Source organism: Cervus elaphus, chromosome X (assembly GCF_910594005.1).
Source record: "Cervus elaphus chromosome X, mCerEla1.1, whole genome shotgun sequence".
NCBI classification, from domain to species: Eukaryota; Metazoa; Chordata; class Mammalia; order Artiodactyla; family Cervidae; genus Cervus; species Cervus elaphus.
Genome location: NC_057848.1, coordinates 108,700,817 through 108,772,905, shown reverse-complemented (window position 1 = coordinate 108,772,905; position 72,089 = coordinate 108,700,817). Strand labels below are relative to the sequence as shown.

Here is a 72,089-nt window from a genome sequence, read left to right as displayed (position 1 = left end):
TATCATTCAGATATGAAGGAGAAATAAAGGGATTCCTAGAACAAAAATTGAGTTTATCAACACTAGACCTGCCTTACAAGAAATGTTGAAAGGAGTTCTTCTACCAGAAACAAAAAGGAAAAAGTACACAAAACTTGTAGTAATGTAATAAATATACAGAAAGAATCAGAAAATTGCAACTCTACATGAAAATAGGTTTTTAGATGGAGGAGATCAAGATGGTAGAATAAGAGGACATGGAGTTCACATTCCCCCATGAACACACCAAAAATACATATACATGTGGGACAGCTATTTTCAGTTAGAGGTGGAAACTAACTGGAAACTGGCAGAAGGACTTCTGTACAAGTAAGGTAGTAAGAAAGATACACATATAATCAATTAGGAAGAGAAGAAGAGTGATTGGTTTGGGACTTGTGCCCCAGGTAGGGGACTCAGAGGAAAAGGGAGATCACAAGGGTGGATACTCTCCCTGGGAAGTGAGCAGATGAAGCTACAGACTGGGAATCCCAGTCCTGGGATCTTACACATAAGAGACAAGACCCTTAGCTACTTGGAGAACCACTGAAATGGATAGAAGGGATGTAGAAGCTTACACTGAACTCATAAGAAGTGTGAGGATATTGGCTTGCCCATAGGCAGGGCAGAGAGAGGTCTGACCGACCCACTGGTTGTCACTTAGCCATGCAGCCCAACCTAAACTGAGCAAACACCCTAGCACTGCTCACCCCAGGCCACAACTTGGCACTGGATCTACGGCATCCACAACCTGGGAAAAGACTGAGACCTATGGACACAGAGGCCACCCAGAGCATAATCCAGGACAGGGTGTAGTAGCTACTGGACATTTTCTCAAATGGTGTCCCAGAAGCACCCCAGACTTCTGATGGCAGCACAGATACCGTAATTCTCACATCTACCTTGCTGTGCACTCCGGCCAAGCCAAGCAAATGCTCCAGCCCCACAAACTCCACGTTATGGTATAACACTAGATCTGGGATAGTCATGCCCAGGGAAATGACGTGACTGTGGGCTGCACCTGAACTTAACCACAGATGCCTGCACAAGAAAAGCATCCAATCTCTGTAACTGCACAAGCTCCACTTGTTTGAACACTCCACTCCTTTGGCACGAAGGTCCCATTAGGGAAGAAGAAAAAATACACAATTAAAGAGAGCCAGCTTGAGACCAACTCTCAGGGCTTCCACTCCAGCAACCTGGAATCAGGCCCTATCCCTGACAGGATGGTGGCAGCCACTGAATAGAGAAATCCCACCTCACAGCCACACCCAATACAAAAATGATAGTTGCCAGTGCACCCTAAGGAAAGACATTACTGGCATCCACATCAAATCCAGCCCTCTCACCAAACACAGTGGGTACACAGAGTCTGCAAAGGGATGCTCCACCCAAGAACACAGCTTCAAGGCTACAATACATATTTCTGTCATCTAAATTCATAGTGAAGGGAAAAGTTAAGTAAAATGAAAAGACAGGGAAACTACTCTCAAATGAAAGAATAAGATAAAACTTCTGAAAAAATAATAAAAATAATCTATCAGATAAAGAATTCAAAACACTGATAATAAAAATGCTAAATGAATTAGGGAAGATAATTAATCTAAACAGAGATCAACTTGATAAGGAGCTGGAAAATATAAAGAAGACTCAATCAAAAATAGATGACTCCATATTTTAGATTAAAAAACACTAAAGAAAACGAATAGCAGACTAACTGACATAGAAGAATGCATAAGTGATTTGGAAGATAGAATAAGGGAAATTATTCAATCAGAACAACAGACAGAAAGACAAATGGAAAATAAAAAAGAAAGTAACATAGAGATCTGAGATGTGAAAGTAGGGCCATAAAGAAGGCTGAGCACCAAAGAACTGATACTTTTGAACTGTGGTGTTGGAGAAGACTCTTGAGAGTCCCTTGGACTGCAAGGAGATCAAACCAGCCAATCCTAAAGGAAATCAACCCTGAAAATTCATTAGAAGGAGTGATGCTGAAGCTGAGGCTCCAATACTTGGCCACCTGATGTGAAGAACTGACTCATTGAAAAAGACCCTGATGCTGGGAAAGATTGAGAGCAGGAGGAGAAGTGGGTGAAGGAGGATGAGATGGTTGGATGGCATCATTGACTCAATTGACATGAGTATGAGCAAACTCCAAGAGGTAGTGAAAGACAGGGAAACCTGGTGTGCTGCAGTCCATGGGGTTGCAAAGAGTCGGACATGATTGAGAGACTGAACAACAACAACATGAAGATCTAAGGGATAACATTAAATGTGTCAACAGCTGCATTACAGGGTTATAGAAGGAGAAGAGAGAGAAGGGGATTGAAGCTGTATTTGAGGAAATGATGGTAGAAAATATCCTAAACCTAAAGAAGGAAACTGATAACCAGGTACAGGAAGCACAAAGGGTCCTAAACAAGATTAACACAAACAGGTCCACACACATCAAGACATATCATAATCAAAATGGCAAAAGTTAAAAATAAAGGGAAATGTCTAAAGGCAGCAAGAGAAAAATAGCCATATAAAATTGTCCATATAATGCTATCTGGAGAAGGAAATGGCAATCCACTCCAGTACTCTTGCCTGGGAAATCCCATGGATGGAGGAGCCTAGTAGGCTGCAGTCCATGAGGTCGCTAAGAGTCAGACACGACTAAGCGACTTCACTTTCACTTTTCACTTTCATGCATTGGAGAAGGAAATGGCAACCCACTCCAGTATTCTTGCCTGGAGAATCCCAGGGCCGAAGGAGCCTGGTGGGCTGCCGTCTATGGGGTCGCAGAGAGTCAGACACGACTGAAGAGACTTAGCAACAGCAGCAGCAGCAGCAGCATAATGCTATCAGTTGATTTCTCTGCAGAAGTTTTCCAAGTCAGAAGAGAGTGGTATGATATATTCAAAGTGCTGAAAGGGGAAAATAAGCAACCTAGGATACTTTACTCAGCAACATTATTATTTAGAATAGAAGGAGAGAGAACTTCTTAGACAAGCAAAAACTAAAAAAAAAAAAATCATTAATACTAAATCTACCCTAGAAGAAATGCTGTAGGATCTAAATGAAAAAGTAAGAATCTATAGCAAAGAGAAAATCCCAATAGGAAAAGCAAATATATAGTAAGAATCTAAAATTACTTAAATAAGCCACTATGTGGATTAAAAGACAAAAAAAAAATGGTAAAAGCAACTATAACTACAATGAAAAGTAAAAGAATAAGCAGAAAGATATAAAATATGACATCAAAACAAAAATGTAGGGGAAGGGATTAAAAATATAGATCTTTTAGAGTGTGTTTGAACTTAAATGACTATCAAATCAAGTTTTTTAATTTAAATCAAGTGCTACATGCCAAGTCACTTCAGTCGTGTCTGACTCTTTTTGACCTTATGGACTCTAGCCTGCCAGGCTCCTCTGTCCATGGAATTCTCCAGACAAGAATACTGGAGTGGATTGCCATGCCCTTCTCCAGGGGATCTTCCTGACCCAGGGATTGAACCTGTGTCTCTTACACCTCCTGCACTGACAGGTGGGTTCTTTACCACTTGTGCCACCTGGGAAGCCATAACTAAAATAATAGTAGGGGACTTTAAACCCCACTAACATCAATGGATAGATCACAGACAGAATATCAAGAAGGAAAGCCATAGCAATCAGAGAAGCAAAAGAAATAAAAGATATCCCCACTGTAAGGGAAATAGTAAAACTGTCACTATTTACAGATGACATGATACTTTACATAGAGAACAGTAAAGTCTCCACAGCAAAACTATTAGACCTGATAAATGAATTCAGAAAGGTTGCTGAATTAATATACAGAAGTTTCTTTGATTTCTATACACTAATAATGAAATATCAAAAAAGAAAGTAAAAACACAGTCCCATTTAAAATTGCACCAAAAAGAATAAAATATCTAGGAATAAACCAAAGAGGTGAAACACCTGTACCCTAAAAACTACAAACCACTGATGAAGGAAATTACAAATGATACAAAAAATGGAAAGATATCCCCTGCTTTTGTATTGAACTAATATTGTTAAAATGGTTATACCACTCAAAGCAATCTACAGACATAATGCAATCACTATTAAAATACTCATGACATTTTTCAAAGAACTAGAACAAATAATTCTAAAAGTCATATGGAACCACAAAAGACTGCAATTTTGAGAAAAAAGAACAAAGCTATGGTAGTCAAAACACTGTGGTACTGGCACAAAAACAGTTACATAGTTCTATGGAACAGAATAGAGCCCAGAAACTGTACCCATAGTCAGTTAATCTATAACAAAGGAGGTTAAGAATATACAATGCAGAATAGACAGTCTCTACAACAAGTGGTGCTGGGAAAGCTGGACAGCAATATGTAAAAGGATGAGATTAGAATATTCCCTCACACCATGTAAAAAATTGAAATGGTTTAAAGACCTGGATATTAGAACAGAAACCATAAAACTCATAGAAGAGAACATAGGCAGAACACATGTTGACATATATCATATCAATATTTTTTGGATAAGTTTCCTAAGGCAAAAGAAATGAAAAAATAAACAAATGGGACCTAATAAACTTTTTAAAAGTTTTTAAACAGGTAAAAAGCTTTTGCATAGCAAATAGAATTATTGATAAAACCAAAAGACAACATCTGGAATGAGAAAAAATATTTGTAAATGATGTGACCAACAAGAGGTTAATATCCAAGATACACGAACAATTCATACAACTCATTATCAAAAAAAATCCCAATCCAATCAAAAAATGGGCAGAAGACCTGAATAATCATTTTTCCAAAGAAGACATACAGATGGTCAACAGGCACAGAAAAATGCTCAGCATCATTTATCATTAGAGAAATGCAAATTAAGACCACCATGAAGTATCACTTCACACCTGCCAGAATGGTGGTTATTGTCAAAAAGAACACTAATAACAAATGTTAGTGAGGATTCAGAGAAAGGGGAACCCTCATACACTGCAGATGAGAATGTAAATTTGTGCAGCCACTGTGGAAAACAGTATGGAGGTTTCCCAAAAACCTAAAATTAGAACTGCCATATAACTCAGCAATTCCCCTCCTGGGTATACATATCAAAAAAACACCACTAATTCGAACAAATACTTGCTCCCCAATGTTCACAGTAGCATTTACAATAGCAAAGATATGGAAGCAACATTAATGGCCATCAACAGATGAATAGATAAAGAAGTACATCTTCTTTACAAACACACACACACGCACAATGGAATACTGCTCAGTCATAAAATAGAATGAAATTTTGCCATTTGAAATGACATGTACGAACTTGGAGGGTATTATGCTAAATGAAATAAGTCAGAGAAAAACAAATACTATATGATATCATTTATATGTGGAATCCAAAAATAAAACAGTGAATATACTAAAAAAGAAACATTCAGATATAAGGAACAACTAATGGTTATCAGTGTGGAAAAAGAAGGGAGGAGGGGCAAGATAAGGGTATTGAATTAAGAGGTACAAACTACTATGTATTATATAAGCTACAAGGATATATTATACAGTATAGGCAACATAGCCAATATTTTATTATAACTATAAATGGAGTGTAACCTTTAAATATTGTGAATCGCTATGTTGTACATTGGATATTTACATAATATTGTAATTCAACAATATCTTAATAATTTAAAAAAGAAAACATAGGGAAGAATCTCTCTGGTGTTAATGATTTTTTGGATTTGGCACCAAAAGAACAAACAACAACAATAAAAAATCAACAGATGCGAGCACATTAAACTTAAAAGCTTTGCACCACAAAAAAAGAATCAACAAAATGAAAAATATAGAATAAAAAAAATTTGCAAAGCATATATTGAATAAAGGGTTAATATCCAAAATTTATAAAGAACTCACACAACTCAATCTAATTAAAAATAGGCAGAGGAACTACATAGAGATTCTTCCAAAGAATCCAACAGGCCAGTAGGTCATGAAAGGGTACTCAACATCACTATTCATCAAGGAAATGGCAAATCAAAGTCACAACGCGATATCACCTCACACTTTTAAGAATGGCAGTTACCAAGAAGACAGGAGATAAGTGTTGGTGAGCATGTGGAGAAAACGGAATCCTTGTACACTGTTGGTAGGATTGTAAACTGGTTTGGCCTCTATGGAGAACAATATGGAGGTTCAAGAAAAAGTTAAAACTAGTACTACCACATGATTCAACAGTCCCACTTCAGGGTATATATTCAGAGGAAATGGAAACAAGTTATTTAAGAGATATATGCATTCCCATGGTTTTTGTAGTATTATCCAAAAAAACCAAAATATGGAAACAGCCTAAGTGTCCATCAGTGGTTCAGTGGATAAGAAGATTTGGTGTTGTTGCCATTTCTAACAACACAGATGGACCTTGAATACACTTTGCTGAGATCAGTCATACAGAGAAAAACAAACTACTGTATGATAGCTAAATTCTGGGAGATAGTGGAGGACAAAAGAGCCTGACATGCTACGATCCATGGGGTTGCAAAAGAATTGAAAGTAGAATAGTGGTTACCAGTGTTCTGCCCGTAGTCCGAGTCCCCGGTCGGGAAAGAAGACTCCTCGAAACAATGCAACTCGCAATAGGGGAGTTTATTACTGACTCGAGCCAGGGCCTCCCGCCCTCACCAGGTGTGTGAGGACGAAAGGCCCCGAGCCCCAGTTCTCTCGGGTATTTATTAGGTCAAAATAAGCAGCAGGTAGTTGGCGCAATCGGATTGGTTACACAGTGGGTAGTTGGCGCAAGCTGATAGGTTACACAGTTGCAAGGTAATTTTTGTTGGCCCAACGTGAGGCTTTCAGCTTTCCCCTGATAGGTTCCCTTTTCTCTGGCTAGGCATATGTTGATTGGCTGGCTCTAGGAGGCCTGATTATTATGTTACCCTGGGAAACCAGGCCTACTCCTAATCTAGGCTGCCTGCCATGGCGTTAGCCATGACAGCCTCACAACCAGAGGTTGGAGTCTGAGAATTGGAGAGATGTTAAGGGTACATACTTAGAAAGCAGTAAATAAGTAAGTCCTAGAGATATAATATACACTACAGTGATTACAGACAACAAAACTGTGTTATAAATATTAAACTTACTAAGAGAGTAGATCTTAATTGTTCCCACCTCTAGAAGAAATGATAACTATGTGATATGACAGAAGTGTTACCTATCATTACAATGGCAATATTATTGCAATATAAATTTATGAAATCAATATGTTGTACATCTTAAACTTACACAATGTTTTATATAAATGACATATCAATAAAAATTTTAATAAAGTAGAAGAATGGGAAAATATTATGGAAACAGCAACAATAAGAGAGTTGAAGTATCTACAGTTATACAAAAAATAACATTTTTACTTGAGATATAAAGGGATATTATATAATTATTAAGGATCAATTTAAAACAGTCTGAAAATATAGTTACACCTAACAAAGGAGCCCCATACTACATGAAGCAAAAGCTAACAAAAATGAGTAAGAAATGGAAAATTCACCAATGATATTTGGAGACTTCAGTGACCCACTCTAAGAATTGAACAGCAAAATGAGACAAAAAATCAATGAGGATATAGAAGATATTAGAAGGCAAAAGGAGAAGGGGGTGGCAAAGGATGAGATTGTTAGATAGCATCACTGACTCAATGGACATGAATTTGAGAAAACTCTGGGAGATAGTGGAGGACATAGGAGCCTGGCATGCTACAGTCCATAGGGTCACAAAGAGTCAGACACAACTTAGTGACTGAACAACATACAGAAGACATGAAGAGCACTATAATGTACACCTAACTGATGTTTTTAGAACAATCCAACCAACAAGAGCAGAACATAGATGGAACTTTCTCAAAAGTAAATGATATGACAGGCCATGAAACAAGTCTCAGTAAATTTAAAAGGACTGCTATCACACAATTTTTAGTCTCAAACAACACTGGGAGTAAATCAGAAATCAGCAAGAGACAAAATTTTGGAGATCCTCAAATATATGGAAATGAAACAACACATTTCATAATAACCAATGGGTCAAAGAAAAATCACCAAGGAAAGTAGAAACTATTTTGAGCTAGATGAAACAAAAACACACAGAGAAAAATTTCTCTGATAGTTAAAGCAGTCCCTAAAAGGAAATTAATAGGAGTAAATATAATGCATATGAAGGCTCTCAAATCAATAATCTACATTTCTGTCTTAATAAACAGAAGAAAAGAGCAAATTAAACATAAAGAATTCAAAAAGAAGGAAATAATAAAAATTACTGCATAAATCAATGGAATGGATAATAGAAAAAATAGTTTAAAATCAATGAAATCAGCAGTTGGTTCTGTGAAAAGATAAACAAAATTGAAAAACATGAAAAATGAGAGAGAATATATAAATTACTAAGACATAATGAATGAGGAGAGGACTTTTCTTGTGGTCCAATGGTTAAAACTCCACGCTTCAACTGCAGGGGGTACGGTTCAATCCCTGATGAGGGAACTAATCCTGCATACTGTGTGGCATGGCCAAAAGATTAAAAAAAATTAATAAAGAAAAATAAAATAAAAACATTTTAAAAACACAGTAAATGATGAGATATTGCTACTAAACTTACAGAAACTAAAAGGATTATAAGAGAATGCTATGGACAATTTTAAGCCAACAAATCAGACAACTTATAAGAAACAAATAAATTCCTAGAAACACAAAAAGTACTGAAACTGATTTAAGCAGAAATAGAATATCTGAATAGATTTTTAACAAAGAGATCGGATTAGTAACTAAAAACTACCCATTAAGGAAAAAAAAGCCCAGGCCTGGTGAATTCCTTCAAACATTTAAAGAGGAAAAATAACAATTCTTCACATATTTTCCCAGGAAATAAAGGAAAAGGGAAAAAAAATCCCCAAATGATTCTAAAAGGCTATCATTACTGTAATACCAAATCCAGACCAATATCACATGGAAAAAATGGAGCCCAATATCCCTCATGAAGATAGATGCAAAAATTTAAATATTAAGAAATTGAATCAACCCACATATAAAAGTGACTATACACTAAGACCAAGGGGAATTACTCCAGGAATGAAAAGTGGGTTTAAGAACTGAAAATCAGGGAATTCTCTATTGGTCCAGTGGTCAGGACTCCATGCTTCCACTGCAGGACATGGATTTAATCCCTAGTCAGAGAATGAGTTCATATGCATTATATTTACTCCTATTAATTTCCTTTTAGGGACTGCTTTAACTATCAGAGAAATTTTTCTCTGTGTGTTTTTGTTTCATCTAGCTCAAAATAGTTTCTACTTTCCTTGGTGATTTTTCTTTGACCCATTGGTTATTATGAAATGTGTTGTTTCATTTCCATATATTTGAGGATCTCCAAAATTTTGTCTCTTGCTGATTTCTGATTTACTCCCAGTGTTGTTTGAGACTAAAAATTGTGTGATAGCAGTCCTTTTAAATTTACTGAGACTTGTTTCATGGCCTGTCATATCATTTACTTTTGAGAAAGTTCCATCTATGTTCTGCTCTTGTTGGTTGGATTGTTCTAAAAACATCAGTTAGGTGTACATTATAGTGCTCTTCATGTCTTCTGTATGTTGTTCAGTCACTAAGTTGTGTCTGACTCTTTGTGACCCTATGGACTGTAGCATGCCAGGCTCCTATGTCCTCCACTATCTCCCAGAGTTTTCTCAAATTCATGTCCATTGAGTCAGTGATGCTATCTAACAATCTCATCCTTTGCCACCCCCTTCTCCTTTTGCCTTCTAATATCTTCTATATCCTCATTGATTTTTTGTCTCATTTTGCTGTTCAATTCTTAGAGTGGGTCACTGAAGTCTCCAAATATCATTGGTGAATTTTCCATTTCTTACTCATTTTTGTTAGCTTTTGCTTCATGTAGTATGGGGCTCCTTTGTTAGGTGTAACTATATTTTCAGACTGTTTTAAATTGATCCTTAATAATTATATAATATCCCTTTATATCTCAAGTAAAAATGTTATTTTTTGTATAACTGTAGATACTTCAACTCTCTTATTGTTGCTGTTTCCATAATATTTTCCCATTCTTCTACTTTATTAAAATTTTTATTGATATGTCATTTATATAAAACATTGTGTAAGTTTAAGATGTACAACATATTGATTTCATAAATTTATATTGCAATAATATTGCCATTGTAATGATAGGTAACACTTCTGTCATATCACATAGTTATCATTTCTTCTAGAGGTGAATTTAGACCCATGCTACATGCCATACACAAAAATGAACTCAAAATTCATCACAGATAGTTAGAAAAACTTTTAGAAGTAAACAAAGATCACATTTCTTGACAGTGCACTAGGCAAAAATTTCTTAGATATATCATTAAAGGCACAAGTGTTAAAAGAAAAATTGATAAATTGAATTTCATCAAAATTTTAAACTTTTTTAGTTCAAAAGACACCGTTAACAACATGAAAAGGCAAGCCACAGGCTGGGAGAAAATATTTGTACACCATATATCTGACAAATAATTTCTATCCAGAATAAAGAATGGGTACCTTATAACCCAATAATATGTAAACAAATAACCAAAGTCTTAAGAAGGAAAAAGCTATACACAAATGTTCATAGTAGCTTTACTTATAATATTTAAAATGTGGGGAAACAATAGTTGGTGATAAGTAAACAAACTGCTGTACAGTCATACTGTGGAATAATACACAGCAATAAAAAGGAATGAATCATTGATGTACTCAATAACCTAGATGATTCTCAGAAGTATAATGAGTGAAAAAGGCCAATGCCCAAAGGTCACACACTGTATGAAACAATTTACATAATATTCTTGGAACTATAATAAATAAAGGTGGTAAACAGCTTAATGGTTATGAAAAGGGAGAAGGTGATTATAAAAGGATAACAAGTGGTATCCTTGTGGTGATGTAACTCTTCTGTATCTCGACTATGGTGGTGGTTAAATGAACCTACATCTGTGATAAAATTGTATAGACTAAATACACATACACATGAGTAAATGTATGACTAGAAATCTGAGTAAGATGGTGGATTGTGTCAATGTTAGTTTCATATGATAGTGTACTATAGTTATGGAAGTTGTTACCATTCAGGGTACTGAGTAGAGGATTAAACAGGACTTCTCTGTATTATGTTTTACAATTGTATATGAATCTCCAATTATCTTAAAGTTTATTTTTTAAAATGGACCAAAAAATTTGAATAGACGTTTTATCAAAGAAAGTATAAGAAAGTTCATTTGTAAATGAACAACAAGCACATGAAAAAATGCTTAACATCATTAGTCATTCAGGAAGTGCAAAGTAAAACTACAATGCAATAGCACTTCACACCCACAAGAATAGCTATAATCGAAAAGACAATAACAACTGTTGGAGAGGATGTGGAGAAAAATGGAATCCTCATACATTGCTGGTGGGAATGCAAACTGAATAAGCAACTTTGGAAACAGTTTGGCAGTTCTCTTAAATTCAAAACAGTCTTACCATATGTCCTAGCAATTCCACCCATAGGTATCCACCCTAGAGAAATCAAAACATATGTTCATACAAGGACTTGTATGTGAATTTTCATAACAGCATTTTCATAATATCCAAAGGTGGAAGCAATCCAAATGTCAACAGTTGGTGAATGGATAAGCCAAATGTGACATATCCTTACAAAGGCATGCTATTTATCAATTAAAAGGAATGAAGTATTCATACAAGACACAACATGACCAAATCTCAAAAACATTATGCTAAGTGAAAGAAGCTAGACACAAAAGAACACGTACTGTATGGTTCAATTTATTTGAAATGCCCAGAAAAGAAATCTATACAGAAAGAAAGATTAATTATTAAAGATTAATTAAGATTATTAAAGATCAATAATTAATAAAGATTAATTATTTCCTGGGGCTGGGGTAAAGAGTGGGAAATGACTGAAAATGGGACTGTGATTTCTGTTGAATGTGACAGAAAAGTTCTAAAAGTAGTTTGTGGCGATAGTTGCACAACTCTGTGAATTCACTAAAATCACCAAGTCATATGCTTAAATAAATAAATATCTAAATAGAAAAAGAAAGAAAAAGAGGAAGGGAGGAACAGAAGGAGGGAGGGAGGAAGAAAGTTGTTTTTCAAATTTGCAATTGGTTTCAGCTGTTTTAAGGTTGAAATCCACCCCCTCAAATAGTTAAACCTCTGATCTCTTGCCTCAGGTCCCCTGCCATCAGATGCGACAATTACCCCCGTGCTCTGCTTAGCACATTGGACAGAAGTTGTGTGTTTTCTTCTCCATCCACTCCTAGCTTTACTATCCTTGATGGCAGCTAAAGTATCATTTGAAAATCATGTTCTTGTGTTTTGCTGAAAAATGTGTTTTTCTCAGCTTGACCAATTCCAAATTCTCCTATAGTTCTGCAAAACAAATTAAGCTTGAAATCATATATGCCTTTTCAGCCCACCATATATGCAGTAAAAACAGATGTGCAGATTTGACTATACTTGTGAGTTTCTCAAAGCATAGCGTTTCTCTTAACTGCTTTGTCCTTTTGACATCTGACTGTCAGGGGCTTCTTTGCATCTTGACTATGGAATTTCACTGTTCCTCTCCTTCCCTCCCATATCCCACAGCCTTAATGTCTTCACTTTCACCATAGTTCTAATACCTCATTTATACCTATCACAAGTATACTCCGTATAATCCTTTCCCTTCGAATATACCTACCTAGTCTAATCCTGAGTGGTAAAAAGAAGAAACTACCAGTTAAGCAGTCATCAGCACAATACTTCCTTCCAGAGATTGACTCAGTGGACTTTCATGGATAATATAAGATGTTTGGAATTTTTTTTCAATATAGCCTGTGGGTTTTTTTGTTTTTGTTTTGCTTTTTGAAAGAGAACTGGTGCAGAATATTGATCTTAAGTCTAAGGTATTTTCCTCTGATAAATGACATATGACACATTATCAATGCCCAAAATAACAGACATAACAGAAGTCTATTATAAAATTCTTTAACATTCCATCTTTAATTACAATTTCCAGTTAGTAGATAAAGTTCTCTCTGTTATAAAAACCTAGATTTTTTGCTGAGAGTGTTGCAACTTATTTTTAAAGTTCCAAAATAATCAAGTTTTTGAGTACAATTTTTTTTTCCCATTTTAATAACACAAATTCCTTGATAATGATGATGGTTTGATCAGTCCCTTTCATAGAACTAATTTCTTCCTCCCTCAGACAGCCGAAATGCTTTGTTTTCACTGCTATACTGTTAATATAATACTCACCCTACATTAAAGTGTGGCTTGGCTATATCTATTTCCTCAGTCCCACCAACTAATTGGGATGCAGCCATCCTGTAGCAGAAAGAGCAGTGAAGCTGATATTAGAATACCTGGATTACAGTATTTGTTTTATTACTTAGCAGCTGTGTTACTTTATTGTCTTAATGATCCTTGGATTATGGCATGAATGTTTGTGCTACTGCCAAATATGAAATAGTTTGAGACACGGTTTGGAAACTCAAAATATGTGATCTCTGTAACATTTAGCAGATGGAAGGAAGGAGGTGTTTGAAAAAGAAAATCTTAGACAAAAGGTCACCAGAGACCTTAATACATTACTTAAACTTCCTGAGACTGCTTTGTCATCTATAAAGCAAGGGTGATGATGCCTACCCCCACAGTATTGTTTAACGGTTAATTGAGATATTGTATGTTAGAGTCTAGCCCAATGTCTGGAAAATGGATGATGTTAATCGATGTTTCCTTGGGTTGGAACGCTCCCTTTACTCCCCCCATTTCCCTCCTCCCCGCGGAAAGAGAAAAAATAAACTCCAAAATTCAAACATCTTTCAAGATGCCCAAAAGGCACCACTCTATGAAGCCCCTCCAAACAACTTTAGGAAGTATAGCCCTTTAGTTAACAGTGCTGGGCTTCTGGAATCAGAAGCATTGGGCAAGTTACTTCTCCTCTCTTCATCTAGGTTTCCCATGCATAAAATGATATCATGGTACATATTTCATAGGGCTGTGAAGCATTAAATGAGATATGTACACAGAGCACTTAGCATAGTCCCTGACACTTAGTGAGTCCTCCATAAGTATTACATAGTAGAAGAAGTAATAGAAAGTTTCCCCTTCAGTAAAATGTTAATAAAAATGCCTCCCAGGGTGTGGCAAAGTTCTGCAGCAAAAGTCTTTTAAACTGTATTGCTGAACAAGCGTAAGGGATTGGTGAATATTTTAAGATATATGGGGCAAAGTTCTAACCTCTCTTTTATAGAATATCCTTTCTCTGCACTGGAGGCAAAGCGGGTAATAATACCATTATTTATTAGTAGGAAGTAAAACCAGAAGATACATCCCTGGGAGACAAGCAGCAGAAGCCCAAACAGCAGTATTAAGAGCAGCACCCGCATACCGGACCTCGATAATTCCCTGGAGTTCACCTCTAACGCCCCTTTTCCCTTGGAGCCGCGCAAGCGTACACTGATTTTTCTCCTCTCTCCCTTATGCCCCCGCCTCCCCCCCCTCCACGCCCCGCCACGTCCACCCCACCACGCAGGCGCATCTCCTTAAATCCAGTCCCTACACCCCTCCTGTTTCTCTGCATTAAGTTCCCCCTCCTCTTTCTGCACCTCAGCAGGTTCACACTCTTCTCCGTGAGGGTGGCGGCGATAGAGAGGTCACGTGATGAGCATCTTGCTGCCCAACATGGCGGAGTTCGACACCATCTCGGAACTGGAGGAGGAGGAGGAAGAAGAAGCGGCAACGTCGTCGTCGTCGCCGTCGTCGTCGTCGTCGGGATCAGGGCCTGACGATGACGAGGAAGATGAGGAGGAGGAGGAAGAAGAAAACGAAGAGGAGGAGGAGGAAGAAGAGGAGCAGGTGGAGGAAACGCCGCCCCCGCCTCGGGTAGTGAGCGAAGAGCATCTTCGGAGATATGCCCCCGACCCTGTATTGGTGCGGGGCGCCGGCCACATCACTGTGTAAGCGAGAGGGAGCTATGGGGTTTGAAAAGGCTGAGATTTGGCGACAGAGGAATGAAGCGATCGAGGGGCGTGTGGTGTGGGGGAGGGCTGACTGAGGCATACAGTTACAAAAGGACATCTGGTCTAAATGGAGAAACTGAGGGAGATAGGTGTAAAGGAAGTGAGGAGAATGCAAATGCGATGCACCAACACCAGGTAAAGAGTGAGTATAGGACAGGGAAGTCTGGGGCTCGGAGCCAAAGGGATTGGAGTAGAGGTGAGTCTTCTTGCTTCTGTGTATGCTGGCGAGAATAGTCTAAACTGCAGGATGTACCAGCGGATTCTTTGCTGTTAAGATTGGTGTCTAGTGGAACCCGGTGACTGCTGTAACAAGTGACGAGACCGAGGCTTGGACTCTTCAAAACAGAAACAGGATATATTTTGTGAATAACGTTATAGACTATCCACTCACTTACATTTGCATCCATTCTTTTGCTTAATCCTTATGTAAAGGAATACAGTAATCCTTTCTGTGTGTTGATCACTCTGACATATCACACAATTAGATGTTCAGGTTGAGAGGCAGCTATGAAACGTTGAAAGAGCAATAGATTGAGAGTGAGGGCTCTTGTATGTTAGTCCCAGCTTTACTTCTTACTCGCCCTGTGACCTTGGTCAGGTTACTTCCTATTTCTGGGCCTTAATATCTCCATCCATAAAATGAGGGGTTTGGAGTTAGATGGTTTCTAAAGTCTTTTACCTCTGAGATAATTTAAGATACCTTCAGGAGATTTTGTATGTGCAAATAGTAAATATGCAAACATCAAATATGTATGGACATCAATCCCCTAGGAGCTGAGAATGATTTTTTGAAAACTTATGCAGAGTTTTTAAAAATTGAAATCTTGGATCATATTTGAGAAACTAAAAGGGGAGAGGGCCCTTTAAATGCAGTGGTTTTCTGGGCTTTGAAGAGTGCTTTCTCATTTTTATGTAATGAAATGGACTGTAAATACTTGGAAGTTTTGAGTATTATATCATGTTCATCATCTTAAATATGCTGTCATTTACTGCATTTAAAAAACAGGACTATTTTTCCTATTAAGTCATGCTGCCTATAATTTTGATAATGGCTCACCTACCACTTTGACTTTCAGTTGAGTTCATATTATCTGAAATAATGTAATATGCACCACCTCCCCCCATCATGTTAGCTTTTAATTTTAACATGTTGAGTATTATGATTGTAATATACTTTTGTGATCTTTGCATGAAAAGTATTAAGAAAGATTTTGAAATTGTGGAAGAATGGGAGGAGATTTTTAGATCTGCCATTTGGTTAGGCAATTTTAACACAATTTTTCTTGGTTCAAGAATTTTGCAGATAGCCTACAATGTTCAGATGCCAGCTTACTGCACAGTTTTACTTAGATTCCTTTCATCACTATGGAGACAATTTATTACTGAAATTGATTATGATTCTGGCATCAAAGTTTACTTTCATGCAGATTATTTAACATGACTAAACAGAAAAAGACTTTTTATTCTAGTCCATAATTTTATATTCCAACACTCCTTCCCCTCATTATTTTCTAAAATTCAGAAAACAAAGAACAAGCAAGAAAACAGAATTTAAGTTCTCTGAAACTTATTTGTGGTTTCATTTTACTCTTCATACAACCATGGTGAAGTACTTATAAATCTATTTTCAATTAAAAGCAAAGCACTGACACTTGCCATGCTCAGGCCCTTTTGATAAGTGTAATGTCCCTCCTAGCTTAAAAATTATGGAATAAAGAGCATGAAATAGTGGTGCTCTTAGTAACTGTTGGCATTAATTGAAGGCAAAACCTAAAAAGCAGCAAACCAGTACTTGAATTGCTAACCAATGTACATAGTTTGGAAAAGTATTTAGTTGTACATGTTCTGTGACCTAGAAAGAACATTTGATGTTAAATGTCTGAGATTTGGAGGAAAAAAAAAGGGTTGAATGTTTAGGAGAAAGTTTTACTGGATCTGAGAAACTGATCTTTCTATGATAGTAAAATCTTCCTTACAACAGATAAAGTCAAGTCCTTAAGAAATAGTTAATTTAATTTTGAAATGTCTAATATATCAGCCTTTGTTTAATTTTTTTCTGATAAAGGAGTATTAGTTGCCCTACCTGAATGAAATATTTCTTATTCTCTCCCACCCTTATTTTTTTCATTCTTTGTGTAGTCACTTGTTCTTTAGAGGATGTTGTTTCTTTTCAAAGTTTAAAATTTGAGAACCATCACCTCAAATTCAGTATATCTTAAACCTAATATTTTCTCTCCTGACATTGGCTGTGCATTCCAGTTGCCCCATTACTGACTCTGATACTACCATTCCAATCTTCCCGGGTAATACTTCAAGTCCTTGAGTCATTTTTAACTCTTCCTTCTCCTTGAATTGTCCATTGCCAGTCTGTCCCAGAATTATGTCTTCATGCCTTTTAAAAGGTCTATTAGATTATTCACTTTTCTCCATTTCTGCTGGCACTTTGCTAGTTGGGGTCACCATCTTCTTGAATTGCAGCCACAGTCTGCTGCCTCTTCCCACTCCAATCCATCTGGATGCTTATGCCAAATTAATTTTCTTAAAACACAGTTTAAAATGTCACTTTCCTGCTGAAAAACCTGCATCAGATCTTAATTAGGTTTGAATTTTGTGCTCTCCTTCTCCACTCTCAGAGGTCAAGGAGTCCCTCCACTTGTTCAGAGCTCACCCCTCCACTGATACCTTCCAAAACCTTCTTTTGCAACCTCCTCCAAGGCAGCCCCCTCTCTATACTACTACTACCTCACTTGGCCTCTGTTAACTCAGCCTATAACTGTATTCAGAATCTCTCTAATTCTTTAAAAATAAAATAGCCTTCTTAGACCTATGTTCCCCATTAGCTACTATCTAATGTCTTTTCTTTCTCCAGATTTCTTAAGAGTAGCTACATTCACCATATCTATTTCCTCTTCACCCTTCTGTTACCTGGATTTTGTCACCATGACCTCAGACAAACTGGCATCATTAAGATCATCATGACCTTCCTGTTGCTAAATTAATGGGCATCTTCCATTTTCTATCTTTCTGGTCCTCTGTATTGCATATGAGACTTATAATGACTCTCTTTCTCAGAGGCTTTTACTACAGGGGTCACAAACACACAGGCCTTCAGAGGCAAGACAGGTCACAGAAAATGGTGCAGCTTGAGTAATGATGGGCCTTAGTAGAACTGGAAGGTATGTGTTTTGCCTAAAGGGTTTCAAATCCTGTTAAAAAACAAAATAAAACATTTACCAGCCAAACAAATTTGGAATTTCTTGGCTACTTTACTCTCCCTGGTCTCCTTATATTTTTCTGGTTGTTTCTGAACTGTCTCATTCATTGTCTTTTCTTCCTCCTTTGCTCCTTGAATACCAGTGATCTCCAGGGTTTTGTTTTCATCCCACTATTCTCATTCCCTACTCTATCTAGATAGGTGGCCTCATCTTGGTTCCCGTGGTTTCAGTTATCTATTGTCTCCCAAATATGTATTGCTATACCAGACTCTGCTAAGGCTCTTATATGGGCTTCCTCACCTAATGACTCACTGACATCTTAAATTCAATGTATTCAAAACAGAACTCATCCTCCCCTCTCCTGCCACATATCCTCACACCCCCATCCCATCCCCTTAAAAAATTCCTTCTATTTCTGAGTTCTCCAAATCAGTTAAATCTGGCAAGTAGTTCATCTTCCCCATTCAGTCTTCTCATATCTAAGAAATCAGTGGGTATAAACAATATATGGCTTAAAATTTTCTTCTTTTCCTCCCTACCACCACTTACTTCCCTGATTCAAGCCCCTTTCACCACTGTACTTATCATCTTGTCTTCACCTTATCACCTCCACATCCATTCCTCAGTCTGCTGCTAAATGGACACCACTTTCCTGTTTAAGACTCCTGTGGTTTTCTCTTCATCTGTAGGATCAAGTCTAAGCTCTAAAACATGGAATATATGACTGGACCCTGCCTATCCATCAGCCTAATATCCTGACATTTTCCTTTACTGCTGTATTTTCTTATTCATAGCATGCTATTTCTTATCTCTCTGCCTCTGCTCAAGCTGGGGCCTTCATCTAGAATTCCACCACCCACCATTCTTACCCCACATGTGGTCACCACTTCCTGTAAGTCTTCTCTGCCCCTGCTAAATGGGAAGCTGAAATGGCAGGATAATCACTGGTTCCCTCTGAATTTTCAGTGCCTACCACAGTGCCTGCCCTGAAGTAGACAGTAAAAGTAAGTTGAATAAATATTAGTTCTTTTAGTAAAACTCAATATGCTCACCATAGTGTATGCTGTATTGTAGGCCCTCAACAAGTGTTAGTTAGTAGAATCATCCTCTGGAGAGTAGTTATGTTTCTGATCATCGATACAAAAATACTACCAGATTGGGGAGTTCAGGGGAATGGTATGGCATGGCCTTACCTCTGAAAGCTTTGTTGAGCAAGACCATCTGTGTCCAAATACCCTGTCTACTTATCTCACCTTTACACATTGGTTTTATTATTTTAATAAGATCAGTCAGTCAGTTGAGTCACTCAGTTGTGTCCAACTCTTTGTGACTCCATGGACTGCAGCACACCAGGCTTCCCTGTCCACCAACTCCTGGAGCTTGCTCAAACTCATGTCCATAGAGTCGGTGATGCCATCCAACCATCTCATCCTCTGTTGGCCCTTTCTCCTCCTGCCCTCAATGTTTCCCAGCATCAGGGGCTTTTCCAATGAGTCAGTTGTTCACATCAGGTGGCCATAGTATTGGAGCTTCAGCATCAGTCCTTCTGATGAATATCCAGGACTGATTCCCTTTAGGATTGACTGATTTGATCTCCTTGTAGTCCAAGAGACTCTCAAGAGTCTTCTCCAACACCACATCTCAAAAGCATCAATTCTTTGGCACTTAGTTTTCTTTATGGTTCAACTCTCACATACATACATGACTACTGGAAAAACTATAGCTTTGACTACATGGACCTTTGTCAGCAAAGTAATGTCTCTGCATTTTAATATGCTGTCTAGGTTGATCATAGCTTTTCTTCCAAGGAGCAAGCATCTTTTAATTTCATGGCTGCAGTCACCGTCTGCAGTGATTTTGGAGCCCCCAAAAATAAAGTTTCTCACTGTTTCCATTGCTTCCCCATCTATTTGCCATGAAGTGATGGGACCAGATTCCATGATCTTAGTTTTCTGAATGTTGAGTTTTAAGTCAGCTTTTTCACTCTCCTCTTTCATTTTCATCAAGAGGCTCTTTAGTTCCTCTTCACTTTCTGCCACAAGGGTGGTGTCATCTGCATTTCTGAGGTTATAGATATTTCTCCCAGCAATCTTGATTCCAGCTTGTGCTTCATCCAGCCTGGCATTTCACATGATGTACTCTGCATTTAAGTTAAATAAGCAGGGTAACAATATACAGCCTTGACATATTCCTTTCCCAATTTGTAACCAGTCCATTTTTCCATGTCCGTTTCTAACTGTTGCTTCTTGACATGATACAGATTTCTCAGGAGACAGGTAAGGTGGTCTGGTAGTCCCATCTCTTTAAGAATTTTCCACAGTTTGTTGTGATCCACATAGTCAAAGGCTTTAGCATAGTCAATGAAGCAGAAGTAGTTGTTTTTCTGGAATTCTCTTGGTTTTTCTATGATCCAACAGATGTTGACAATTTGATCTCTGGTTCCTCTGCCTTTTCTAAATCCAGCTTGAACATCTGGAAGTTCTCAGTTCATGTACTGTTGAAGTCTAACTTGGAGAATTTTGACCATTACTTTGCTAGGGTGTATAATGAGTGCAATTGTGCGGTAGTTTGAACATTCTTTGGCATTGCCTTTCTTTGGGATTGGAATGAAAACTGACCTTTTCCAGTCCTGTGGCCACTGCTGAGTTTTCCAAATTTGCTGGCATATTGAGTGCAGCACTTTCATAGTGTCATCTTTTTAGGATTTGAAATAGCTCAGCTGGAATTCCATCATCTCCACTAGCTTTGTTTGTAGTGATGCTTCCTAAGGCCCACTTGACCGCTCACTCCAGGCTGTCTGGTTCTAGGTGAGTGATCACACCATTGTGGTTATCTGGGTCTTTACGATCTTTTTTGTATAGTTCTTCTGTGTATTCTTGCCACATCTTCTTAATATCTTCTGCTTCTTTTAGGTCCATACATTTCTGACCTTTGTTGTGCCCATCTTTGCATGAAATGTTCACTTGGTATCTCTAATTCTCTTGAAGAGATCTCTAGTCTCTAATTAATATTAAATATATTTAACAAGAGTTATTTAATAACTTATCAATGAATTATAATTTTTGAGAAGTCAAATTACCTTACCACAATAATTGTAATTCCAAATCTGAGATGATGATGATCATAAATGGATATTTAATGATCTTTTTCCAAATAAAAATACATACATGGCTAAATTAGCTCCCACAGATTTAAGGTTTTAGAAAACAGAAATAATGAAATGTCTCTTGTAAGTGTTGTTTCAAAAATACTATATATCTGAGTGATGTAGCCTAATATCTATCATTTTTCTTTTTGATATTTTTAGGGTAAATATTTGGATCCAGTGTATTGAAATACAAGAAAAATTTTATCTCATGACATTGTTTTCTTATTTTTATTAAAATATATAGTTATTTACCCTCAGTAGTAGAGGTATATAGTAGTAGAGATGAGAGTTTACCAATGCTCAGATATATAAAATTCTCATTAAAATTAATCTAAAAAAGCTGAAGTTATTACATATAGAATTGAAAAAAGATAGCCAAATTTGTCAAACAGTGCATTTCTGCAAAAAGTTAAATAGCACTGCAATTGTTGCCTTTTCTGTAAACAGCTGTCTTTGAGAAATGACAGTGAAGCATTGTTAATTTGTATTTGTATAAGCTAAATTTTATAAGATTTTAGGCTTTGAGAATACTGAAGCTATAGTAATTAGTCATTTTACAGAGCAGCAAGACATATTTCCATATGGAAGATTAAAGAAATTTAATTTTTCAAAATATCATTTAATTGTATGTTATAGACTTTCTTTTTTCTTGGTGTAGTAAATTCAATGCACATGTGGAGTTCAATGCACATGTAGAATTCAATGCACATGCTTCAGAAACAGTGTTACTACAAGTGCAAAGTTTTCTAGGCAAATGTGTTTTTTTGGCAGAATTTTAATGCATTTTATCTGTTTTCTTAAACAACCTAAACATATAAACTTAAATTTGTGCAGGATTTTCAGAGGCTGATATACAGCCATTTTCAAAAGAATTAAAGACAGTGAGAGGTGTAAAGAGGAAGAAAAGTGGAAGAGCAACTTGAAGACCCATCTTTCTTTGCCTCAGTTTCCTTTACTGCAAAGAATTGTCCAAGAAATTAAAATTTGGGACATTGCAGACACTTGACAAATAAAATACAGTCATTAAGAACCACCAGCTGGGTCAGCTTCAAACACATAATAGGCTCTTTATTTAATGAACCTGATAGAGTGAAAATGCGAGCAGTTCTCAAATGCTTCTGTCTAATGCTGACAAACTCCACATCTTTACTCATGTCTCTCACTGATCACTCACTAATGGATAGATGAGCTTGTCTAACCTCTGTGAACTCACAGGTCTTATTAACTTAATGGTTTGCTTATGAAACAGAGCTGAGATGTTCATCATTTAGCAGTAGCCATTTCAACATTTTCCTGGTAACTACTAAGTAAAATGTTGTGCCAAGGATTATTTAAGTACTCATTTTAGGTGCTTAATATCTAATGTAAAAGTTAAGGGAAAAAATTGCTGGTAGGCAAGAACACAATTGCTACTGCCTTTTAGCCAAAATTATGAGAATATATTGGGCCTAGTTTGCCTACCTTTATACCTTTTAAAGTAGATAAATGTAGGCCATAATTGAGTATTTTAAGAAGTGAAATGACTTCCGTACCTTCCCTTACCATTTCTATTTTTTAAATTTTTTTGACCGTGCTACACAGCTTGTGGGGTCTTAGTTCCCCAACCAAGGATTAAACTTGGGCCCTCCTCAGTGAAAGCATGAAGTCCTAACTGCTGGACTGCCTGGAAATTCCCTGCTTTACCATTTCTAACATACTTTTTATGTTTTAGAAAAGACAATCTCTTTTTATATTAGAGAAGAAAATTTGTAATATGAATTTAGCAAGAATTTTTTGAGAACCTGAGCACTGAGCTAAACACTGTGAAGAATACAGAGAAAGCAAAGTATAGGTCTTGCTTTACAAAGTTAACAGGAAATTTGCCTTTAAGAAACTCATGTGGATCAGCAAAGAATAAAGGAAAATATCTTTAATACTTTTGAATTGTATAGTACAGATTAAAATTGGCTATCAGTGTTCAGAGAAAGGGAAATCCATGAAGACTTGTAGCAGGGGTTGGAACTTGGCTTGAGCTTTAAAGACTGCACTGGATTTAAACCAGGGAGAGGAAGCAAAACCAGGAAGAGGATGCTGAAGCTGAAACTCCAATACTTTGGCCACCTGATGCAAAGAACTGACTCATTTGAAAAGACCCTGATGCTGGGAAAGATTGAAGGTGGACGGAGAAGAGGATGACAGAGGATGAGATGGTTGGATGGCATCACTGATGCAAAGGACATGAGTTTGAGTATGCTCCGGAAGTTGGGGATGGACAGGGAAGCCTGGCAGGCTACAGTCCATGGTCGCAAAGAGTTGGACACGACTGAGAGACTGAACTGAACTGAACGGACGAAGCAAGAGAAACCTCATAAGCAAAGAAAAGAGCCAAAGTGACAGTGGCAGTGGAAAGGAAGTAAATGTTATGAGAATGATTTCAAAGGAACAAATAACAGTTATTTGGGACCACTTAGATATAAGCAAGGTGCAAAAAGTAGGAGATAAAAGGTACAGAAATGATACCAGGATCTAGGTTAAAGAGAGTCAATGCACCATTGAAAGAGATGAAGAATTTGAAAGGAAGGAGCCAGTTTCAAATAAAAGGTAACATTTAATTTTAGATGTGTTCACATGAGGTATAAAGATATCCAAATGGAAATTTTTATTTTTGTTGTTGTTTTAATTTATTGTATTGAAGTATAGTTATCTACAATGTTGTGTTAATTTCTGCTGTACAGTACAGTGATTCATTTACATATGTATGTATTCTTTTTCATATTCTTTTCCACTGTGGTTTATCACAGGATATTGAATATAGTCCCCTGTGCTATATATTAAGATCTTGTTAATCCATTCTATATATGTTAGTTTACGTCTGCTAACCCCAAACTCCTACTCCATCTGTCCCTCACTCCCCTCCCCCTTGGCAACCATAAGTCTGTTCTCTATGTCTGTGTGTCTGCTTCATAAATAAGTTCATTTGTGTCATATTTTAGATTCCACATATAAGTGGTATCATATGGTATTTGTCTTTCTCTTTCTGACTTGTTTCACTTAATAAATAATCTTTAAGTTCATCTATCTTGTTGCAAAAGGCATTATTTCCGAATGGAAATTTTTAGTATGCAATTAGAGGTGAGGGTCCAGAGCATGTTGGGAAATATAGAATTAGAGATATAGACTTGATGGTCATCAGAATAGAAGTGATTTTCAAAGCTATTAAAATAGATGAACTGTTATATTTCCTTTAGAAAGAGAAGCAGATGACTAAAAGCTAAATTTTGGGAAAAGATAAGTGTTAGGAGAGAGTGAACAAATGGGAGAGTGTTGAGAAGGGAGTGGTAAACAGCATCACAGACTGCAAAGTCAGAGGGAAAGTTCTGAAAAGAGGGTATTGAATTTAGCAATAAATAAGATGAACTTGTCTTTCTAAATAAATTTGCCAAATAAGGAATTATTTTCAGTAAAATAACAATATCAAAAGACAAACTTCAAAAGATTAAGAAAGGATGGGATATTAAGGAAATGGAAACAGAGGTTAAAAGTTTATTTGTCTGATGATAAATGCAAAGAGAGAATAGCAAAGCTAATTTTTTTTAATAATAGAAATATTCCATACATTTTGAGGAACACATGTCTATATCCTCTATGTATTTGATATGTGATAAAAGAATAGCAACTGGGAAAAATCTATAATGGCAGCAATCTCTAATAGGGGTAGGAACAAATTATAAACATTGCATCTAAAAGACAAGAGGGAAAAGGACTCCACACTTCCATTGCAGGGGTTATGGGTTTGATCCCCTGTCAAACTAAGATCCAGGTGGCATGGTCATAAATAAATAGATAAATGAAATTGGATTTAAAAAATAAAAGACAAGATATAGGAATAGAAATAGAACTCTACTTTCAAATATATCATGTTTATTTTCATGAAAACTATATCTGTTTCTTTGTTATGCAATAAGAACTCTGTGGAATAATGAATTGAATTACATCTTTCTTACTAGTGATAAAGCCACTGTTTATCTAAATATTATTTAAATGAAATATTTCTTGCTCTGTTAAATATTTGCTGTTTACTGATCACTTAGTACACAATTGCAAATATGTAAATAATACTAGAGTATTAATTTCTCAAACAGCACATGAAATTTGCCATAAAAATTCATGTACAAGAGTACCATTTTATTTTTAAGTTTGGCTGTACTCCTCTATGTAAAGACTTAAAGAAAATGTTATTATGGGGATGTTATTATGAAAATATTATGGTTTCATTACATGTACTGACACCTAGAGAAGTAATGACATTTTTAATGAAGTTATGGTCTTTTTGCAATTGCTAATTAATTTTCTCAACTCTTTTCAAAACTAGAATTTTTTGTTTTAAAATGCATTTTAAACGTATAAAGTAAAATTTATTTATGCATGGATGTGTACCTTGCTGCTAGCTACTGAGTATAGAGTCTTTGTGTTTAAAACTAGCTTGGGTCCTTGTAAAGGAGCTATTAGCATAAATAATACAAGGAGACTATGATATTCTCACAGAGTTTTAATAGGACATTGGATTCTTAAGATGTCTATAAAATGACCCTAAGACCGAAATGCCATACATCAGTAGAATCAAACAGTACACAGAGTAGCTCATTGTTCAACAAACTTTTATTAATCACTTAGATTCCATTGTGCTGCTAAGCATAATGGAAGATAGCAAAGTAAATAAGTCATAGTTTTTGTTCTCCAGGAGCTTAATATAGGACAGAAAGAACTTAAGGATTAGCATTTGAATTTTGGTTGTCCTTGCTTCCCTGGTGGCTCAGAGGGTCAAGAATCTGCCTGCAATGTGGGAGACCTGGGTTCCATACCTAGGTTGGGAAGATACCCTGGAGGAGGGCATGGCAACCCACTCCAGTATTCTTGCCTGGAGAATCCCCATGAACAGAGGAGCTTGGTGGGCTACAGTTCACAGGGTCTCAAAGAGTTGGACACGACTGAGCGACTAAGCACAAGAGAATACAGAAAAATAGATAAACACAATCTCTTACTATAATGACTTTGGGCAAATCATTTAATTAATTTTTGAAATAAAAATTTTCTGTCAGATTCCTTCTCTGTAAAACAGAGATAACAATACCTTTGTTGCAGGGTTGTAAAGTTTAGAGGTAATATATTTACCTATAACAGTGTCTAACTCATGGTAAATAGATAGTTACTGGTAACTGTTACTATTATTGTCTACCTCACAATGAGTTCTTATTAACTGTTGGATGTTTTTTTCCTTTTGCTTACACTAACATAAATTGTAGTCACTCTGATATATCATCTAACATGCAGGAAATGACTTTTGTTGTTCCTACTGAAATCAACAAGGAGGTGAAGGAAGGCTTATAAAAATCATCTTGACATAGTACAGATTTCAGTGAGTGTACTTGAAGAAAGTCAGAGCTCTTGAGTCTGGTATCTGTTTTCTTAAAATTGGTTGCGTGTACATAAAAGCCATTCATAATGATCAACCTTTGAGTATCTGAATAGCTCTACAGTTCCAAAAGTTACATTAATTTTTATTAGGAAAATTTTTATATATCCACAGAAGTAGAAAAAAAATAGTACAATCCACTCCCACATACAACCCATCAGTTCTAACAGTTATCAACTAAAATGGGTTTTAACAGAAATATTTCAATCAAAAATTATAATATTTCCAGCTCTATATCGGTGTTTCTGTATTATTTTTTAATCTCAGATCATGGCTCTCATTGGAATCCTACTTTAACTTTGGCTCCTTAAGTTCCTTTTACTTTTAATTTGGATTAATAGCCAAACACTTATTTTCTATAAACATCAAATTATTTTTAGGGCATGCTTTTAGGTAACAAAATCAAAGGAAAAATGCATGGCTTTGTAACTTTTTTAAGGAAAAGAGTTAAATACGTTGGGTAGAATGTATTTTGTTCTTTGTTTTTAAGGTTTGGCTTGAGCAACAAGTTTGATACTGAATTTCCCTCAGTTCTAACAGGGAAGGTAAGTGAGAGTTTGCATTGAACTTTTCAATTCTAAAAGCATTGGTTTTTGGCTGAATTAGTGTTATGACAGGTGATTTGATGCACTGTAATGAAGTCTAATAGTAAGAGGCCAGGATAATTTTAGGCTGTATCATTAGTGACTGAAAACTGTCTCCGTGACTGGCCTATGACCAGTTATTTTATTTATTGTCCAATAATGCCAGCTATCATTTACTTATCTATTCAGTTTTTCCAGTTTTGCCTTTTTTTCTCAGCACTGGTAGGTATAATTGTTTTAATTTAGGTCAGTAATTTCCAATGATTTTAGAGTTAACAAAATTATTGTTCAACTTTGTATCACTCTGTGAATTTTAAAGTATCCTGAGATATGATTTGTTATACCAGTACATTAAAAAAAATCAAAATTTTCTGCCTTTTAGACAGTTTGAGTTTCTATAATTAGACTCACTGCAATAAATTGTTACTACCTTTTTGTTTCCTGGTTCCTGTACACTCAGTAGTATCTTCTAGCATTGAGGTTCAATCTTCAGAGACCTTCTAGGATTCAAAAGTGTTTGGAAAATCCTCTTACAACAGTAATGCTAACTTCTAAGCCCAAAGGAAAAGGCTCTTATACAAAAGAGAATATATAAAATGCCTAGTGTATTGTCAGGTACTTATTAGCTTCACAGTGTAAGTTTGTGATTGTTACTGACAATTCTTCATGAGTATATCCTAGTTTCACCCTGATTGTTTTTCCAGTTTTCTCTACTCACCATCTTTCCATTTTAATTGCTTTTGCTACTTTAACCTTGTTCTTCTGAGTAATTGTTTGTTCTCAGACCCACCAATAATTTGTTCTCTCTCCTGATGTATAATATCAAATCATTCCATACAGTAATAAACAAGTAGTGATAGTCCCTGGCTAAGTGAACATTAGAAAATATGTGGCCATTTATCTTTTTAGGTTACAAAGAGCCCTTTGGTTTGAGATTTTGGCCTCATTTTCTAGTATGTTCTACCTTCCTGTCCTGATCATATAGAATAATTCACCAATTTAAGCAGCAGTTCAGATTTAGATTTGTTTTAGATAAATTTTTTTCCAAAGAAAAATAGCTATGGGAAAAAATCTCTTGAATAATAATTTGTTTGTAGAAGGATGGCAAATTCAATATTAAAATTAAAGACAATGTGAATAAAGATATCTCCAATGGAAAACTTGTTCTTTATATTTCCCTTATTGCTGTCAAATATGTTGTCTGGGCAGTTGCATCCAGCTTTGCTATTAGTTTAGTTAGAAAGAGTTTGAATTACAATTCCAAGTAATTCTAAAAACTGAATAATCGAAAAAGTCAGAGAGTCGAGTTTCCAGGTACAAGACTTATCCATCTTTCCATCTTTGAAATTGGCCAGTTTTATGTGCTCAAGGAATCTTCAGAATATTTCTTCATCTTTCCAAGTCTTTTAAAAACTGAAATTCCACCAGCACAAAGAATAGTACAGTTCTTTAAACTAGGGAAGTAGGAATATTGGACTTCCCTGGTGGCTCATCAATAAAGAATCTGCCTGCAATGTGGGAGACCTGGATTCGATCCCTGGGTCTGGAAGATCCCCTGGAGGAGGGAATGACAACCCACTCTAGTACTCTTGCCTAGCAAATCCCATGGACAGAGGAGCCTGGCAAGCTGAAGTCCATAGGGTCGCACAGAGTCAGACAACTAAGCAGCAGCAGCAAGAATATTAAGCTGGATATGAACTGTTCTTAAAGACATCCATTCTTTTCAGGTGACCATTTTTGTAACACATAATGACTGGATATATTTATTCTAGTGTACATTATTTAAATGCACAAAATTTCTCATATGTTGAATGAGGCATAAATGATACAGTGATCCTAGTTTAGTGTTTGATGATGGAAAACACTAAAGGAATTCTGAAAGTCTGATTTTGAAAAGTCATGTGGTGGCTTTGTTTTCTCTTTATTTTCTCTTTCATGAGATTATTTTTCTTCAGTAGGCACTATTTCAGGTGTAAAGGTTATTTTGGATTGTCAAAATGCATCTCTGATAACTATGAAGAAGCAGAAAAAATAATTTACATGTTTCAGAAAAAAGCTAAAGAAAAAAAGTTTGAATTCCAGACTGAGCAGCAGTGTAAATATGTTTCACAATGAATTAAATGCATAGCTAAAATAGAAAATTAAATCTGCATTTTATAAAACCAGTATTCTAGCATGAATGGAATTCTTAAATAGCTTTTATGCCTAAAGTAAGCAAAATTGCAGGGTGAATTCCAAAAATCTCAAAAGCCATTTTGTTAAGCTCTATGGCTTAGTATTAATTTTGTGCTTCTTATGTGTTAGTGCTTTTAATATAAATAAAAAGATAATCTTTTACATTAAATTAAGCAAAGATTGTTTCCATCTTTCACTAAAGATAAGTCTTGTCATGATAGGATGTATGGAACAGATGTATACATACAAATTTTGGTGACCAGAAAATGAAAGAACCACAGAATTTCAGAAAAGAAAGAAAAGCTTCCAGCCCTCAGCTTGAAACAGTTAAATGGTGTTACAAGGAAATTAGCGTGCAGTGCTGGGAATTGTAAACCATAAAATTACTATTGTGATCCAGTATGACAAGTGATTGATGGGGTTGTGTTCCCCATGACTGAAGGAGGCAAATCAGTCCTGCTGGGTTTTGCTTAGATTTTCTTCTGTTTGCAAAGTCTCTTGCATCCTGTTATAAAATATTATGACCCTTTCCCCGACTTTCATGATGTGACTTTCTTTTTTCTAAGAAAGTCAAGAGGAATTAAATGTTTCTTTACAACCTGCCATTCAGCTACAAAGTAAAAGGCTTCCATCTAACCTTCATTACTAGTGATACTCAAATTATATGGAAATAAATGAGTAAAATGTTATTAACTCTGATTCCACACAGTTAACTAAACATTTCTTTCACATTGTTTAAAATTGGGAGTTAACCAATTCTCATTTCCTATGCCTTTATTTCTGTTTTATGACTTTTACTGTTATTCAAATACAGATTTTTTTTTTCAAAGACAATTCTGGCTTCCTTTTAAAGTCAAAATGCAGATTTTAATTTATTGTGTGAAATTCTAGTAAAAGTTTTATTTTCAGTATGTTTCTGTTATGACTTCAAAAAATTTGAATTGTCATTTTTAGAAACTTAAATGTTTTAATTTGTCCATAGTGAAAGAGTACAAGCTATGAATATTATGTATTAAATGTGGAAAATATTGGTGGGGAAGAAGGAAACTTGTCACATTTTAGAAATGGTTTTATTAATTCACTTCCAGAAGCATGTAATGAAAGATAAATCTTATAACAAATTTTACATACCTTGGCATGCAATTTATTTAAGCAAAAATCAAGTTTTACTTTTTGGATTGATTCTTTTCTGGCTTTTAGCCTCATTCTTTACTTTTTTTCTTCTGTGCTTACACACTTTTAAATAAAAGTTATATATAGAAATTTTACTTTTTAAACAAAATTTAAATTCTAATTATAGGTACTTAAATTTGTAAATAGACAGATTTAATATGAGTATATCAAAATTTGCCATATTTTAAAAATGTATTAGTGTTTCTAGATACACAATTTAAAGAAAATTGATAATGTTATATTACAGATTAGAGCTAAATATATAAATACATTTTCCTTTAACTTCCATTTGGTTGCTCACAGGTTCACTAGGAAAAAAGAAGCTGAATATCACTGTTTAAGAGGTAAATGAAGATAGCAACTTAGTACCTAGATTTTAAAAAAGAACATTTTTTTTCTCTAAAGAATTGAAAACCATTAAATTTGCATTCAAAATGTAGCAGATTATCCTTTTGTGTAGAATAGAATGTGTAGGAAACCTGTGGAGTTTAACACTGTTAAGTTATCTGATCCAAACTTTCAGTTGGTACTCCATGCAAAAAAAAAGTCTTGCTTTTTTTCTCCAAATCTAATTAGAGATATGATTCACTGACTTCCTTTTTCAAAGCATTCTAGTCAGGAGGTTCTTTCTAAGGTATAACTTCCATTCCCCATGAGGTATATAATAGAAAAATTATTTTTCTCATTTTACAGATGGGAGACTAAAGCTCACTTACCTAGAATTTTTTATAACTAATAAGAAACTAGAATCTAGATCTTGATTTATTGTCTTAATGTGCTTAGCCTGTTGGTGTTTTCTGTTTCCAGTTGTCAGCCATAGTTCCCTGAATTTATTTTCATATTTACTCTAGAAATTTAGTTATTTATTTGGAATTCTTTTTACTTGGTGATTGTCTTTAGGTCATATTGGAGAATGAAATAAATTTATTTTCCTGTTGTAAATACAATTTTGAGCCTTACAATTTCACAACTTGTTAACTTATTAAGAAAAAAGAAAAATTTACAGGTTAAGCAAGTAACATTATTAGGTAGCATGAACAATTCTAATAAAGCTAATATAATTACTTAATGTTTTAATCATGATGGTACTGAATTCTGTGGTCGTGTATCTTTCTAACGTCCATTAATCAATATGTATTATAATACTGAGTCTAAGACTTGTCTATTAAAAGACAAAAATGTAATAATTTGATTCCTGTAGAACAGTTTTTACTTAGAAGAGTTGTGGAGTTCTATATTTTTGATGCCAAACATGCTAATGGGTTTTTTATTTTACAGCAACTTATTTTTTCTAACAATTTCGTAATTTTTGCCTGCATAGCCAGATGGTGGAATTTTTTCTTATAGATTTTACAGTGTGACAGTTTTCTAAATGAAAGGGAATCATTTTTGTGATCTAGAAATGTGATTTCACTGAAAGCAGAGTATTTTTAGTATACCTTTGAATTGTATAACCTTCAAGCAGAATTTTGGGTATAAATCTAATTATGCTTGTCATGATCGTGCCTTTGAACTGACTTTGTCATTGTTTACAGAGAACCATAAGCATCCACTTCCAGGAATGGAGGTAGTAATTAAAAATATTAAATTTGTATATTTAAGGATCTCTCAACTTCTAAAAATTTACAGCAGTTTTGAATCCCTTTTATGCTAATACTGAGTGTTTTTTGAATGTGATCATTTCTCACTCTTTTGTTAATGTACCTTTTGCCTACAAACAATGGCAAGTGTTTAAGTTGTTATGTTGCAAATTTACCAGGGAGAAAAGATTTGAGAGTTGCCTTTTTAAAAGTAATCCAGGAATATTGCCGAGGTCTAAATTTAATTCTATTTCCTCTAGTAGTATTTAGGTTTTATTGTTATATTATGCTTCTAGTCTTATTCAACCTTTAGTCAGAGTGCCTGGAGACTATAAATAATATTGCCTTAATAATGAGAATAACTGGTAATAAAACTGTGTTATGGTATCCTTTACTACGAATTTTACTGTTGTCATTTTATTATTGGTAATTTCAGAAGATTGTTTTCAAACATCAGAATAAGTTCTGTAAACATGAAATTATATTGTTTTGCTTTCTAATGTCATCCAAGAGCATGTAATACCTATTTATAGGGAAAGATAGGAAATAAATATGTGTAATTCCTTAAAGTGTTTGTAATAAGACAAACATTTTATTTAGGTTTAGAGATAAATAGTAGAAAGCTGCCCTCAAAGTGTTAAAGATTGTGCCCTTGTTGTAGGTGGCCCCAGAAGAATTTAAGACCAGCATTGGCCGTGTGAATGCATGTTTGAAAAAGGCTCTCCCAGTCAATGTGAAATGGTTGCTCTGTGGTTGTCTCTGCTGCTGTTGCACATTGGGTTGCAGCCTGTGGCCCGTTATTTGTCTCAACAAAAGAGTGAGTAACCATTTTATTGTGTAATAATAATGAGCTAACATTTATTGAACACTTGCTGTGTGCCAAGTACTTTACAGGGTTTAATTCTCCTAGCAATGCTGTCCTCATTCTAGATATAAAGAAACTCAGGGCCAGTGATATTAAGCCATTTGTCCAACCTTTATCAACATTTTATTACTTAATATGGGTTCCAGTCATTATTTTAAATTAGTACAAAGTGGAGTACTTGCCAGAGAAGGCAATGGCAACCCACTCCAGTACTCTTGCCTTGAAAATCCCATGGACAGAGAAACCTGGTAGGCTGCAGTCCATGGGGTCGCTAGGAGCCAGACACGACTGAGGGACTTCACTTTCACTTTTCACTTTCATGCATTGGAGAAGGAAATGGCAACCCACTCCAGTGTTCTTGCCTGGAGAATCCCAGGGACAGCGGAGCCTGGTGGGCTGCGGAGCCTGGTGGGCTGCCGTCTATGGGGTCGCACAGAGTCAGACACGACTGAAGCGACTTAGCAGCAGCAGCAGCAAGTAGAGTACTTAAGTAAATGTAACTTGGCTACTTATTCTTTTTACAAAACCTGAAGTTATGATTTAAAGTTATTTCCAAGTCACAAGTGTATGGGAGAGTTTTTTCTTGATCTGAAGAAGTGAAAGTAATCTACAAAATTGGTGGGGGAAAACTTGGTTAGTTTTGAACATGTTGAAACAACATTCTGGCATGACATTACTCGTTGTGTCATAGATTTAAGACTACTATCTTAATCTCATTTTCTTTAAAATTTTATTTTGATCTTCAGAATGATATTTTCCCCACTGGGAAGATATCTTTAAACTTTTTAATTCAAGTCAATGAGGAAAATTAATTCATTTACCTCCAATTCTTTTCCCTGTACAACATTGATGATTCACTTAAACTTCTAAATAATAACCATATCCAAATTCACAGCACCTTGATGGGGTATAATTAATGGTGCAGTTGTTTCATAAAAACCAGAAAGATTCCCATCAAGTACTCATTATATTTTCCTCTCCATCTTTCTCCTGCCCTTCCTTAATGTCTGCTTCAAAAAATAAAATACTGCCACCCCTATCATTTTTTTAATGGAAAATTGGACATTTTATTAATCCTTTGGTCACTCCCAGTAAGTCAGAGCTTTATTTTAAATAGAGCTTAGTTTATTGTTTGTCAAAGCATGAACAGTGTTCTCAAATGGCTTTCTATAAGTTAAATCAATTATGGGATTTTTTTTTTCATCACACAGATACAGCCAAATTCAGTTACTTTAAGAACAGATTTTTTTATTTTAATATTATTCAGGATCTTTTTTTTCTGATGACCTGTTTACATAGTTGTGTGTTTATTAACACTACCACAAGGCCTGAAATAGAAGCAGTTTATTCAGTCATGTGATTTTACTATGAGCACTACTGATTTGACATTAACACTAATGCTATGATTTCTCCCTACCCCCACTATGGTTAATTAAGTATTCATATTGAAATTAAGATATCAGTATATTCTTAGATCACTGATCTGTCAATTTTTAAAAGTCTATTAAGTACAGATATGCAGACTGTTGTCCTGTGGGCTAAATCCAGCCCACTCTATTCTTTAAACATTTAAATCAATTGCTAGCATTTAAAAATTAGAATATTAAAATAAAATTTGAAATAGCCAGTGTCTCTTGTAAAATCTAAAAATCTGGCTATATGGGACCCACATGTCTACATTTCAGCAGTTGGCCCTTGCTGAGTGGTGGCTGCTTCCCTTAAATAGGACATGTGGTCTCTGATTCACCACAGAACTACCCAGCATTTACATTATCTGCCTCGCTGTGTACACTTTATCGTTATGACCCTCAATGTTGTACATACTAACTTGTTAACACACTAGACAATGAAGCACCAAGCATGTTCTAGTAACTTTGTACAAGACACTGTCCTTTCTGGAGCCTCAACTTCTTCACCTATAAAATCCAGATAGTATTACTTACTTTAAGGTGGTTGTGATGATGAAGAGATTTAAGGTACCTCACTGCTTTTTTTGTCTACATGGAGAAATAAAAATAAAATGCAACAATTTAAGAGTGGCTCTAGCCTTTCTAATGAGGAATCTAGCTTCATGAAAGTCATGTCTGTGTTTATCCACAAAATAAAATGGAAATAATATGATTAATCTGCCCTGTGTCAAAGGTCATTGCTGTATAAATGAATGATTATAAAATGTTTCCAAGAAAGAACTATGTAAACAGTCTGCCTTGTGAACTTTTTTTTGCCAGTATACATCGTGGTCATTTTTCTAGCAAATTAGTTGAAAGAAAAGAAATACAAACCAGAATGCCCTGAGCTGCTCCTAGTCTCTCTTGGCTCTGATAGGATTCTATGGCTACATGATATATGAAATGAAGGTTTTCACTTAACCATTCTTATATTTACCACAGTGATATTACATCAATTTTCAGGCCGAAGCATACTACCATCCTTAAATTTGAAATTACTTTTAACATGTACCTTTGTTTCTGCTATAATATTTGCTAAATTGAGAGGGATGTTCAGAGGGAAGGGACTTACAACATGAACCAATAATGTTTTCCTTATGATTTCCAATTTAATTCCATTGTTATTAGAAAAGATACTTTGTATGATTTTAATCTTTTTAAATTTATTGAGGCTTATCTAGTGGCATAACATATAGCCTATCCTGGAGAATACTCCATGTACACTCAAGAAGAAAATTGTATTGTTGTGGGGTGGAAGGATCTATATATGCCTGTTAGATCTAGTTGTTTCACAGTGTTGTTCAAGTCCTGCCTTTCATTATTGATCTTCTGCATACTTGTTCTATCCATTATTGAAAGTGGGGTATTGAAGTCCTAGCTACTATTGTAGAATTGTCTGTTTCTCCCTTCAGTTCTGTCAGTTTTTGCTTCATGTATTTTGCAGATCTGTTGATAGTTGTATATATGTTTATAATTATCATTTCCTCTTGAAAGATTTTATTTTCATCACTATATATTGTTATGGAATTTTGTTCCCTCAAAAGTTGTATGTTGCAGCCCTCCCCTTTAATCTGATGGTATTTAGAGGTGGTTGGTATTTTGACCCTTGGAAGGTAATTAGATTTAGATAAAGTCATGAACATGGGGTCCTCATGGTGTATTAATGCTATTATAAGAAAAGATCAGAGAGCTGTTCTTTCTCTACTGTGTGAGGATACAGCAAAAAGGAAGTTGTCCATAAGCTAGGAAGAGTGCTCCCATAAGAACTCAACCAACCATGCTGATACTCTGATCTAAGACTTCCCATACTTTAGAGCTATTGTTTAACCCACCTAGAATATGGTCTTTTGTCATAGTAGCCTGAGTATATTAAGACATATACTGAGCATCTTTTTCTCTTGTAACTTTCCTTTAGTTGAAATCTATTTTGCCCAGTACTATCTACCCCAGCCCTTTTTTTTTTTTTTCTTTTTTGGTTACTATTTACAGTGGAAAGTCTTTATCTGTCCTCTCACTTTCAACCTACTTGTGTCTTGAATCTAAACTGAGTTTCCTATAGACTCATGGATCATATTTTTATATCCATGCTGCAGATCTCTCCCTTTTAATTGAGAGTTTAATCTATTTGCATTTAGAGTCATTAACGATAACGTATTAGTTTGCCAGGGCTGCCTTAATAAAGTACCACAGACTAGGTGGTTTAAACAACAGAAATGCATTTTCTCACAGTTCCAGAGGCTCTAAGTCTGAAGTCAAGATTTTTGGAAAGCTGATGCTTTTTTTTTTTTCTTCCTGAATCTTCTCTCCTTGGCTTATAGATGGATGTTTTTCTCCCTAGGTCTTCATGTGCCTTCACCTGGTTCCCTCTATACATGTCTGTGTCCTAATCTCTTTTTATAAGGACACTAGTCATATTGCAATTGTGCGGTAGTTTGAGCATTCTTTGGGATTCCCTTTCTTTGGGATTGGAATGAAAACTGACCTTTTCCAGTCCTGTGGCCACTGCTGAGTTTTCCAAATTTGCTGACATATTGAGTTCAGCACTCACTCAACCCCCAATTTTCCCTGCTATTAACATCTTGCTCTATTGAAGTACAATTGTTAAAACTGATGAGCCAGTATTGACACATTATTATTACTAACTAAAGTCCATAGTTTACATAAGAGTTCACTCTTCATGTTGTACATTCCATGGGTTTTGACAATGTATAATGATATGTACCCATCATGTATACCAATATACTTTGGTATGTTAATCTTGTATCCTGCATCCTTTCTATAATTGCATATTAATTCAAGGAGTTATGTTGATTTTTCAGGTTTTCTACATAGACAATCATGTCATCTATGAAGTAAGATAATTTTTATTTCTTCTTTCTCAATATGTATACCTTTTTTCTTATCTTATTGCATTACCTAGGGCTTCTAGAATGATATTGAAAAGCAGTGGTAAGAAGGAATATCCTTGCCTTGTTCCTGATCTTAGTAGGAAAGCTTTGAGTTTCTTACCATCAAGTATGATATTAACTGTAGGTTTTTTGGTAAGATGTTCTTTATCAACTTGAAGAAGTTCCTCTCTTCCTAGTTTGCCAAGAATTTTCATCATAAATGAGTGTTGTATTTTGTCAAATATTTTTTCTGCCTCTGTTGATGTGATTATGTGATTTTTCTTTTTTAATCTGTTGATAGGATGGCTTACATATTAATTGATCTTTGAATGATGGATGAGATTTGCATATGTGAGATAAACCCACTTATTGTAGTGTATATTGTTGTATTTCTTTGCTAATGTTTTGTACAGGTTTTTGCATCTATGTTCATGAGAAATATTGGGTCTGCAGTTTTCTTTTCATATAATACCTTTGTCTAGTTCTGTAATACTGGCCTCATAGAATGAATTAGGAAATATTCTCTCTGCTTCTGTTTTATAGAAGAGATTGTAGAGTGCCACGTCCAGCACAACAGGTGAGAAAGTCCTGAAACGGGGTTGAGCACGTAATGAAAAGACAGACACATAATTTGGCAAGCAAGGAGTCAGGGGGCCCTCCTGCTCTCCATGGCAGGAAGACAAAATGGTTCCTTTCAGCTTGCACTTTTATTGGCAGAAGTCACATGAGCTCATTAGGGAATAGCTATACTGGGGAGTTTGATTAGCACAGGCTCTGCTGTTGATCAGGAATATCTTGTTTTGTTTCCATGGAGATGGATGCAGGGGTAGGCACTGAAGTGGAGCAGAGAGCAGGTCTTACCCCAAGAATGTCTGTTCAGCATGCTTACTAGGACAAATCACAAGGGTGCAGTTTGCCACACCCTCAAGTCTGGTCTCTGCTCTGCCAGGCTGCAGCAGTAGAGCACTGGTATTTCTTCCTTAAATGTTTGAACCCCTCTGGGCATGATGTTCTCTATTTGGGGAGGTTATTAATTATTGACTCGGTTTCTTTAATAGACATAAGCCTATCAAGATTTTCTATTTCTCCTTACATGGGCTTTAGTAGACAGTGTCTTTCACATAATCAGCCCTTTTCATCTAGCTTATCAGACTCATAGGCATAGATATGTTAATAATGTTCCTATATTTTCCTTCTAATGTCCATGGCTTCAGTAGTGATAACCCGTATTTTGTTTCTGAAACTTTGTAACATTTTTGTCTCCTTTCTTTTTTTTGTAGTTAACCTGCCTAGACACATATTAATTTTACTCCTTTTTCAAAGAGCCAGTTATTTATTTCTTGACTTTTCTCTATTGAAATCCAATTATTAGTTTCATTGATTTTTACTCTAATTTTTGTTTCTTTTCTTCTTACTTTAGTTTGCTATTTTTTCCCCTAAGGTGCAAGCATATAGGGTTGATTCAAGGTATTTCTTCTTTCCTAATATATACATTCAGTGCTACTGCTTTTACTGCATCCCACAGATTTTGATAAGTTTTGTTTTCACTTATATTTAGTTCAAAATATTTTAAAATTTCTCTTGAGATTTCTTCTTAGCCATGTGTTACTTAGAAGTGTGCTGTTTAATCTCCAAGTGTTTGTGGATTTTCCACTATTTTTCTATTGTGATCTGAGAGCATATATTGTATGATTTCTGTTCTTTTGAAATCTCTAAAGATGTGTTTTATGACCCACAATGTGGTCTGTCTTGGTATAAGTTCCACCTCAGCTTGAGAATAATCTATATCACTTGCTGTTGTTAGATGAAGTAGTCTGTAGATGTCAAATATATCCAGTTCACCTCTGTCCTTACCAACTTTATGCCTACTTGATCTGTTTCTGATAGAGGGCTATTGAAGTTGCCAGCTATAATAGGGGACTCCTCTGTTTCTCCTTGCAGTTCTATCAGTGTTTTGCCTCACGTAGTTTGATGGTCTTTTGTTAGGTATCACTTCAGTCCCTCAGTCATGTCTGACTCTTTACGACCCCATAGACTGCAGCAACCAGGACTCCCTGTCCATCACCAACTCCCAGAGTTTACTCAAACTCATGCCCTTTGAGTCAGTGATGTCATCTGACCATCTCATCCTCTGTCGTCCCCTTCTCCTCCTGCCTTCAATCTTTCCCAGCATCAGGGTCTTTTCAAATGAGTCAGTACTTCACATCAGGTGGCCAAAGTATTGGAGTTTCAGCTTCAACATCAGTCCTTCCAATGAATATTCAGGACTAATTTCCTTTAGGATGGGCTGGTTGGATCTCCTTGCAGTCCAAGGGACTGTCAAGAGTGCTCTCCAACACCACAGTTCAAAAGCATCAATTCTTTGGCGCTCAGCTTTCTCTATAGTCCAACTCTCACATCCATACATGACTACTGGAAAAACCATAGCCTTGAATAGACGGCAAAATAATGTCTCTACTTTATAATATGCTGTCTAGGTTGATCATAACTTTTCTTCCAAGGAGTAAGCGTCTTTTAACTTCGTGGCTGCAGTCACCATCTGCAATGATTTTGGAGCCCCAAAAAATAAAGTCTGCCACTGTTTCCCCATCTATTTGCCATGAAGTGATGGGACCAGATGCCATGATTTTAGTTTTCTGAACGTTGAACTTTAAGCCAACTTTTTCACCCTCCTCTTTCATTTTCATCAAGAGGCTCTTTAGTTCTTCTTCACTTTCTGCCATGAGGGTGATGTCATCTGCATATCTGAGGTTATTGATATTTCTCCTGGCAAACTTGATTCCAGCTTGTACTTCATCCAGCCCAGCGTTTCTCATGATGTACTCTGCATAAAAGTTAAATAAGCAGGGTGACAATATACAGCCTTGACGTACTCCTTTTCCTATTTGGAACCAGTCTGTTGTTCCATGTCCAGTTCTAACTGTTGCTACCTGACCTGCGTACTGATTTCTCAAGAGGCAGGTCAGGTGGTCTGATATACCCATCTCTTCCAGAATTTCCCACAGCTTATTGTGATCCACATAGTCAAAGGCTTTGGCATAGTCAATAAAGCAGAAATAGATGTTTTTCTGGAATGCTCTTGCTTTTTCAGTGACCCAGCAGATGTTGGCAATTTGATCTCTGGTTCCTCTGCCTTTTCTAAATCCAGCTTAAACATCTGGAATTTCATGGTTCACATACTGTTGAAGCCTGGCTTGGAGAATTTTGAGCATTACTTTACTGGAGTTTGAGATGAGTGCAATTGTGTGGTAGTTTCAGCATTCCTTGACATTGCCTTTCTTTGGGCTTGGAATGAAAAGTGACCTTTTCCAGTCCTGTGGCCACTGCTGAGTTTTCTAAATTTGATGGCATATTGAGTGCAGCACTTTACCAGAATCATCTTTTAGGATTTGAAATAGCTCAACTGGAATTCCATTACCTCCACTAGCTTTGTTCATAATGATGCTTCCTAAGGCCCACTTGACTTCACATTCCAGGATGTCTGGCTCTAGGCGAGTGATCACAGGGTCGTGAAGATCTTTTTTGTATAGTTCTTCTGTGTATTCTTGCCACCTCTTCTTAATATCTTCTGCTTCTGTTAGGTCTATACCATTTCTGTTCTTTGTCAAGGCCATCTTTGCATGAAATGTTCCCTTGGTATGTCTAATTTTCTTGAAGAGATCTCTAGTCTTCCCCCTTCTGTTGCTTTCCTCTATTTCTTTGCATTGATCACTGAGGAAGGCTCTCTTATCTCTCCTTGCTATTCTTTGGAACTCTGCATTCAAATGGAAATATCTTTCATTTTCTCCTTTGCCTTTCACTTCTCTTCTTTTCACAGCTATTTGTAAGGCTTCTGCTGACAGCCATTTTACTTTTTTGTATTTCTTTTTCCTGGGGATGGTCTTGATCCCTGTCTCTGTACAATGTCATGAACCTCTGTCCATAGTTCGTCAGCCACTCTGTCTATCAGACCTAGTCCCTTAAATCTATTTCTTGCTTCCACTGTATAATCGTTAGGGATTTGATTTAGGTCATACCTGAATGGTCTAGTGGTTTTCCCTACTTTCCTTACTTTCACTTAAGTGTGAATTTGGCAATAAGGAATTCATGATCTGAGCCACAAGTCATCGTCTGGTCTTGTTTTCGCTGAGTGTGTAGAGCTTCTCCATCTTTGGCTGCAAAGAATATAAACAATCTGATTTCGGTGTTGGCCATCTGGTGATGTCCATGCATAGAGTCTTCTCTTGTGTTTTTGGAAGAGGGTGTTTGCTATGACCAGTGCGTTCTCTTGACAGAACTCTATTAGCCTTTGCCCTGCTTCGTTCTGTACTCCAAAGTCAAATTTGCCTGTTTCTCCAGGTGTTTCTTGACTTCCTACTTTTGCATTCCAGTCCCCTATAATGAAAAGGACATCTTTTTTGGGTGTTAGCTCTAGAAGGTCCTTCAGCTTCTTCAGCGTTATTGGTTGGGGCATAGGCTTGGATTACCATGATATTGAATGGTTTGCCTTGGAAACGAACAGAGAACTCTGTTGTTTTTGAGATTGCATCCAAGTACTGCATTTTAGGCTCTTTTGTTGACTATGATGGCTACTCCATTTCTTCTAAGGGCCTCTTGCCCACAGTAGTAGATATAATGGTCATCTGAGTTAAATTCAGTTAAGAATTGTTATGTCTTAGAAAGTTGACCCTTTATCATTTTGTAATATCTCTATGTCTGAATATTTTCCTTACTCTGAAGTCTGCTTTGTTTAAAATTACTGAAGTGACTCTAGCTTTCCTTTGATTAGTATTACTATGGTATATCTTTCTCCATCTTTTTACTTATAGTCTCTGTATGTCTTCATATTTAAAGTGGTTGTCTTGTAAACAGCACTTAGTTGTTTTATTTCTTGATCCCTTCTGACAGTCTCTGTTTTTGAATGGATACATTTAGACTTCTGTTATTTAAAGTGATTATTGTTATAATTTGACTAATATTTACCATGTTTGTTACTGTTTTCTATTCATTACCCTTGTTCTTTGTTTATATTTTTGTCTTTTGGTCTTTTTGCCTTCTGTTTAATTATTTTTGTATGACGGTATTATTCATCTTCCCTTACTATATCAGTAATCCTACTTTTTAATCTTTTTAGTGGTTGCTCACTAAAGAGAGTTTGCAATATATATACATATAAAACCAATCCAGGTCTCCTTTCAAATAACACAGTACCACTTCCCAGGTAAAACAATTATCTTATACAGAATATTCCCAGTTCTTCCCTCCCATCCCTTATAACATTACTGTCGTTCACTTTACTTATCCATAAGCTATAATCATGGAATACATTATTGTTATTAACAAACTGCTATTAGATCAGTTGAGAATAGAAGAAATAAAAGATTTTATTTTGCATCCATTTGTTTCTTCTCTAACACTCTTTATGTAGATCCAGATTTCTTACTAGTAGCATTTTACTTCTTTCTAAATAACTTATTTTAACATTTTTTGCAAGGAGGGTCTAGTAGCAAGAGGCCCTTAATTTTTTGTCTTAGTCTTTATTTTTCTTTGATCTTTGAAGGACGGTTTTGCTGGGCACAGATGGAATTCTAGGTTGGTAGTATTTTATTTTAAAACGTTAAACATTTCATTCCACTTTTTTCTTTGCTTGCATAGTTTCTAAGGAGGTGTCTAATATGACTCTTATCTTTGCTTCTTTATATGTAAGATATTTTCTCCCCTGGCATCTTTGAACATTTTTCCTTAACTTTCTGTAGTTTGAATATGAGATTATTAGGTATAGATTTTGGAGCATGTATCTAGCTTTGTTGGAGAAGGAAATGGCAACCCACTCCAGTATTCTCGCCTGGAAAATCCTATGGACAAAGGAACCTGGCAGGCTACAGTCCATGGGGTCACAAGAGTCGGGACACAACTTAGTGACTAAACCACCACCACCATCCAGCTTTGTATTCTGAGCTTTTTCTATGAGTTTGATGACTTTCATTAATTTGGGGAAATTTTATTGTCATTATTGCTTTAACTATTTTGTCTCCTCTTTTCTCTCTTTACCTTCTGGTATTTCTATTATGTAGGGCTTCCCTGGTGGCACAGAAGTAGAGTTTCTATTATGGGTCTATTGCTCCTTTTGTAATTGTCCCATAGTTCTTGGATATTCTGTGTTGTTTTTATTTTTCTTTTCTTTTTCTTCTAGTTTTGTAAGTTTCTACTGATATGCCTTCAGTCTTCATTGGTGGTTTCTTCAGCCATTACCAATCATTGATGAGCCCATCAAAGGCATTCTTCATTTCTGTTATGATATTTTGGCTCTCTGCCATTTCCTTTTGATTTTTTTTCTTATAGTTCCCATTTCTCTTCTAACATTATCCATCTATTCTTTCATGTTATCCACTTTTTTCACTAGAGCATGTAGTATATTTTTCATAGTTGATTTATATTCCCGGTCTGATCATTTCAACATCACTGCCATTTCTGAGCCTGATTCTAATGCTTGCTCTGTCTTTTCAAACTTCTTTTAGTATGACTTCTGATTTTTGTTTGAAAGCTATACATGATGTCCTAGGTAAAAGGAACTGAGATAAATAGGCCTTTAAAATGAGATTTTATTTTTTTGTTTGACTGTGTTTACTGTTTACTGTAGCTGTTAGAGGGCTTCCCAGGTGGTGCAATGGTAAAGAATCTGCCTGCCAATGCAGGAGACATGAGTTTGATCCTGGGTCGGAAAGATCCCCTAGAGTAGGAAATAGCAGTACACTCCACTATTCTCACCTGGAAAATTCTATGAACACTGGAGCCTGAAGAGATACAGTCTGTGAGGTTGCGAAGAGTTCGACACACATGAGCACACATGCACATAGCTATTATAAATCGAAGGCTAAACGTTTCTTGGTGTCCTTGTTTTTCTCTGGCCTATTTTCCTTGGATTTCCCTACAGACTTCTTAGATATCATCTGAGATGCACAGTTCTTTTAATTGTATTCCTTGTATTATAATACAGAAGCCTTATTGATGTAGTGGTAAGGTGCTGGGGAAGGAGGCTTCCCTGGTGGCTCAGTGGTAAATAATCCGTCTGCCAATGCAGAAGATGCAGGTTCAAACCCTGGGTTGGGAAAATCCCAAGTACAAGGAAATGGCAACCCACTTCAGTATTTCTGCCTGGGAAATCCGATGGACAGTGGAGCCTGGCGGGCTACAGTTCATGGGGTTTCGAAGAGTAGGACACAACTTAACGACTAAACAAGGTGTTGGGGGACTGGCCATGTTCTATAGTATTATGTCTAGGCTTACTTTTTTTATTGAGCCTGTGCTCCTGGGCTGTACCCTCCAGAAGTATTCTCAGATTTTTTGTTGTTTTGTTTTCCTCTTTAGGTGGGACAGGAAAGCTAGAGGATGCTAGAGTTGTGTATTGCCTTCTCCAAGATTGGTTAGGCTCTAGTAATATCCCAGTAGATTAGGCTCTGGTACAATAGTTTCTCTGGAGAGCAGGCTTTGCTAAGAACAGAATGTTCTGGGCATATTTAAATGTGACTAACTGTTCTTCCCTTTCTCCTGCTGGAAGGATGAGGGGATTTTTCTGCAATCACTGTGAGAACCTGATAGGTCTCCTGGTAATAAAGTCATAAAAGTGTGGGAGTCTCCATCAAGACTGTACCCCTTTGGAATTTTGAACTCTCAAACTTGTCCCCACTGAGCTTCCAACAATTTGTCAATTAAAGTTCAGGTATTGATATCAAACAAACAGCAATAACAAAAATTGCTATCCTAGTCCTAGTTCTCACAGAGTTTTCCTCTTCTGTGTTTCTACTCTGGTAAATTGTGCACAAGGTTTCCAGTTTCTCCAGATCTTCACCAGCAGTCACTATTTTCCATTTTATTGATAATAGCCACCATAATGAGTGTGAAGTGATATCTAATTGTGGTTTTTATTTGTATTTCCCTAATTACTAGTAGTGTTGAGCATTTTTATATTTGCTTATTGACCATTTGTATATTAGGTACTTTGCCCATTTTGTAACTAGCTTGTTTAGTTATTTGTTGTTGAGTTGTGGGATATATATATATATACATATATATATATATTCTTGTTATTATTTTTCCCTATCAGATATGTGTTATGCGGATATTTTCTGCCATCCTTTTGGCCTGTGCTTCAGTGTCATATCTAAGAAATAATTGCAAAATTCAGTGTCGTGAAGATTGTCTCCTATGTTTTCTTCTAAGACTTTTGTGATTGTCATTCCTATGTTTAATTCTTTGATCCATTTTGAGTTAATTTTTGCATATGGCATAAATTTAAAATTCAACTTAATTCATACACATATGGATATCTGGTTTTTGCAGTATTTATTTAAAAGTCCTTTTTCCCCATTGAACAGTTGTCACTCTTGTCAGAAATCTGTTGACTGTTTATTTCTAGGCTCTCTGTTCTATTCCATTGGTCTATATGTCTATCTTTATGCCAATGCTATATTCTTTTGGTTATTATTGCTTTGTAATAAGTTTTAAAATCAGGAAATGTGAGTCCTTTATATTTGTTTCTCATTTTCAAGATTTTTTGGCTAGTAAGAGTCTTCTGGGGTTCCATGTGAATTTTAAGATGAATTTTTCTATTTCTATGTAAAAAATCACTGGGATTCTAATAAGGATTGCATTGAATCTGTGATCATTTTGAATAATATTGTCATCTTAACAATATTAAGTCTTCAAATTTATGAACATGGGATTATTTACATTTATTTAAGTCTTTAATTTCTTTTAGTATCATTTTATAATTTTATGTGTGCAAGTCTTTTGCCTCCTTGCTGAAATTTATTAAGTATTTTCTTCTTTTGATACTATTGGAAATGTTATGTTTTCTTAATTCCTTTTTTGAATTGTTTACTACTGTTATATAGAAATGCATCTGAATTTTGCAGGTTGATTTCATATTCTGAAATGTTCCTGAATTTGTTAGCTAGCTCTAACAGGGTTTTTTGTGGATTCTTTAAGGTTTTCTACACATAATATAATTTCACCTTCAAAGAGAGATAATTTTATTTCTTCCTCTTTGATTTGGATGCCTTTTATTTCTTTTGCTTAATTTCTCTGTCTAGAATTTTCAGTAATATGTTGAATAGAAGTGACAATCATTGTCTTTTTTCTGCCTTAGAGGAGAAGCTTTCAATCTTTCACCATTTAGTATGATATTAGTTGTGGAGTTTTTCTTAACCTAAAGTCAGGGAGAGTGGGGTCTGCTAATATTCCCCATCTCTCATATCTACCCAGAATATGTCTGCCATAGGACACTGGGAAGATAGTAACTGCCACTCATTTGTCAAAGCAACTATAACAGCTTGCCTACAACATAGATGTGTACCAGAAAGAGGGACTGCATTCTTTACCAACTATCCTGCCTATTTTTCAGAAGCTGTGGGTAGGGAAATGGGTGCTGCTCTCCTGATATCACCCACTTGATTTAGGCCTTTTATTGCACAGAACTATGGAAAATGGGATCTACCTATTTTCACTGTCTGCCCAAACTAACCAGAAGAACTGTTCTACTCCAGGTATCTGGGAGGTGTGGAAACTGCCTTACACTGAAGCAGTTCTTCCACAAGGCAGATATGAATATAGTTTCTAGCTCCAGTACCAAGGCTTCCCACTGTTATTACTTATTTTCCATAGATTTTGTTGAATAACTACTCAATCTGTTGTAAACCCTTTGATCAATCTCTAGAACATTTGAATGATTGTACTTGGTAATATTGATAAGCTTAATAGTTGTCTCTCCAGGGAAGAGGTTTCTCTAAGGTCCTCACATTGACATTCTGGGTGGGCTCTTACTATCTTGATGTTATATTTGACACATAAAAACTTTTAATTTGATTAAGTCAATTTTATCTTTTAAAATAATCTTGCTTGTACCTTTTATATCATATTTTAAGAGGGCTTTGCCTAACTCAAGATTTAAAAGATGTACTCCTGTGTTTTCTTCTAGTTGTTTTAATGTTTCATTTCTTATGACTTGGTCTTTGATCCATTTTGAGTTAATTTTGTACATAGTGTAAAATATGGATCCTTTCTTCTTTTGGCTATCTGTATGTTGTAAATGCTATTATGTGAGTCTTATAACTTATGAATATATATATGGGATATTTTCCATTTATTTACCTCTTTTGAAATTTATTTTAGCAGTGTTTTTTGTTCTTTGGAGATTTTATTTGGGCACACTGTGCAGCTTACAGGATCTTAGTTTCACAACCAGGGATCCAACCCAGGCTCCCTGGACCACCAGGTAATTCCCTTTAGCAATGTATTTTAGTTTTCACCTTACACATCTTATACTTTTTCTGTTAAATTTACTCCTAAATATTTTATATTTAAATCTGTTGTGAATAGGGATAAATTAGGAGGATGGGATTAACATATAAAAAGAAAAATCTATTGTGAATGGAATTAATCTTTTACTTTCTTTTTCAGATTGTTCATTGATAGCATATAGAAATAAAATTGATTTCTATATGTAAGAACCTTGTATTACTTTTCTGTCTAGCATAACAAATTTCTATAAACTTAATGACTTAACACTATTTTATTAATTCACAGTCGGAAGTCTAGGTACAGTGTGACTTATTTGGGTTCTCTTATTCACAAAGAGTCGGACACGACTGAGCAACTTCACTTTCATATTTTTTTTATTAGAATCTTACAAGGCCAAAATCAAGGTGCTGGCAAAGCTTCATTCCTTTCTGGAGATTCTGGGAAAGAGTTTACACCCAAGCTCTTTCAGATTTCAGAAATCATTCCCTCCTTAGACTTTCTATGTGACCTTTCCATCTTTTTTTTTTTCTTTTTTTTTTTTTCTTTTTATTAGTTGGAGGCTAATTACTTCACAACATTGCAGTGGGTTTTGTCATACAAAGCCGGTAATGATGGCTCAAGTACTTCTTGTGTTTCAGACCCCTCTGGCTATTCTTCCATCAGCTGGAAAAAATTCTCTGTTTTTATGGGCTCATGGAATTACATTGGGTCTGCCAAAATAATCTAGAATAATATCCCTATTTTAAAGCCAAATGATTAATAACTTTAATTACAATTGCAATGTCCCTTTTGCAATGTAGTGTAACAGTCATAGGTGTAACTCCAGGAATTGAAGATCATGGGGGCCAGAATTCTTATTTATTAGTTCAAGTAGTGTTTTAGATTCCTTAGGGTTTTCTCTATACAAGATCATGTCCTCTGCAAATGAAGATGGTTTCATGTTTCCTTTTACAATTTGGATGCCTTTATTATTTTTGTCTAGTTGCCCTGGCTGTAGCATCTATATGCTGTTGGATAAAACTAGCAGAAGGAGACATCCTTGTCTTGTTCCTGATCTTAGGAGGAAAATATTTAGTCTCTCTCCATTTATTGTGATTCCCTGATGGCTCAGATAGTAAAGAATCCGCCTGCAATGCAGGAGACCCAAGTTCAGTTAAAAATCAAAAATGCCTAATAGTCTTTAATTTTATACTTAAATCTTTAAATTTATACTTAAATTTATACTTAATTTTATACTTAAATTTATACTTATACTTAAATTTTAAATTTAAATTTATACTTAAGTTTATACTTAAATTTTAAATTTAAATTTATACTTAAGTTTATACTTAAATTTTAAATTTAAACTTAAATTTATACTTATACTTTAAATTTTATAATTTATAATTTAAAGTATAAATTTAAATTTATACTTAATTTTATACTTAAATTTATACTTAATTTTATACTTAAATTTATACTTAAATCTTTAAATTTTATACTTAAAATGTTTTGGAACATTTTGCAAACTTTTCTTATTCCTTACAAAATACATGCACTCCAAATGAGAAACTCAGCCTCTGTCCTCCTGTTTACGACAGTGCTGCTTCTCTTGTTTTTATTTTTTCCTCTAAATACAAATTTTTCAACTTCCTGATTTTGTACTTCTTTTCAGTGGAAATTCTAATATATGTTGGTTTGTTTTACTCAACTTGTAGACCTTGACTACTATTTGTCAGGTATTGTGCTAAGAACTCTGATAGGAAAACATTTGATGAGTAATCAGATTAGCTTAGCAAATTATATGTATATTAAAAAACTAACCTTGTGAAAAGATATACCAAAGTCTAGATTTAGGTTCATAAATGGACTGCTAGCAGCACTGGTAATGTTTTTATATAGTCCAGTTAATGGACTCACAACACAAAGTAATTTGTACATATTTTGTTTTGAAAAGAAAAAGCAAGAGGAGAAAATAATGGGATCTTGCAAGTAAGCAGAATACACATGGTTTACAAAGCTCTTCATCTTGTAACAAAGTCTTGATTCTTTCTCATAGACCAGAAGATCAATTCAGAAGTTGTTAGAATGGGAAAATAACAGATTGTATCACAAGGTAAGAAAGTTTAAGCAAATAAGTATTCCATTCATATTTGCATTAATAAATTGAAAAAAATAGAAAATTTTCAGGCCACAAAAGCATGGATTAGAGAATACTCACTTTTTAATATTTATTCTTTACAAAGTATTTTTAAAAGTATGTTATTCCTCAATTGTTGTTCAGTGGTTTATTCAAATGTGTAGGTAATAATTAGTATAAATTGTTGATAAAATTCTTAACAAACTTTACCTTCTTAGCTTGCTTTGCACTGGAAGTTGACTAAAAGGAAATGTGAAACTAGCAATATGATGGAGTATGTAAGTATGCAGTTATCTTTAATTGCATATTTTTGGATTCCATCCTGAATGTTACATTTTACTGTATTTATCATTTGTCACATCTTCTTTCTACCTTTTTTCTTCTCAGCTTGAACTTTTGTCATTTGGAACATAGAGGTTTCCTTCCACATTTTTAGGTTTGTAGCCAACATAAAATATCTTGAAAGCTGACAATTATTTAGATCTTAGAAAAACTTTAGCTAGTATGCTCAGATGAAAACATGGTAAAAACCTTAATCGTCTTTTAACGCAGGTGCAAACCATAACACATGTTGATGGGCACAGATGAACAAATATTTCTAAATGTAATCTTGTCAAAACTTACATAAAATAGGAATTGACTTCTGGGTTCATATTCCTGGATTTTTTTTTTCTTAGCTGGTATTTATTAATAGCTTTCAGTGAAGAAACTATAGATTCTAATTTTTTTAAACTGAAAGATCTGTGATCTTAGTCACAACGCATAAAGTCACGTATAGCCAATGTGACAAATTGAGTATCATTAACATTCAAAAGAATATGAAATTTATCCAAACTTAAATTGCTGATGTGATATATATTTAATAATAAACATTTCATTTCTATTTCATAAGTAAGGATTATTATGTATCTTTCTCCACTTTGAATAGTTTTGAGGATAATGTGCAAATGACCACAAATCTAAAATTCTCTGTAGGTAAAACCTTGTATAAACTATTGTAACTTTATGTAGCTTTATAAATATATTGTTTTTATTTCCAAACCTTTTTTAAATTAAAATGTTTTAATCAATCCATTTGAACACTATTTTTTACAAAAAAAGCTTCTAAAAGATAGTAATACTCAACCAATATCAGCTATTTTAATTGAAAACTATATAAATGTAATATAAGTGAAGGTATTTTTTTCTAATCCTAATCCTAATATATTTTTGTCAGAGATTCTAATTCTAATAAAATTTGTATCCTTTCCATTTAATCCGTTCCACTTTGCTACAGAAAAGGGAACCAAGGGAGAATGGGAAAGACATTAAAATATAATAGGGTTTGCTTTTCTGTTAACTAAACAGTTACTGTAAATCAGACAAAAACTATTAGCTATAGTAAGTAATTATGTTTTCCAGTTTAATTGCCAATCTAATGATAACTTGTGGTAAGTTCCTTTTGTAACTGTTTTATATATTTCACTTGCTTTATAGTATAAGACCAAAATATAGTCCTGTGAGAAATGATTATAGACTTTTTGGGTTATGTATAAGTTACAGTAAATGAAAATTTTGTCAATATATTCTTGTTTATTTTTATTTTACAGGTAATACTAATAGAATTCTTACCAAAATATCCCATATTCCGACCTGACTGAGGGATTTTATTCAGTCACTTCTGTTTTACCTGTCATTTCCTACCCTTAGTGCCTTGTAGATGATTTTGGAATGAAGATGGTCTCCTTTGCTGTGTTCATTTATTCTTTATAATGGTAGAATATTCTCCTCACACTTTTCATTTGTGTTGGTTTAAGAAGAAATTTTGCACATCCTTTATGTTGTTGTTAAATGAGGCTTGTATTTTGCACTGTCAATTTTTAAATAAATACACATACATATGTGTGTGTGTGTATATATGTATATATGTATATATATATATATATATATAGTTGCCACTAAATATAACATCAGTGCAGGTGTTTAAAAAACAAAAACATGTTCTGAGCATGCTGCCTTATAATTTTCATACTTACTGTTTCTAAATATGCATCATTTTTCTAGGCTATTTAATGCTCTGTAATCCTTTACTGTACATACATAAATAAGCTTTTGGTAGCTTTTAGAAACGGTTTTACTCTTACCTGCTTTTAAAGGACATGCAATTAATAGCACTGGTTTTGTCCTGCACTTTGCTTAATTATCACTTATGTTAGTGGATAAAATATTTAAACTCCTAAAGACCTGTAAATATTGTTTCTTTGCATAAAGTAAAAAAATGTGATATGCCATGGTTTACAGAATGTACTGTTATTCTTAATGTATTGCCAACAATTCTGCATAAATTTTAATGTGAATGAAGTTTGCAAGCATCCTTTTGAATGTATAGATTGTTAACATGCTGTGTTATGGCAAAGCCATAATAAGTATGTTAAAAATTTCAGGTGTGGGCAGGATGGCCCTTTGTAATGAGAAGATTAAAATTTAAATCATTGTCTGAGACCTTCTGCATTGCACCTGAAACCAAGAACCTTGTTTTTTCCATTTAGTTCAGTACGTCCCATTTTGTCCTCCACTTAACAAAAGAACTCATTTGACATCTGACACATTTCACAGCCTCACTCTCCTCATTTATTTCCCTTTATGTATCCTTTTCTTCACTTGGAAATACACAGGATTATGACCTTTAAGGGTTGTCTCAAGTTTCAGATGTCTTAGGAAGTATCTAGACCCCACCCCCAGGAAAGCCACTGCTAACCCGTTTCTGGAGTTATGATCCACTTTGAGAAAGAGAGAGAGCTAATTGAAAAGCTCTACCTAAAGTGGCAGATTCATAATTGATTAAATACTCTTAATCCTCATTTTGGGGATCTTTTGTAAAGGTATGGATGTTATTAATGAGGAAAGACAAGAATTTAACAAAAATATTTTAGTTTCTAAATTAGCCACACATGCAGCCTTTTCATTGGTATGTGCATATTTCTCTATTTCTCTTCACATTGGAATAAGAGCAGACACTCGTAATTCTTCTAGAATTTGAGTTTTTAACCTAATGAAAACTTTACATTGCATTAGTTCAACTGCAAATTATGCCTGTATGCAGACACTATTTGTAATTTGTAGTGCTGAAAATAAAAGTATCTGAGACTGAATAATATTTTATTTATTATTTTAGTCTTATTGCTATTAGTTAGCTTTTTTAGGCAAACATTCATCCCAGTGAAGAGAGCAATCATTTTTTTATACAAGGGCTTTTAAAGCCACTTTTAAAATTTATGCCTAATTTGAAATCCGCAGTCCTGGACGAATAAAAGAAAAGGGAAAAAAAGAGATTTTTGATATGTGATTATAATTGCATGAACAACTTTTCCACCTCTCTCTGTAGAACCCTGTTACCCCCATGCCACCCAGAATCTCTAACTTTTAATATATTGTGTGTGCCTGCAAATATCATTTGTCTGTCTGCTGAAAAATTGAAGGTGCATTTTTATAGACAAAGTGGAAACCTCTGAAAATGTATACCAAATGTCTTGTTTTATAGATAAGTTCGGGGAAAAATTGTATCTGTGGTTTATGTTCCAGCTAGTATCATCAGGTTTATGTTTCAATTTGTGACAGTTTAATACCAAAATTGATTTCCAGCGTAATACAAAATTTCTAATTATCACTGATAGAATAATTACTTTGAGTCAACCCTTAAAATCTCATTTTTTTCCTGTAAACTTAGAATTTGGCCATATGATGGTCATAGTAACTTTTTCTGCCATGTATAGATCACACTTGTTTTGCTCAAAGAACAGCAGGAAGTGGTGAATTGTTTCTATAAAACTAATATTGAGACAGGAATAGAGTGCATCTGGAGGTAACAGAGTATATAATTCAAGTTACAGTAGTATTTGTCATAAAAAGCATTTACCAGCATGTGTAAACTTAATTTTAAAACCTATTCTAATAACTCTTAAATTTATTATCTTATTATTCATTAATCTGATTGACTTATTTTCTTGAACTACTCAGAAAATACCCAAACTTTTTTCTTTCTTCTATGACTGCTTTTTCAAGCTCTTTTCCTTTGGAGGGGACTGATTAGCAGTTGAGTATTTTTGAGTCCTTCAAGAGATTTGTTTTCTTTTCAGTGATATTGGCAGCAGTGCATGCTGAAATGACAGAGTACACTGTGGACATTAATTTCTCCCTCACTGACTTTTTTTCTTATATCCTCAGGATAGAACACATCAAGTTAATGAAGTATTTTTGTGCTAGTTGTTTTTAGATTAAAGAAACAAATTTGAGGTTTTTTTGTTATATAATACTCATTTATGAAACGTGCTATGGATGTTTCCAGAGAAAATAACATGTATCTACTGAAATATATAAATCTTACAAAGTTTTGAGGTTACAAGTTAAAACTGTTCCTTCTCTGACTTTCCATTATGCATCTCTACCCCCATAAATTGTGTATAAAATGAAATAAGCTTTAACATTTTTCAGCTATTCTTTGACTCTTTCTACCCTCTATGTTAATCTAGGAAGAAACCATTGTAGTCAAATGTTAGAAGTAGATGGAGAAGTGCCTTGTCGTCTTTGAATAAAGATAACATTTTATGTTGAAGGAAGCAGAACAAATGAATTGGTAAATCATTACATTAAAACCATCCTTTTCAGCTAAGTATAATATAAGAATATTTTATTAGTATATTGTATTTCTTCTATTTCTTATTTAAAGCCTATTTCCTGGGTTTTCCCCAACCATGAGATGTATTAGTGACAAAATATTACAGAACAGAAGTATCAGTCACTTATAAACCTAGTATAATTCTAATGCTAGTAAACATGTAATTTAGCATGGTCCTGAAAAAACAATAGTCTTTGATTGAAGCTCTACTAAAGCCTACGGAAGTATTTAACACACACACTGTTCATGTTATCATGACCTATAAACACTAATGTCTGATCAGTTAATCAAACTGTTACTATTTAGCACTCTACCATTTTAATGAAATTTATTCTTATTTTATCATAGTTTGAGTGAAGTTCCATAACATTTGTAAGCCTTCAAACAAATGGGTTTTTTTTTAAATGTAAAATCTCTTTAAATATCATTAGCATTTTAATTTTGTTTATAAATTACCACTCAAAAAATCAGACCTCACTACTTAAAGCCTCCAAACAGTTTTTTTATTAGAATTGACTATATTGACCTGAGAGGGTATATAGAAATTTGTATACACCCATTTAATTGGAACAGTTTCACATAGTGGGAATACTTTTTGCTAATTTGATAATAAGATGCTCAGATTCACTGAAATTAAGTCCTCTTATGCTTATAAAATTCTACTTTAATCCATTGTGTAACAATTGTTAAATCCTTTGGGTTATTTTAAATGATGAACTATTGGAAAATTTTCCATAGAAAGTGAATAATGAATAGATTTTATTAATAATACCTGTCCATGTAATATGTGGAATATATATATATGTGTGTGTGTGTGTATTATATATACACATTTTCCTATATTACCCCCAGTTTCTCTTTTCCTGATTCTGAGCCAGCCTTTTCATTTTTATGATGGCAACCTGGGAATATGTTCCATTTTCTGTGGAATTTGTCAGATTCATACTATATGAGGAAATGATCTAATGTGCTCCAGGCAAGTCACTTACATTACATGTCAGTCTCTTCATCTGTAAAATCATGAGATTGAACTTAGAGCTGTACAGAAAATTAGAGGTCACCTGACATTCTGTGATACTAGGAATCCTTAGGAAGTTTTTACTCTACAGAATCTCAGAATGATTTTTCTCAAATCTACTACCCTTCATGGAAATTCTCACAGTGCCTTGCACACAATAAAAGTTTGATTTGCCAACAGGCACCTAGCTGGTATGTATTCATATCATACAGACTCAAAGAACCTGATGCCTGTGAGATCTCAGCACCTCCTTGGTGATAAGAATGATTGTAGTTTCCCTAGGAACTGAGGACTGAGGTCTATGGGCTTTACCTATGTGGAATCTGACTATATATGCAGTTGGTACCTGAGCAAGAATTATGGCTGCAACAGTTGTGGAGGTATAGTAAGACCCACCTTGACATTGATGTGAAAGAGAATTTTATATCCCATTCAATATCTGCTTCAGTGTCTTAATTATTTCCATATCCTCAAAAACATCTGTTGGAACAAATTAATATTAGAAAGGAAAGTGATATAGAAGTCAAACCCAAGTCACTTCTGGTTTAATTCTTAGCTCTGCTGCTTAATTCTTCTGTACCTCATGTCCTCATGGTGAAAGTGGGGACAATAATCTGGACCTACCTCACAGGGGAATTGAGGATTTTTTCATATATAAATGTGCTTTTGAAATTGACTGAAGGATGTATTGTATATCATGATTTTGTAATTTCTAAATAGAGTCCTTTAAATCTATGTTGTTATGTTTCCTTTCTCAGTCAAACGTTACAGAATGAGTATTGCAATTAATCTAGTTTTGGTAGTAATTTTGTTATTAATCCCTTATGTATTAACATGGATAATTGTGTTATAATTGTGTTATATTGTGTTATAATACTTGGTTTAGGGGAGGAAAAGCACATGGATGTAAACCAGTGGTTCTCAACTTGGGGCAGATGAAAATAGCAGTGGGGTCATCCTTGAACCTTTTTCAGTATTTCAAAAAGTATACTAGAAATCATCCATTTACCCATAACATTGGCTGCACAAGCCAACTAAGACAGAATTTTTACACATTTTGTTTATATTTCTTCAATTCTAACACTGATTATCTGTATTGATCAGAAACTGTGAATGGTGGTTAGGCTTTTAATTATTTTTTTAAATGAGAAAGCCTATTGTTATATGCAATTTAATAAATAAAATACTTGAAAATATGGGGAAAGAATAATAAAGGAATCTTTATGGCAGAAATGTTGGGAGCCACTTTCATAAAGGAACCGAAATTATTTGACCTCCACAGGTTGCTTACCTAGTCCCTAAATAATGAAATGCTAAAATGTGTGTGTGTGTTTTGGCTAGATTGGGCTATATAACTTCAGGTTAGAACTTGCCTTCAGTTTTTTTCTGATTCAGGATGATATAATTGAGCTAATTTATCTGGGTGTATATGTGTAAATCATACATATACACACATACAGGATTGCAAGTGTGAAAAGCATTATAATGTCGTCTTCTAGCATTGGAGTAAACACCAATTTCTGAGTCTCAAAGTAGTTCTGTGTGTAAAGTCAACATGAAGTCAATTATTGCCTTAAGCAATAATTTCTCAAATGTTTCTTTTATTCCTGCTTATTTTGTTTGCTTTGATCTTTGCTTAATTTTTTAACTTTTCATTTTATAGTAAGCAAATAGTATGAAATTGATTTAATGCCTGGACTTTGAAACCAGTTACAAATGTTTGCAATTATATGATCTACAGGCTAGTTTGCCATCCTTGAACTAACCATGTACAAATGCGAGTCAGCTGCAAAAACAGGAAATCCTGCTAGAAGGTGGGCACTGATCAAAATATCTGTCTGAAAAACCTAGGATTTCTACTTTGGGGCAGAGGATTCCTGTTGAGACAGTTTTACTAGAAAAGGGTAAAAGTGAATATGTCCATTTAAGCCAAGAACTTTCACGCATCTTTTATTGTTGTATAGCCTGTGGAATGAATCATTTTTTCTCCCTTGAGTTCCGGAGTGACTCTCCTGGAAAAACTCAACCTATATACAGCTGTGCCAAAAGGAAGGATACCTGCCTCTCTGAAACTTTCACTGCTGCTTCTGTCGTTGTTCAATTGTCAGATATTAAATTTTATTATCTCAGGATGCAAAATTACAATAAAGTGCAAATCTGTTAATGAATTGTGTATTCTTTGGTGCGTCTTCCTTCTTCCGTCCCTGCTTTCATCCTTATAAGGTAACTAAGGATTCCTTTTAAAATGTGTGTTTTGCATATTGCCCCCTCCCACATTTGCTAGTGTTATGTCTAATTCTGTTAAGTAATTCATGCTCTCTCTTGGTTTTGTGGGCCTTTGTTGTGCCCAGTGTTTGGCATTTGACTAAGTAAGAATTTGTTTCTAAACAACTTTGCATTCACCTTGCATGCCTATGAATTTATGAATTATAAAAATAAAGTACAAGTGGATTTCCACCATACTAAGCATAATGTTTTAATGCAAGAAATGTTGAAATGTGAAGCTACTTGGCAAAACTTTTGACTCTTGTTAGCAGACTATATGACACTAAGTGTTAACTCAAGGTGGTTAACATGCAATAATACTAGATTTTTAAAAACATTCCAAACTTCTACAAATTTAGCAAAACAGCAAAATGTAACATAACAAGAAAAACTGTTAATGTTTCCCAGTATCTTGGTCAATTGTATTGAACCTTTCAAAGACTATAAATTTCAAAATGTTGAATTGAAGATGACACACTTAAACCTACAGAGAAGTTTCATGTTTTGTTTTAAAATTCTTTTTTGAAATGTTACTATATGGGTGGATAAAGATCTATACTTTTCATTGATAATTTCTTGGATGTGGTATAGGATGTGCTATGTAAGAAATACTTTTACATTGCATTTTATATTATTGAGGGCAGAGCCAGGCCTTTAAATCTGCCATTAAATAATATTTAACAGTTTATGGGATACTTCACTTACCTAAATGTAGGAAATTCTCTGCGGGATAGAAAATTCTCCAGTTATAACTACCGTAAATCTGAGTTGTTATCCCTGTTCTATCACCCAAGTGACCTCTAGCAAAAACCAGGTCATTTAGTCTGATTTTATCCATCATCCCCAAGGTGGCAGGTTGGGTTAGAGCAAGGTTGCAAACTAAACTATAACCAGTTCTCAGATACACGTCTTTTTGACCTGCAGAATTTTTTTTCACACATTTTGAATTAGTTGTCAGCACTTAAGTGGTTTCATGTAGAAAACCAGATTTCTGTCTTCATGAGAAATTCCACATGTGAACAGTCAGCAAGAGCTGAGTAGCAACCTGCCCCTTTTTGATGGAGTATTCATTTTTTCTTTTTGTCTTTTTTTAATGATTGATAAACTTGACCACATACAGTTGAAGCAAAGTTGATCTTTATACATACCACAAGCAAAGACAATGACAACAAATGGGTGTGGGGAGCATTTGTGCAAATACATGTGTAATAAGAATATGGACATCAGCATAAGAACAGAACACTTGGAAAATAAAGCCATTAAGGGGGACCAAGTAAGTAAATTTTGGTACATTTACACAATGCAAAGCTATCAATTTGTGTTTTGACTTTTATTTTTAATTGAAGCATAGTTGGTTTACAATGTGGTATTAGTTTCTGGTGTACAGCAAAGTGATTCAGTTATATGCATGTATACTTTTTATTTTTTTATTATATATACTTTTTCAGATTCCTTTCCATTATAGATTATTACAAGATATTGATATAATTCCCTGTGCTATACAACAGGAACTTGGTGTTTTATATATAGTTGGGTATATGTTCATTTCAAGCTCTGAATTTATTTCTCCCCCACACCCCCACTTTCTCCTTTGGTAACCATAAGCTTGTTTTCTATGTCTGTGAATCTGTTTCTGTTTTATAAATAAGTTCATTTATATAATTTTTTTTAGATTCCACATATAAGTGATATCTTTATCTTTGTCTGACTTTACTTAGTATGTTAATCTCTAGGTCCATCCATGTTGCTGCAAATAGCATTATTTCATTCTTTTTATAACTGTATGTATATTACCACATCTTTATCCATTCATCTATCAATGAACACTTAAATTGCTTCCATGTCTTAGCTATTGTAAATAGTACTGCTATGAACATTGAGGTGCATGTGTCTTTTTGAAGTAGAATGTTCTTTGGATATATGCCCAGGAGTGGCATTGCTGGATCATATGGTAACTCTATAGTTTTTTAAGGAACCTCCATACTGTTCTCCATGGTAGCTGTACCAGTTTACATTCCTGCCAACAATTTAGGAGGGCTCCCTTTTCTCCAAACCTTTTCCAGTGTTTATTCTTTGTAGACTTTTTGATGATGGCCATTCTGACTGGTGTGAGATTGGAGCATTTATTTTCTGTTTTTCCAGTGTAATACTATACTCTCTTGTCTCTCTGAAACTCAGATCATTTTGTTTGTCTTACGATGTAGTTGAAAAGGAAGCAATATATTTCTTGAACCCGTATCTCTTTCAAAATTGAGGAAAAGATGCAGGCCATGGTAGCTACTTGTATTATTTAATATTCATTTGGTTGGAGATGTGGAGAGAGTGCCTTGTTTGTGGAAGGGAAGTGTTTTCTTACTAACGACCTATGTGGATGAAAAATGTCACCTGCCGTATCAGTAAACAAAGGAGGATGTTGCAGCCTGCAAGCCAGCAGCCACTGCAGCCACCCCCAACTGTGCATCCTGAGGTGATTCACAATGGAGAAAAGCAGGATACTGGCCCTACGAGTTAAGGTGCATATCAAAAGAGTGATTTTGATGAGCCCATACACACAAAAGCACCTAATTCATTAACTTTAGATGTCTGGTTTTCTTTAATTATTATTATTTTTTTATTTAAAGTTCCAGCTACCTGGTTTTTATTGCAAAACTCCTGCTCCCTTTCAGAGCAGTCCCTCAGAGCCACCTGAGAGGCTGTCTTCTGGGGTTAAGGCCTCAATTTTGTCCACCAAATAAAACAATTCTCAACTGTTAGGTTGTGCATTTTTTTAGTTGACACCTACTGCATTCATTGATGTTACCTAGTAATAATGGATGCTTGATTTAATGATTCCATAAACTAGATGATTGTTACAGCCTCATTTAAATCTGACATTCTGAGTGTCCATGAGATGATTTTGTGACATAGGTGTATTTAAGATTATTTTGCCTTTGAGGGCCTGGTTATGATGATGAAGTGATGGTGTTAATAAAACTGACCAGGCTTCCAAACAACAGCATCAAAGACCTCATCTAGTGAAACACAGCCACAAGCAGGGAGGACCAACACGTTATTTTAGAACTGATCTTTACTTCGTAGCTTTCAACAAAGTTTTGTCATGCACCCAATGCAGTACCTTCCTTGTTATCCTTGAGAGTAACATTGCCTAAGGTGATACCACCGTGTTAAGAACTCTAGGTAAGAATCTATAAAACCTCTCCTGTGTTTTGTTTAGATAGGACTACTGATTTTTTTTTCTCATTTTTACTATGTTGAACCAAAATGATATTAATTTTTTTAAAAAATTCAGAAAAACATTTCAAGAGTAAGTTAGATTCAATATGTTCAGATAATGCAACCAGAACTAAATCAGTTTATGCTTAAATAAGGATCTGTATTAGGGTGTGATGGATGGAAAATATGGCCATTAAGGTTAGTGTTTCTTTATTATAAAAATACTTGCATCTACTAGGAAATATATGAAATAGAGGTATGAAGAAGAAAATTAAAATCTCCCACAATTTTACTATATACTACATTTTTATGTATATGTGTATATAATTAAAACTTTTCAAAGTATGCTGCTTTTACACCTTAATATTTCCCCATATCAATATATGCTCTTTGAAACTAATAGCAGAACAATGTCTGAATAGCCCATAATTTATTAATTTCACTTTGTTTGGTATTTAGTCTGTTTTCAGTGGTTTGTGTATTATAAATAATGACTTCATGAGTATCTTTATACATAAATCTTTACCTGAATCTGATCCTTTGGATATATTTTTTTATGAATGGATTATAGAGTGAAAGGGTTGAAGTCTTTTTTTTAATTATGTTAGTATGATAACATTTACAGGAGACTTGGAAAATACATACAGTTACATATAGTTCCACTATATATTGCAATTATTTTTTAAGTAAATTCAGATTTTTAGTTGGAGTTTCAATGGCAAACTCTCAAAAATTAATAGAATGAGTATACAGAGAAGTAGAAGGATATAGTAGACCTAAAAAGCACTGTGAACCAATTCAGCATAATAAGATTAATACAATTTTCACACAACAGTAGGATACAAATTCTATTCTAGTTCCTATAAACTAGGAGACACTGGAACATATTTAAAGACATAAAACAAGATGCAAAAATTTAATGGTCTAAAGATATTGAAATCATACAGTCTGTTCTCTTATCACTGTGGAATTATGTTAGAAATCAATATCAAAAGATATTTGAAAATAACCCACACATTTTCAAGGGCAATGTACCATTTACCAAAAGAGATCTTTAATTTAGCCATCGAAAGCCTAAATAAAGTTAGACTGGAAAAAAGAAAAAAAGGAGGGTGATTGTGAAGAAGAAAGCATTTAAATGAAAAATTAGTATCCAAATGAGAAATTAACATTAAAGATACTTTAAACAAAATCCCATAATTGGAAATTAAATGTCCACTTTTAAATGATGGGTGTATCTAAGAAGACATAACAAACAAAATTAGAAGATATTTGTAATAGAATAAAAATTTAAAAATTTACCAGAATTTGTTGCATGTAGCTGAAGCTGCTCAATGCAATTAAATACAATGTGAAGTCTTGAATAAGGTATGAAAATAAATAATGGACACTAACAACATTTTGTGCAATTGGAACAAATTTGTACTTAATAATTCTGTATCACTTGTTAATTTGGGGGTTTTCTTTTTACAACATAGCATTTCTTTATGTTTTCAGAATTGGATTAGAAGTTTCAAGCCTCATTCAAATTTTTTTTAAATCACTAAGAATAAATTTTTTAGACTTTGAGCAGTAATACTAGATGCCAAAATACATGAAACTATATCAAAGTTTTCAGTGAATACAGATTAGAAATCTAGCATTCTATTCATACTAAGTCAAATAAGTGGAATCAAAATGTCATGAATTTTTTAGCTAGGCAAAAATTCATAAATTTATTAATATATATATTATTCATTACATATATATATATATACAAAAACTTTTCTACTATGTTTGATAAAGGCTTGAGTAAGAACAACAGCAACCAAAAGAGATGGAGAAATTGGAAAACAAAATTCTGTTATTTTCTGTTGACCAATCATGTTACAATGGTATGCGAATGATAGTTACATAATCACAATAGTAAAAGATGTTTATCAGTTTTCACAGTCAATAGCCAGACAAAAAATAAAAAATAATTACAATTGCAAACTATAATGGAAACATGATTAACCTAACAATATAAAATAATTACATACAATTTGGGGGGTTAAATAGAGTGACATGGTAAGTGGATGTGCATATATGCACATGTTCTCATCTGTCCAGCCAGTCTATTTCTTTTGGTTGGTGTGTTTGATCTATTTGCAGTTAAGGTAATTATCGATATGTATGATCCTATTACCATTTTCTTAGTTGTTCTGGATTTATTTTGTGTGGGTCTTTCCTTCTCTTGTGTTTCCTGCCCAGAGAAGTTTCTTTAGTATTTTTTGTGAAGCTGGTTTGGTTATGCTAAATTCTCTTAACTTCTGCTTGCCTGGAAAGCTTTTGATTTCTCTATCAAACCTGCCAACCCACACCTTTGTAGGAGACCCTCCAACACTCACAGGTAGGTCTAACTCAATCTCCTGTAGGGTCATTGCTCCTTTCCCCTGGGTCCTGGTGTGAACAATGTTTTGTATGTGCCCTCCAGTAGTGGAGTCTCTTGCTTCCCCCAGTCGTGTGGAAGTCTGGTCTTCAAGGTAAGATTTCCTGAGGATTCCCAGTCCCTTTGTTGGATTCCCAGGCTGGGAAGCCTGACATGGGGGTTCAGAACCTTCACAACAGTGGGAAAACTTACTTGGTATTATTGTTCTCCAGACTGTGGATCACCCACCAGGCAACCAATTTTAATTTTATCATGTCTGTGCCCCCTCCTACCATCCCATTAGAGTTTCTTTTTTGTAACGGACTTGGAGTAGCTTTTTTTTTTTTTGGTGGTTCCAGCATCCTCCTTTCAACAGCTATTCAACAGTTAGTTGAGATTTTGGTGTTCTCATGAGGAAATTAGCACAAGTCCTTCTACTCCACTATCTTGAACTGGAAACTCGGAGTTGAAGATTTTATAGATATTTTATTTTAATTTATTTATTTTAGTTGGAGGCTAATTACTTTACAATGTTGTGGTGGTTTTTGCCATACATCGACATGAATCAGACATGGGTGTACAAGTGTCCCACCATCCTGAACCCCCCTCCCACATCCCTCCCCACCCTATCCCTCTGGGTTGTCCCAGAGTACCAGCTTTGAGTGCCCTGCTTTATGCATCGAACTTGCACTGGTCATCTATTTACATATGGTAATATACATCTTTCAATGCTATCTCTCACTTGGTCCCACCCTCGCCGTCTCCCAAATAGTCCAAAAGTCTGTTCTTTACATCGTGTCTCTTTTGCTGTCTTGCATGTAAGGTGGTTGTTACCATCTTTCTAAATTCCATATATATATGCATTAATATACTATATTGGTGTTTCTCTTTCTGGCTTACTTCACTCTGTATACAAGGCTCCAGTTTCATCCACCTCATTAGAATTGTCTCAAATACATTCTTTTTTTAATAGCTGAGTAATATTCCCTTGTGTATATTTACCACTACTTCCTTATCCATCTGATGGACATCTAAGTTGCTTCTATGTTGTAGCTATTGTAAACAGTGCTGCAGTGAACATTGGGGTACATATGTCTCTTTCAATTCTGCTTTCCTTGGTGTGTATACCAGCAGTGGGATTACTGGGTCATATGGCAATTCTATTTCCAGTATTTTAGGGAATCTTATCTCTCTTCTCCATAGTGGCTGCACTAGTTTGCATTCCCACCAACAGTGTAAGAGGGTTCCCTATTCTCCAGACGCTCTCCATAATTTATTCTTTGTAGACTTTTTGATGGCAGCCATTCTGACCAGCATAAGAAGGTATCTCATTGTTTTGGTTTCCATTTGAGCATCTTTCCATGTGTTTGTTAGCCATCTGTATGTCTTCTTTGGAGAAATGTTTGTTTAGTTCTTTTCTCACTTTTTGCTTGGGTCTTTCTTTTTCCTGGTATTGAGCTACATGAGCTACTTGTATATTTTAGAGATTAATTCTTTGTCAGATGTTTCATTTCCTATTATTTTCTCCCATTCTGAAGGCTGCCTTTTCAACTTGCTTATACTTTCCTTCATTGTACAAAAGCTTTTAAGTTTAATTAGGTCCCATTTGTTTATTTTAGTTTTTATTTCCATTACTCTGGCAGGTGGATAATAGAGGATCTTGCTGTGATTTATGTCAGACAGTGTTCTGCCTACATTTTCCTCTAAGAGTTTTATACTTTCTGGACTTATATTTAGATCACTAATCCAATAGAATGGGAAAAACTAGAGATCTCTTCAAGAAAATTAGAGATACCAAGGGAATATGTCATGCAAAGATGGGCACAATAAAGGACAGAAATGGTTTGGACCTAACAGAAGCAGAAGATATTAAGCGATGGCAAGAACAGACAAAAGAACTGTACAAAAAAAGATCTTCACAACCCAGATAATCACGATAGTGTGATCACTCACCTAGAGCCAGACATCCTGGAATGGGAAGTCAAACAGGCCTTAGGAACCACCACTACAAACAAAGCTAGTGGGGGTGATGGAATTCCAGTTGAGCTATTTCAAATCCTAAAAGATGGTGCTGTGAAAGTGCTACACTCAATATGCAAGCATATCTGGAAAACTCAGCAGTGGCCACAGGACTAGAAAAGGTCACTTTTTATTCCAGTCCCAAAGAAAGGCAATACCAAAAAAATGCTCAAACTACTGCAAACTGCACACATCTCACATGCTAGTAAAGTAATGCTCAAAATTCTAGAAGCCAGGTTCAACAATACATGAACCGTGGACTTCCAGATGTTCAAGCTGGTTTTAGAAAAGGCAGAGGAACCAGAGATCAAATTGCCAACATGCTCTGGATCATTGAAAAAACAAGAGAGCTCCAGAAAAACATCTATTTCTTCTTTATTGACTATGCCAAAGCCTTTGACTGTGAGGATCACAATAAACAGTGGAAAGTTCTGAAAGAAATGGGAATACCAGACCACCTGACCTGCCACTTGAGAAATCTGTATGCATGTCAGGAATCAACAGTTAGAACTGGACATGGAACAACAGACTGGTTCCAAATAGGAAAAGGAGTATGTCAAGGTTGTATATTGTCACCCTGCTGATTTAACTTCTATGCAGAGTACATCATGAGAAACGCTGCGCTGGATGAATCACAAGCTGGAATCAAGATTGCCAGGAGAAATATCAATGACCTCAGAAAGGCAGACGACACCACCCTTATAGCAGAAAGTGAAGAGGACTAAAGATCCTCTTGATGCAAGTGAAAGAGAAGAGTGAAAAACTTGGCTTAAAGCTCAACATTCAGAGAACTAAGATCATGGCATCTGGTCCCATCACTTCATGACAAATAGATGGGGAAACAGTGGAAACAGTGGCTGACTTTATTTTGGGGGGCTCCAAAATCACTGCAGATGGTGATACAGCCATGAAATTAAAAGACACTTACTCCTTGGAGGGAAAGATGAGCAACCTGGACAGCATATTAAAAAGCAGAGACATCACTTTGCCAAAAAAGGTCCGTCTAGTCAAGGCTATGGCTTTTCCAGTAGTCATGTATGGATGTGAGAGTTGGACTATAAAGAAAGCTGAGCACTGAAGAATTGATGCTTTTGAACTGTGGTGTTGGAGAAGACTCTTGAGAGTCCCTTGGACTGCAAGGAGATCCAACTAGTCCATCGTAAAGGAGGTCAGTCCTGAGTGTTCATTGAAAGGACTGATGTTAAAGCTGAAACACCAATACTTTGGCCACCTGATGTGAAGACCTGACTCATTTGAAAAAACCCTGATGCTGGGAAAGATTGAAGGTGGGAGGAGAAGAGGATGATGACAGAGGATGAGATTGTTGGATGACATCACGGACTCAATGAACATGAGTTTGAGTAAACGCCAGTAAATGGTGATGGACAGGGAGGCCTGGCATGCTGCAGTCCATGGAGTCACAAAGAGTCAGATATGACTGAGCGACTGAACTGAACTGAACTGAATCCATTTTGAGTTTATTTTTGTGTATGGTGTTAGAAAGTGTTCTAGTTTCATTCTTTTACAGGTGGTTGACCAGTTTTCACAGAGCCACTTGTTAAAGAGATTGTCTTCTATCCACTGTATATTTTTGCCTCTTTTGTGAAAGATAAAGTGTCCATAGGTGCGTGGATTTATCTCTGGGCTTTCTAGTTTGTTCCGTTGATCTATATTTCTGACTCTGTGCCACTACCATACTGTCTTGATTACTGTAGCTTTGTAGTATATTCTGAAGTCAGGCAAGCTGATACCTCCAATTCCATTCTTCCTACTCAAGTTTACCTTGACTATTTGAAGTTTCTAGTGTTTCCCTACAAATTGTCAAATTGTTTGTTCTAGTTCTGTGAAAAATAACATTGGTGGCTTGATAGGGATTGCATTGAATCTATAGATTGCTTTGGGTAGTATACTCATTTTCACTATATTGATTCTTCCAATCCACGAACATGGTATATTTCTCCATCTATTTGTGTCCTCTTTGATTTCTTTCACCAGTGTTTTATAGTTTCCTATGTAAAGGTCTTTTTTTCTTTAGGTAGATTTCTAAGTATTTTATTCTTTCCATTGCAATGGTGAATGGGATTATTTCCTTAATTTTCTTTCTGTTTTCTCATTGTTAGCATATGGGAATGCAAGGGAGTTCTGTGTATTGATTTTATATCTTGAAACTTTAATATATTCATTGATTAGCTGTAATAATTGTCTGGTAGTGTCTTTAGGACTTTCTAGGTAGAGAATCATGTCATCTGCAAACAGTGAGAGTTTTACTTCTTCTTTTCCAAACTGGATTCCTTTTATTTCTTTTTCTTCTCTGATTGCCATGGCTAGGACTTCCAAAACTATGTTGAATTGTAGTGGTGAGAGTGGGCATCCTTGTCTTGTTCCTGATTTTAGAGGAAATGCTTTCAGTTTTTCACCATTGAGGATAATGTATGCTGTGGGTTTATCGTATATGGTTTTTATTATGTTGAATTATGTTCCTTATATGCCTTATTTCTGGAGAGTTTTTATCATAAATGGATGTTGAATTTTGTCAAAGGCTTCCTCTGCATCTATTGAGATAATCATGTGGTTTTTAATCTTTCAATTTGTTAATATGGTGTATCACATTGATTGATTTGCGAATATTGAAGAATCCTTGCATCCCTAGGATAAAGCCAACTTGGTCATGATGTATGATCTTTTTAATATGTTGTTGGATTCTGTTTGATAGAATTTTGTTGAGGATTTTTGCATCTATGTTCATCAGGATATTGGCCTGTAGTTTTCTTTTTTGTGTGGCAGCTTTGTCTGGTTTTGGTATTAGGGTGATGGTGGCCTCAAAGAGTGAGTTTGGGAGTTTGCCTTCCTCTGCAATTTTCTGGAAGAGTTTGAGTAGGATAGGTGTTAGCTCTTCTCTAAATTTTCTTTATAGCACTTATATGTATTTCGTGGGCTTCCTGAATGGCTGAAATGGTAAAGAATCTTCTGCCTGCAATGCAAAGTTCACAGGAGATGTGAGTTCAATCCCTGGGTTGGGAAGATCCCCTGGAAGAGGAAATGAATACTACTAGGCAAGAATACACAGAAGAACTGTACAAAAAAGATCTTCATGACCCAGATAATCACAATGGTGTGATCACTCACCTAGAGCCAGACATCCTGTAATGTGAAGTCAAGTGGGCCTTAGAAAGCATCACTACGAACAAAGCTACAGGAGGTGATGGAATTCCAGTTGAGCTATTTCAAGTCCTGAAGGATGATGCTGTGAAAGTGCTGCACTCAATATGTCAGCAAATTTGGAAAACTCAGCAGTGGCCACAGGACTGGAAAAGGTCAGCTTTCATTCCAATCCCTAAGAAAGGCAATGCCAAAGAATGCTCACACTACCACACAATTGCACTCATCTCAAACTCTAGTAAAGTAATGCTCAAAATTCTCCAAGCCAGGCTTCAACAATACGTGAACCAAGAACTTCCAGATGTTCAAGCTGGTTTTAGAAAAGGCAGAGGAACCAGAGATCAAATTGCCATATCTGCTGGATCATCGAAAAAGCAAGAGAATTCCAGAAAAACATCTATTTCTGTTTTATTGACTACGCCAAAGCCTTCGACTGTGTGGATCACTATAAATTGTAGAAAATTCTGAAGGAGATGGGAATACCAGACCACCTGACCTGCCTCTTGAGAAACCTGTATGCAGGTCAGGAAGCAACAGTTAGAACTGGACATGGGACACCAGATTGGTTCCAAATAGGAAAAGGAGTATATCAAGGCTGTATATTGTCTCCCTGCTTATTTAACTTATATGCAGAGTACATCATGAGAGGCACTGGGCTAGAAGAACACAAGCTGGAATCAAGACTGTCGAGAGAAATATCAATAACCTCAGATATGCAAATGACACCACCGTTATGGCAGAAAGTGAAGAGGAACTAAAAAGCCTCTTGATGAAAGTGAAAGAGGAGAGTGAAAATTTGGCTTAAAGCTCAACATTCAGAAAACTAAGATCATGGCATCTGGTCCCATCACCTCATGGGAAATAGATGGAGAGACAGTGGAAACAGTGTCAGACTTTATTTTTTGGGGGGGCTCCAAAATCACTGCAGATGGTGATTGCAGTCATGAAATTAAAATACACTTACTCCTTGGAAGGAAAGTTATGACCATTCTAGATAGCATATTAAAAAGTAGAAACATTACTTTGACAACAAAGGTCCGTCTAGTCAAGGCTATGGTTTTTCCAGTGGTCATGTATGGATGTGAGAATTGGACTGTGAAGAAAGCTGAGCACCGAAAATTTGATGCTTTTGAACTGTGGTGTTGGAGAAGACTCTTGAGAGTCCCTTGGACTGCAAGGAGCTCCAACCAGTCCATCCTGAAGGAGATCAGTCCTGGGTGTTCATTGGAAGGACTGATGCTGAAGCTGAAACTCCAATACTTTGGCGACCTCATGCAAAGAGCTGACTCATTGGAAAAGACCCTGATGCTTGGAGGGATTGGGGCCAGGAGGAGAAGGGGACGACAGAGAATGAGATGGCTGAATGGCATCACTGACTCGATGGGCATGAGTTTGAGTAAATTCCAGGAGTTTGTGATGGACAGGGAGGCCTGGCGTGCTGCGATTCATGGGGTCACAAAGAGTCGGACACGACTGAGCAACTGAACTGAACTGACAGTATTCTTGCCTTTAAAATCCTATTTTCTTTGGATTACCTTTGCACTGTGAAGGACAAGACTATGTCCTTTCTCTCCCTCCATCTATAGAGAAATGGTCTGTGAATCAGGCAGATGTTGCAAACTTCAATAATTTAGAGCTATCAGATAGCTGTCAAGAAGTGGGCCTAAAAATTTAACTTTTCACTGGCTATCTTTTTTCTCCCTCTTTTAATTACATTTTCATAGGAGGCTGTGACTACAATATTTTATTTGTATCTTTTTATATACTTCTTGGTCTTTGTCATGTTTAATGCCTACAGAATAGTCACTCCAGTTGATATCAGAGTTTACTTAAGTTCAGCTGCTTCATCTAAAACATAAGGTGGGGTAGCATAAAAAATGGTGTTTGAATAAAATTGTCTCAAACGTTCTGGTAACAGTATTCTATGATTAAACATTTATTCTATGATTAAACATTTATTCTATGATTAAACATTTACTAAACATTTCCTCATTGGGGGCTTTTGAACAATTCCCAATTTTCCACTAATAGAAATATCAGTGGTATTATACAAATATCTTTTAACATATAAGTATATCCTTTGGATACATCCTAGAAGTGAGATTGCTAGGTTAAAGGGCAAGCTTACATTTGTATAACTCTTTTTTTTTAATTGGAGAATAATTACTTTAAAATATTGTGATGGTTTCTGCCATACATCGACATGAATTTGCCATAGGCATACATGTGTCTCATCTCTCCTGAACCTCTCTCCCACTTCCCTCCCCACCTCATTCCTCCAGGTTATCACAGAGCACCAGCTCTGGGTTCCTTGCATCATACATCAAACTCCCACTGGCTATATATTTTACATATTGTTATGTATATGTTTCAGTGCTATTCTCTTAAATCATCCCACCCTGTACTCCCACTGTGTCCAAAAGTCTGTTCTTTATGTCTGTGTCTCTTTTGCTGCCTGCATATAGGACCATTGGCAGTATCTTTCTAGATTCCTGTATAACTCTGGATGCATAATGCCAAATTGCTCTCTATGAAGATTTATACTAATTATATAGCTATCAGCAATACATAAATATTCCTGATTCTTGGCAGCCTGACCAGCATTAAGCCTCCTTATCATTATTAGTAACTAAAGACAAGTGAAATTTATCTAATAATTCAATTTGCACTTATTTCTAATGATTCTGAGCATTTTCAAGTATAGTTTACTATTTGTAGACACTGTGGTGTAATTATGAAAATAGTGAGCTTTGGTGCTAAATAGACCTAAGTCAAGTCAGTTCAGTTCAGTCACTCACTTGTGTCCAGCTCTTTGCGACCCCATGGACTGCAGCACACCAGGCTTCCCTGTCCATCACCAAATCCCAGAGCTTGCTCAAACTCATGCCCATTGAGTTGGTGATGCCATCCAACCATCTTATCCTCTGTCGGCCCCTTCTCCTCCTGCCTTCAATCTTTCTCAGCATCAGGGTCTTTTCTAAAGAGTCAGCTCTTCACATCAGGTGACCATAGTATTGGAGCTTCAGTTTCAGCATCAGTCCTTCCAATGAATATTCAGGACTGATATCCTTTAGGATTGACCGGTTTGATCTCCTTGCAAGAGTCTTCTCCAATGCCACAGTTCAAAAGCATCAATTCTTCAGCACTCAGCCTTCTTTATGGTCCACCTCTCACATCCATACATGGCTACTGGAAAAAACATAGTTTTGACGATATGTACCTTTCTTGGTTAGGTAATGTCTCTGCTTTTTAATACGCCATCTAGGTTGGTCACAACTTTTCTTCCAAGGAGCAAGCATCTTTTAATGTCATGGCTGCAGTCACCATCTGCAGTGAATTTGGAGCCCAAGAAAA

General features: G+C 35.4%; 1 protein-coding gene across 7 annotated transcripts; it reads left to right on the top strand.

Moving 5' to 3' along the window:
• The first annotated feature begins 14,586 nt into the window (after positions 1-14,586).
• On the top strand, positions 14,587-57,858 carry CHIC1 (cysteine rich hydrophobic domain 1). Of its 7 annotated transcripts, none has more exons than XR_006339902.1 (8): positions 14,593-15,030; positions 27,399-27,453; positions 33,082-33,237; positions 37,553-37,585; positions 47,774-47,873; positions 49,938-49,994; positions 50,237-50,296; positions 51,608-57,858. XR_006339902.1 is itself a non-coding variant. In XM_043896371.1 (7 exons), exons 1-6 carry the CDS (start codon positions 14,735-14,737, stop codon positions 50,430-50,432), a joined length of 651 nt encoding a protein of 216 aa, XP_043752306.1. In that variant the 5' UTR covers positions 14,593-14,734; the 3' UTR covers positions 50,433-50,454; positions 51,608-57,858. The 7 variants fall into 7 exon arrangements, 2 of the variants coding, with proteins under 2 accessions (XP_043752304.1, XP_043752306.1); XR_006339900.1 differs by having other exon boundaries at positions 47,771-47,873; XR_006339901.1 differs by lacking the exon at positions 51,608-57,858 and adding an exon at positions 50,406-50,456 and having other exon boundaries at positions 47,771-47,873.
• Positions 57,859-72,089: the final 14,231 nt, after the last annotated feature.

Bases quoted from the DNA above. Each gene is read 5' to 3' on its own strand.
- CHIC1 (XM_043896369.1), top strand. From the start codon at position 14,735: ATGAGCATCTTGCTGCCCAACATGGCGGAGTTCGACACCATCTCGGAA. The intron at 49,995-50,236 runs GTAAGAAAGTTT...TTACCTTCTTAG, and splicing joins ATAACAGATTGTATCACAAG to CTTGCTTTGCACTGGAAGTT. The intron at 50,297-51,607 runs GTAAGTATGCAG...TTTATTTTACAG, and splicing joins CTAGCAATATGATGGAGTAT to GTAATACTAATAGAATTCTT.